Raw genomic sequence first — 60,948 nt, forward strand, 5'->3', positions numbered from 1 at the left:
CAGCGTACATCTGAAAACTAATGCCGTGTTTTCAGAAGATCTTACCGAGGGTGCAGCATGTGGATGAGAAACACAGGGGTCCAAGGATAGATCCTTGCAGGACACCCAAGCTAACTGTGCAGAAGCAGGAAGGGAAGCCATTGCAAGTGCTTCTCTTACTACAGTTTGATAGACAAGAATGGAACAGAGTGCAGTCTCACCCAGATGGATGACACTGGAGAGGTGTTGGAGGAGGATGTTGTGTTCAACCACGTCAAATGCTGCAGACAGTTTGAGAAGGACGAAGAGGGATAGTTTACCTTTATCATAACATTGATGAGAGCCTTTTTGGCACTGTGACAGGTCAGTAACTTGATCAGAGGGATTCAAACGTGGAGTTCCAAGAAAGATGAGCACATATTTCAGAAGTGACAACATATTCAAGGACTTGAGAGGAAATGGAGTTTGGAGTTGGGGCAGACTTTTGCAAGAACGATGGGATCAAGGGCTAGCTTTTTTTGAGGGGAGGGGTGATGATGACAGATTTGAAGGAGAGAGGAACAGTACTTGAAGGGAGGGAATTGCTTACAATATCAGATAGCATGGGAACCAGGAAGTTGGCCAGTCAGTAATTTTGTGGGAACCAAGAACAATGTTCCTTCCAGACACCTTGAGATAATCAACTCTATATAGATGGGCACAAAAACAAAATACTCCGGATTCTAGAAATCTGAGATAAAAGCAGAAAATGATGAGAAAAACTCAAGTTAGGCAGCATCTTTAGAGAGAGAAACACAGTTACCATTTCAGGTCAATAACTGTTCTGATGAAAGGTCGTAGTCCTGAAACATTGACGGTTTCCCTCTCTGTCGATGCTGCTAGATCTGAGTATTTCAAACATTTTCTGTTTCTACCCATAGATGTGCAAATACTCAGCTATTTGGACTACCCCGAAGGATAATGAAACAAGGTTAGTCAGGATGTTAGGTTTGTTATATACATTTTCAGCTGGTTTTGGTAGTCTTGAAAATAGCTCGTTGAATGAGTTCTAAATTCCGTTCCAAAATGTCTTTCCCATGCCTGGGATCCAAACTGGTGCTGAGATTGATATGTCAACATCTGATATTTGACCTGTAAATCTAATCCCTGGTAGCTGGAGGTAATTTTCAACATTCAGATTGAGCATCCAAGACAAAATTAGCAGGAACAATCCTCGACAAACTACGAAGGGTTGATCATATGATTATGCTCCAAATTCTACACTCCCCAACAAGTTGCAAGATGGCTGAGATAATTTGTTCACCAATAGTCCCCAAGGCAAGAGCGAATGCAATAACAAAAGTGGACTGATTTAACACCCAGCAAGATGAAAGGCAATTATTGAAGCTTTTACTCTCCATTGTGTCCTCAAAGCTGAAATAGCTCAATTTAGATATTAGGTACCAGGTGGTCATTTTATATTGACTACAAAATTTTAAAGTCACAAAACCCAAAAAGGTCAATGGGTTTTTATTACTTTTAGAATGAATAGTCAAGTGAGCGACAGTAACCTGGGATTATATATAATTTGTAGGCTTCTCACAAATATAGGAAGTGTCTAGCAACAGAGGAAGAAATCACTTCCTTAAATTGGCATTTGTTGTGAAACACAGGGAAAGGCGAATACTTTTATGTTTGAAAAAAAACTTTTGATGGTATTCCTGTGATTTATTCCAGTTGCTTCATTTTTCTTTTGCAAATGGAGGGTGTATAAAGGAAAATGACATTTGATTATATGTCTGTTGTAGCTTTAGTTTTGTGCTACGTAAACCTTTCAAAGTGAAAGGTGTGTGTGTGTGTGTGGAGGGGGGTGTGTGTGCAGGTGGGGGACAAATAAAGGAGACAAATCAGAACAAGATTCATTGAGGCTGGCATAAGAAATAAAGAGTGCTTCCTTGATTTTATAGATGGCAACAAGGAAGAGAAGCGAGTAATCGGAAGCACAAGTTTTTGAGGAAAGTGATGGAAAAGGAGTTGCTAATGCTATATTTACCTCACATTCTGCCGCCCATATGTTGTCTACAGCTATTGCTGGTTTCTTCCACTGCCATGCCACTCACAACAAAATGGAAAGGCAGAGAAGCAAAAGAGACACAGAAAAGTTAAAGAGAGAAGACAAAAAGGGGAGAGGGGCCCATTAAGACTAGCAAGAACGATCGATCACATTCTTTGACTTATTGCGTGTAGTGCTACAGGAGCTCAGCAGTTTATTTAAACCCATTTAAATTTAACTTCCTGTTAATTTTTAATCATATGCCAACATGGTAATTTAATACACGAACTCTTAATTCTTAAAGTATCACCCTTACTTCCTTTTGATCATTTTAGGGAGAGAAAAGTCAGCATTTGAATAAAACAAGATTTCCTATTTTGTAATCATGCTAATTTGTGTCGAAATAAGGAACAACTTCAATCTCTTTCTCTTTCCCCATGCCGAAGACTGAGTTATACATTTCAAGCAAAGCATCTGTGCCTTAATTAAGCAGAATGGGTAACTGGCAGAAGATCCAACTGTTGCATTGTCATATTGTATACAATAGCAGAATCTTGATTTGATGAACTTTTTTTGTTCGGCAAGTTTATTAGCAGTGAAATCAACAAGAAAACGGAGACATGATGTTTCTGGCATCTTACAGTAAGGCGATAATTAGATGGCAAAGCTCAACAGAAGAAAGGTCTGCCTGAAATTTGTCGCAATGTTATTTAAGGTGCTTGTAAAATAAAGCGCTCAGCTCAGTTTTCAAGTCAAAAGTAAAATGCTTGTAAGTGCATTACTCTTCATTTGGGAGGTTTAAAATTTCCACTTACATTTTGATTGAAACTTGGCAAAAGCAGCATGAGTACATTTGGTTAAAGCTGGTGCTGCAGTACTTAAAAAGCAGAGTTACATAGTAGATAAGCCGTACAATTGTAAACTGAACAAATATGTTAGGACAAATACTGCCCAGTGCGCTGGGACTACCCCATCAAAACTTAATACTGTGAACCTATTAGGCTGCATCTCATTAGCTTAATGGATTTCATAGTATGAGCCAATCCAACACTGTAATAGTCTCACGAACTCAACAGAAAACTAATAGCTCAGGTAACGCCATCAGCTATCACATAAAATCAGGATAAAAATAGAATTTCACTCAAATTTGTACAAAAAAAACGTAAGTTTTTACAATCGTAAAGTGTAATATACATGAAGAGCACAGGAAACAAAAAAAAAAAACCACAGACTAACTAGATGAGTCTTCACAGTTTACTTCAGCCTTTTGGAGTTAGTCATCATAAATTTAATTTTCAATCCCAACTGTTAGGAGTAACTATGCTCGATCCCTATAGCTGCTTAGAATTCCCAACAATGTAGTCCAAAGAATTGTGTACTTTTTAAAAAAAAATGCAAAGAAACCGAGATACTCTCAATTAATGATTCTCCCCCTCCCCAGATTCTACGTGCAATATATAGCACCCTTTATCGAGTTGACTGAACCGATGTCGATTTTGCAATTCTTTGCAATCACAAAACATCATAGTGCAATGTGATCCAACAGCAAAGAACTTGTATTCAACAAATGACTCAATAAGTCTCACTATGCTTCAAGGGTCCACAAGATTAGTCTAATATAGCCATTTAGTCTAATATAGCCATTTAGTACATTAAAAATCAGTTTCTATTGAAATATTTTTCAAGAGTCCCATTGTAAAATCTACAGTGTAACAAGGGCCATTCTATTACAACTTGCACAATATCAAACTTAATTATCTACCCAATAAGTTACCAAGGCCTATTCAGCACTTTCCAGAAGTCACTTAAGTCTTTTGTTATGCATTTGATTGATTCAAATTAGTGTACATCATCCAATGCCTTCTGATAGACCTTCCTAGAAGGTTTATATAATGTACTGGCCAAATCATCTAGGCTTAAACCAAACTGGTAGAAAGACTGGAAATTTCAAACTGGAAACTTCATGTTGAATGATTAATGCAGTAATTCAAAACATTTAAAACAGGATAACTTCTGTTATCTTGCCATCCCCAACACACATTTTCTTCACGGTGTCACTTTCTTGTATATCAAGACCTATATCATCAGGATGGAATAGTTAATTGAAATACACAGAAAAATACTGACTGCACTAGTCTATTTAGTCCATTTTAAAAAGAAAACGGAATCCACAACAAAAGAAATGCTACACAGTAGTAAGCTAAAGGGAGAATTCCATTTACAGCAATAAAGCTTTGGAGCCCATTTTGGGTCAGATTCGAGTCAACTTTTGTATAGAAAGTCTTGTAAAAGTGAAACAGGTGGAAATCTACAAAAAATAAAGTTAGCCACACTATTTGTTCTAGTTTATAGATTATTTTCTACATCATTGCAATAATATTTCAGAGTAAACTATAGGTTTAACTTAAAATTTGGGTAGCCAAAGCTCTGTTGCAGCATAAGAAATATCTTTTCTTTATTGATAACTGTCAAGACTATATTGATCCCCAGAAATCAATTGGGTGACCAACGTGTTTTTCCCCAAAAGCATCAATACATAGTACAAATCCATCAGTACAATGTTTTTGTGAAAAATTGCCATTTAATTGACAGTGTGTACTATCTCAAAACCCATACATAAAGGAGATGTAGTGTACAATATATTACAGAAGAGCACCAGTACGTGCACATTCAAGTCAAGTTCTTTTAGTAAGAACTACTAATCCCCGATAAGTACCCTAATACTTGTTCCATATACACACACACAATCATGCACAAAAACCAGAACAAACCAAGGTTTTGTTTCCCAAACGGAAGTTCCAGGTGTATTCACTTTTTATTCTCTGCAGCACTGCTTTCACCACTCTATATAGGTTACAGTATAGTGATTTCAGTTTGCAAAATAGATACACATAGTTCTACGAACTTCCCACACAGAGTTCGTCACTCTTTTTTGTTGGAAACAGTTCTAGTAGGGGGGTGGAAAACTCAGACCTTTCAAGGACAACTACTGGGCGAAGAAAGTGAAGCTGCTTTAAGGCAAGGTCTCCACAGTCTGTGAGTGCCTTATCCAATATTGTTCGTAAGTTCTCCAAAGATGGAGATGGCCCCGGTGAAATTAGAGGCTCAATTGCTGGAAAACTGTTATGCACAGAGTCATTTTTGTCACAGTCTGCACTGTACTCTTTATAGTTTTCCATTGTTGATTCTTTCGATCCAGTGTTAACTGCTGACTCCCTCTTTTGTGAAGTATACTTTTTGCAGCGTTTAGGTGGTTCCCAATGCCACATTTCATCAACATCATTCTCAGTGTCTTCACTTTCTTGAATAAACTTCAGAAATGAGGCTTCAAAGCCTATAGGTTTGTATGTGGTTAAGTCAAACGGTTTCTGCTGACCATTCTGGCTCTGTTGGCCATCTTTGGTGCCAAAGAGTGAGCCCTGTGTCAAAGTGGAATTTGTTCTCTGTGACTGTCCCTCCATTTCAGGTTTTCTTTTCAAAGGCTGCTTTAATTTAGTGAAAAGTGAACCATTCTGGCTCACACTTTGCTTTGTTAAATTTGTGATTACCCCTCCATTTTTAGGTAGAAAAGCCTGATTTGCATCATTTTCTTTGAAGCCTGGACCTCTGTTTGACATCCCTGTGGCAGAATTGCTACTTACAGTTTTCCCAGGAAACAGAACACTTCCACTACCGGAAATAGCATTATTTCCATTTCCCACACTGCAGTTATGCAACTGTTGTCCTGTTCCAATTTGCTCAGGGTCAACTTTAAACTCCGTTTTCAAAGGTGTTTCTCCATTTTGTTGCCTAAGAACACTGCAACCCGGGGTTTCCTCGGTTTGCTCAGAGATCACTTTTTTGGGAAGCTTTGGTGAATCAGATGCCAATTTTTCACTGTGCGATGGGTCAGAGTATTTCTTGCACACTAGGAGAGCGTCCAAGTTCTGCTCGATATATTTAGCGGTCATTTTGTGTTGTATTTTGTAGTGTCTCAAAACACTGCGACGACTCAGGACAACTGTTTGACAGTCATCGACCATGCATGGAAACTGATCCCTCAAAACCTCCACTTTGCACATTGCAAATCCATGGTCTGTACTTTTCAGCAAGAAATCACGACATCTGCCCGATTTTCTTGGATCCTTTTCAGAGTCATCCACAAGGGAACCATCCAAGGCCAAACAAGATTCATTTCTCTCAGAGTCGTCTTCTTGTGGTACAGAGTCATTTGTGTCATCAGAATGATGTTCAGTAACACCCTTTTCTAAATCAGACTCCAATTCCGACGCCTTTCTGTATGTTTTGCCTTCAAGGTCCCCACTGTTGTGGCTTTCACAGTTAGATTCAAGCTTTAGCACTGGACTGTATGAGCCAAGGTGTTTCTGGTATCTTTCATAATCAGGCTCAACCTCGGATTCAGAATCACTGCTGCCTTCATCAGTAAGACGCTCCACATTGATTCGTTCCAAATTAGGCTCACTCAATAGTGCTGAGCCACAGCTGTCTTCGTCAGTGAGATGTTCCTGCCCAAACAGTTTATCAGGTTTAACCGGAGAAGCAGAGCTGTGTGTGGCCCCATCAATAAGGTGGCTGTGGTCACATCTTTCCAAGTCAGGCTTATAATCATACTGAAAGTTCTTGCGCGGCCTCAGTAGTATTGACTTATAGTGGGCTTTGTGCTGTCTTTGGACATGGCGCAGGTAGCTGGAGCGGATAGTGTAAGTGCGGCTGCAACCATCTATGCTGCACTTAAATTGTAAGTCACCTGGGGCCTCTCTTTTGACTTCAAGATTAATCTCATGAGCTTGTTGCAGGTGCCGTCTAAGGTTGCTATATACATTAAAGGAAGCTAGACAGTCTGGCTGATTACAAGCATACTTTCCAGTTTCACTACCTGCAAGCTTGTGAATTTCACTGTAGTGTCTCAGAAGCACTCTAGGATATTGGAAGCGTTTGGTGCAACCTTCAAATTTGCATTTGAAGATTTTCTTCACTTTGGTATTGTCTTTCTTGGCATTCCCTTGATCTTCTTCTAAACACATTTGTTCCCGGTTGTACTGATGTACAGTCTGGTAATGACGTATCAAATTCGGCTGGCCAGTGAAAGCCGCAGAACAGCCCTTATGAATGCAGTGATAAGGTTTGTGGTATTTATTCAAGATGTAGCACAAGTTACTTTTAGCACCAATTCTTCTGCTCCCTCGACCTTCTTCCTTGGATTCTGAATCGTCTGCACTATCTGGCATCATACTAGATTCCATGCTGCCGTTTAAACGCATCTCCTCAGATTTTAAAGATTCTGTGGATTCAGAACATTCTCTTTCAGTAGTGAAGGACTCATTCATTGTATTCTCTGAATCACTCCCAGTTTGGCGCCAACTTCCACTCACTGTGCCAAGGTGTGCATGCTCATCATCCCCAAATAAATTAAAGCTTTTTGCCTGGTAGGAAACACTCACTGGGTAAAGGCAACCCTCTTCTGTCTTAATAGGCCCAGCATTCTCAGACAAACTCAACCTTTCAGTGACATTCTGAGTACTGCTCAAATTATCTTCAGTCAGGTGTGGACTGTCATTCTCAGTTTTAATTAGGATATTTGGCACATTCAGCTGTGGATTTGTATTGCTAGGAACAGAAACACAGTTAATGTAGGAAAATTTTCCTTTCTGCATGTCCTCTTTACTGAACCTATGCATTTGTTTATAGTGAGTTCTAAGATTTGTTTTTCTTGTAAATGTTCTTAGGCAGATGTGGCATTTGAATGGTGCAAACCTGAGTTGAAACCTGCTTAACTGAAGAACCTTCTCCTTAGAGTACTTGTGAGTTTTAACATAATGGTTGATGAGGCCATCTTTGGTCATTGCCTTAAAGACACATCCTTCATGGTCACAGACGAATGGCTTAATGATTCCAGAGTCCTCTTTAGATGAATCACTTTGGAAGAGCTCATGAGAATGTGGCTGCAATTGGGAATCATTACCTGAAGGTGTGGAAACAGAAGCATCGCTGGTGGGGATCGATGTAGGAGGAGGCTTTGACGAAGGTGGTGATGATAAAGTGGAAGCACACACCATCACATCATTTCTAAATGCTTCAGATTTATCTAACTGAAGCTTCTGCAGAGCCCTTACAAGTTCTTCCAGAGTTGGCACTACAGGGGCACAACCAGCACCATTTGGAGGCTGGCCTTCAAACCTCTTCACAGGAGTGGTCTCTGTACTATTCTCAGCGAGTAACGGGCATTTTATTTTGCGAGCCAGATGGCCACCAAGTGATTTGGGGTTCGAAAACTCCTTGAAGCACCTAGAGCATACAAACTTATTATCCTTAAAAATAGCAGGCCACTTGGCATTTCTGTTGTTCTTGGGCTTCTTGGCTCTCTGAGTTTTGAGCAACACATTTTTATTTCCACAAAGTTCATCAATTGCAGGCGGTACTGACTCGCCTTCCTGTCCCTGCAATGACGACTGCTGCGGTGCCTGTTGTCCTATTTCAGTTTTAACTTTGACTTGATTTGGTGCAGAACCTTTCAGCGCATCTCTACTGTGTTTATCAATTCGTTTCTTAGCCTTGTAGTAGTTTGGATGAGCCACTTTAATGTGTTTCTTCAGATCCTTTGTCAAGGCATACATCATAATACAGCCATCTATCCCACAAGCAAGCTTATTTAAGGTGGTCAAGCTACCTCCAGCCCCAGTTGTGATTTTGTGCTTAGCCAGGCTCCTGTTAATTTCTGGATGAAGGGTAGCTGCTTTCATCATATCCTCAATGTCACTTAGCTCTTTAAACGATGCCAACTTTTCTAAGGGTACAAGCAGATTTTCAGAATAAACACTCTGCAGATTGCTATTTCCAGATTGGTTCTTGCTGACAAAACTTGAATCTGCAATATCAGTACCTTGTACTGCTGGGTAATAAGAGCCACCTGGACTGTACTGTGCTTCATTTTCCCTTTTTACCATATCTTGGGGCAGAGAATAGCTGCAACTTTGTGAAGATCTTTCTGCAATTTCATTCAACTTCTCATTTGCATTTTCTGTGGAACTGTTGGGACAAAGTTTCTCCTCTGCTGTCACAAGTTTAGGACCATCATCGACCAGACCTTCTGTGGTGTCACTCTCTTTTTTCAGAAATTTGGCCTCAAAATCTTCCAGTTTTGTTATACCATGTGTTTGCAGGTGATTTTGAAATTCACTTTTCGAAAAGTAAAATTTCTTACAGCCAGATAAATTGCAGGAATAGGCTGCTTCCCGGTAATGCTGAGCTTCATGGTGATACAACAAGCAAGATCCACTGAAAACCTTGTTGCAACCTTTAAATGTACATTTGGATCGGAATTCTTTATGCTGTTTCCTGTGTTTCACGAGATCAGCAAAGGCCTGAAAGCTTGCATTGCAGTCCATTTGAATGCAAATATAAGGCTGCAACCCCGAGTGTACCTTTAAATGGGCTTTAAGATGGTAGTCACTGACAAAATGGCGCCGGCAGTATTTACACAGTGCCTTCCTGTTATTCATTTCAAGGAAGTGCTTTACATTTTCATCATTGTCCAAGTGATCATTTTTCAAATGTGCCGTGAGATTTTTGTAGTATTTAAATGACCTCAAGCAATCTGTTCCTGGGCACGGATAACTTTCTGTCCACTGTGATACAGCAGTTTCATCCACTTCAGGTTTGGACATATCACCTTGTCCTTCCTCCACCGAGTCAGTTCCGCTGAAGATTATATAGTCATTTTCCTCAACCTCTTTTTTAACCAATCCTTTCACTTCGTCGACAGGAGGTTGCTGCTTAGGAGGTGGACTCACATTTAATGCAGGTAGCAAAGACTTTTCAGCTGATTCTGGTTTTTTTTTCTGTTTTTTCTCTCTCTTCGGTTTCTTTATGTGTTCCTTTACGTGTGGGGTAAACTGCTCCTTTTTCTTAAACTTCTTTGCACAAACAGGGCAGGAAAATATTCCATCTCTAATGTGAGTCTTTGCATGATGTACAATTCTAGCCACAACGTAATCTTTCTTGCACAGCACACAGAAGAACATATTTTGAAGCCATCTATAATATCTTTCAGACATCACCTTTTCTTTCTTTTTAAGACTTTCTCCATCTTTCTCTCTTCCGTCATTCATTGTCTCTGGGATTTTGCTCATCTGATCAAAGAGTTCATTACCATCCAATTCATCTTCACTGAGTTCATCTTCTGAAATAGCACCAGCCTGGTCTCCCAGATGCCCCCGACAATGACGTTTTAGGGTTTTCCAATCCCAAAACTCTGGATCAAAAGGCCAGTGGGATTTTAAAACCAACAAAAGTTCACAGTGTAACGAATTGGGGATAGGGCCATTTTCCTCATCATATTTTTGATCAGGCTGCTTATACAGCTTTTCCACTTCGCGGTATGCATCCACTGTGGGTTCCAGCAGGAACTGAGTGAGTTGACAAGCACGTCTGACTTCAAGGTCATCTGGCATCAAGCATGCAATGGTTTTACAAATGGAAATCTTCATCTCTGCATTTTCATTAGACTGAATACGAAGGGCTCCTACACACAGTTCAATAGAAATGGGGAGACCAGCTCCTTCTGCCTGTGAAACAAACAGAAAAAATAGTTTCTCTCTTTCCTGTCTTAAGAAATGTGTACCATTTTAGGGTCTCTTGGTAACACCAACTAAAATGCATTTAAAAGACAATATTGTGCTTCAAGTCAAGAATATGCCAATTACCCACATTAGTCTCTTATTATGGCAGTCATTAAGTGAGAAACAGTGCTTCATTTGGAGGTAGAGAATAAACAACCAGCCTCTGAGTTTTTCTAGCAAGCATTACAGAATAGTATTAAGAGCAGATAATCTGTTGGCCTCCTCCATAACAGATGCTTGTGATGTCCTACAAGCTACAGCTTCTTGAATATAACTTTCTTACGTACGGCACTTGAAATCTGAGTCTGAGGGACTCTTCATCATATTGGTACATCAATACTGTTTATCTTGAAATCACCCAGTCAACTTGGGGTGCAACTCTCCAAAGGATGAGAGCCAGATCGTGTACATTTAAGGCATTTTGTGGTGGGGGGGTTACTTTATGGTTTTATTTTTGGTGGGGGTGGGGTAGGAACTGGAGCAAGACTGGTGCATGTGTAAGCAACAGGGTGAAACTGAAGAGGACTTATGAAATGGGAACACTTAAGGAAAGTATTTCCTCAAACAAAACAGTATTGACAGAGACAGTTGCTGGAATTTACTCACAAAGCACAGGTGCACTTTGATTTGGGATAAAATTCATCTACTGACTAGAAAAATCCTTTCCTAGTGTCACTCAAAAGTTGACCATGGAATATCTTGCAACTTCTTCAGCCATCTCAAGCCCATCTAGCTTCAATTAAGTCTCAGGATATGGTACAGCTAAGAGTACATATCTCTTGATTTTATAAAGACAGCTGACCACTAGACAGGTCTAGTGTGTTTCAATATCAAATTTAAGATGGCATGGTAGTAAACAATATTTGAAAGGTTTTGGGTCATGGCAGGTTAACACAAATTAATCTCCAATTTCAAAGTCAAAAAAGAGCAACATTGGCTATAGAAATATGTGAAAATTACAACTGAAACAATTAAGAGCCTTAATATCTTTGATGAAGTAACTCAGAAAGGACTAGAGCGACAACTTTCAGTGCAGAAGTACAAGCACTACTGCATGAAAAAGCATTATTAAACCCAACAGTTTTCAAATATTTTTTCAATTCCATGAGATCAACTGGTTACTTACTTCAGATTGGATAACTTTTATTAGGAAGAATATGTGGTACACTGTTCTTGCAATAATACCAAGCTGCCGACAGCGCTCTAGGAAGGAATCCAAAGAGGGATCCATTCTCCGCTGCAACTTGCTCCAAAACAGAGTGAGTTCCCTTTACGGAAAAGGAAAAAAAAATTATTTTCTGTTCAAGTACCTTTCCAGATGTAAACCCAGAATTAGTTTTTAAAAAGTGGCAGTATAACCAGATTCCACTCTCTCACAATCACTGCATTCAGCCAAAAATAGTTTGCCTCTCATGAGGCTTGCTCCGGCTATATCACGCACAGAAATAAACCCACAAGTGACAATAGAAGGCATCTGTTTGACTGTTACAAATTTTGATCCATGATGACTACATATTTTGAACAGGAACCAAAATATTACTTAAAACATTAAATGAAACATGACAAAACATTTCTGGTTAATTCCTATGATTTATTAAATCTGCCCCAGTAAGAAGCTTAAACAAACACATAAATGACATTAGCTTTGGTTTCTGGTCTGTACTGAGATAGCTAATCACAACCATGGCAGTAAGAGAGTTGTTACATTTGGCTTGAAGTTTCCTGAGTTAGGGAGGGGAGACGAACCCAAGTTTCCACTCTCTCTGAATAGCAATTAGCTGGGGATAAGATCAGAATCAGCTATGAAGCAATGCATGGCTAATTCTCCACTGATCCTGTGCCAATCTTGGCTCAAATGTGCAATGTGGCTAGTTGGGCGAAGAACTAGAGGCCGCCTATGTCACAGAACCTTAACAGCACAGAAGCAGGCCATTCAACCCATCATGTCTGCACCAGCTCTCCAAATGAGCAATATGACCTAATGCCATTGCTCTGCCTTTTCCCTGTATCCTTGCACATTATTTGAATAGAAACAATCATCTAATGCCCTCTTGAATGCCTTGATTGAGCCTGCCTCCACCACCCTTCCAGGCAGTGCATTCCAGACCCAAACTATTTGTGTGAAAAAGTTTTTTCTCATGTCACAGTTACTTCTGCAAATCATTTTAAATCTGTTGCCCTCTCGTTCTTGATACTTTTATGAGTGGGAACAGCTTCTCCCTATCTACTCTGTCCAGTCCCCTCATGATGTTGAACATCTCTATCAAATCTCCTCTTGGCCGCCTTCTCTCCAAGGAGAACAGTCCCAACCTCTCCAATCTATCCTCATAGCTGAAGTTTCTCATCCTTGGAACCATTCTTGTAAACCTCTTCTGCACTCTCTCCAAGGTGTTTACATCCTTCCTATGATACTGTGCCCAGAACTGTACACTATATTCCAGCTGAGGTCTAATGAGTTGTGTTATATGAATTCAGCATAACCTCCCTGCTCTTGTACTCTATGTCCCTATTAATAAAGCCCAGGATACTATATGCTTTATTAACTGCTCTCTCCACCTGTCCTGCCACCTTCAATGATATATGCACATATACACCCAAGTCCTTCTGTTCCTGCACCCCCTTCAAAATTTCACCTATTATTTTATATTGTCTGTCCATGTTCTTCCGGCCAAAATGCATCACCTCACACTTCTTAGCAAAATCCCAAAGAGTTTACACCTTTAGGAGAGAAGGAGAATGTCAGAGAGACAATAAGCTACAGTTACTATTTCAAAGCAGAGATAAAACACAAGTGCTCAATGAAATCAACTTACAAATACAATTACGATCAACAAGCTGCCCCACCTTCACTGTCATTGGGTCAAAATCCTGGAACTCCCTTCCTAACGGCACTGTGAGTATTCCTACAACACTGCAGTGGTCGAAGGTGGCAACACACCACCTTCTCAAGGGCAATTAGGGATGGGCAATAAATGCTGGCCTAGTCAGCAATGCTCACATCCCTTGAGCAAATAAAAAAACCCGCAGAAATACAAGAGTAAAACAATCGAAAGGACAATGAAAACAAGTACTTTACACGCTAGGTAGTGACACAAACACTTATTACACCATGTTAAAATATCAGTAACAACCTTGTCCAACAAGTGTGAACATACATGCACGCATACATGCATCTGCTACCTTGAAAAATGTAAAGCATTAATAAACTAAAAAAAAACACTTACCAAGAGCAATAGACGCTTTCCTGCTGCAGTTGATGAGTAAGGAACGTTGTACATAGGACAAAGGCAGCGTTATCCTGGCCATCAGACTCCAAATTACAAATAATATCCAGTACTTCCTTGCAATCAACACGTGCAATCTATCAGAAACCGAATGTTTTAGATAATAGAATGGATCATCTTTGCAATTCCAATTTGGACATTTTAACTCAAGTTCATTCCAAACCTGGTAGATAACCAAAACAGACAACCTCTCCCAATTCTGTTGAAAATGACTTATTAATGCTGAAAGTTCTTTGCATATCATTCTCCAAATACATTAGAATATTACATCATTATTTTACAAGATCACAAGTCAGATATAGATAAGGAAGCTCATTCAAGCAGTGTTCCCGAAAGACCCTTCAATTCCAGAAAAGAAAGGAGTTCCTAAAATGATTCCACAATTTTTGACTTCACTCCTCTGCCTTAAGTCTGATTCATGTGTTCATTACTTTTAAGAACATCCTGACATCTGACCCAAAATTACCTTGCATGGATTTGAATGTGAATTTTATTCTATTATGATCTAGTTCGAAGTCAAGCTCTAGACTTGGGTTTTCTATATGTTATTTTGTTAGATACATCTATCAGGACATCTTTCAAATCTGAAAAACTCAAGTTTCTTTTGTCTTATAATTCTGTGCTCTTGGGGCGAGAGGTCAATCTTGTAGGTTCTCTTTGAACTGCCATCAGTAAGCGGTGTTCCTCATGCCTTGGCTGCCAGAGGACCGTGGATATGTTTTAACCAATTGCCTAAATTAAGAATCGATTATTTTTCTGTGAAAAATTTATGATTATAGTGGGGACCCACTTTCCCTGGTGTAGTGATGTATCTCCCAGGACAGGAAGATCCAATTTTAAAAACAAATTATTTTCTGGCGGTATACATGATTAAATAATAGATTCTTTACCTCTTTTGCTGCATCCTCATTGGGTCCCATAGTGCAGAGGCAAGTGAGGTAGATTTGTCGAAAAGCACCTTTGCTGTTAATTTCTGAGTTTTCTGCACAACACTTTGCGAGCAGTGTTGCATCAAACTTGCGATCTATTTTCATCAGATGTTTAATGCGTATCTCAAGGAATGCAGGCCCCTCTTGGATCAAGTAATTGTTTACTATAGGAACAGAAAAGATAGTCAGGCTATAAACCATGCCTTGGATGATGCATCCTTGACTTCTGCACCTTAGCATTAGATAAAACAAAAAGTTACACATCAGGGACTAGTTTACAGAAATTATATTTAGCACCTGACACATGAGAAAATTAAGTCTGCCAGAGTGGTTTATGTTCTGCAATCTACCAAATCCTGATGGGTTGTCATCACAAAATATGATTAAACAACCATTTCTGGCTTGAATTACCTTTTCAGTCCTTTTAGTTGAATAAATCAATATAAAATTTGAGGGGCTGCAGCTTGAAAAGTAAAAAAGAATTCTCAGCTGCAACACCCCAAGCAGCTTGTGCACGTCAATAACTTATATTCCACATTAATCTCAAAAATACAAAGATCTTAGTTACAAAGTTTCTGCTAGGATCAAGAAAAAACACAGAAATATTGAACTAAATAGCGTTTTTTTTTAAAGTTTGAATAGTAGGGTTTGTAGTTATGTGAAAGTTTCGGCCCTTATTCCATACTTGCACTGATTATTGATAGAAGATAATTTCCAATAGAATTATTCCACTCCATAATACACATTACCTGAGTCTTTCTACCTGTAGGCTTATTCTTTCTAAAAGTCAATTCCTCATTTGGGTATTTATTGATGACCTCCTCCCTACAATCCCAATCCCACTTCATCTCTCTGCATCTATTCCCAAAGCATCACCTTTACTAGTCTCTAAATTGTCCTTCATACCAGCAACCTATCCCAGTCTCTCTCACAATATTTCCAATGCTTCTTAAAAGAAACTGTTCAGCGGAGAACAAACCAATTCATTTATCTAAGCATTCCAGTAAGTTTTACATTGTGCTGCGTATCTAAGAGGTTAAGCAAAATCTAATCAATTGATAGTTTTACTTCACTATCACCCCAGAAAGAAAAAAAAAGTTCCTGTAAACTAGTGATTTATTTTACTAGCTACACAAAGTGTTAAAACTGTACCAGAAGACAGTTCCTTTTAAACAAAAGAGCAAAAGTATTCCTTAAATGGTTTTATTCTTCATTATCAAACTAATAGGTCTTTTGAAAAGCCTTTGTTTCATAGTGGAAAAAATACAATATATACAAACACCAAAGAGGGTAGTTGTAAAATAATCACCCAATTTTGAGATAAATTACTCGAGAACAGATCTATAGATGGTCTTTTATGCAGTACTATAGCCAGAATCTCAGCAGCCCTCCAGGAGAAGGATGCAGATGTCTTGTTTTGAACAAAATTGTTCCAATTGGTTTCCTGGCCAGAAGAATATCCAATCTGTGGGATTCTGGAGGAGAAAAGATCCCATGATCCACAACTTCTGACAGCATAAAACCCCAGGAGGGACACAGTCGCATAAGCACAATACAGTCAACTCCCATCGTTGGCAGGGGTTCCATTCCCGCAAAATTTCATGAAGGGTGAAATCGCGAACAGTGAACTTCCGCACGATCAGCGACAGCACATGCACAGTGCGCACTACATGGGAAATGTGAGAGTTTAACATATTAAATCGCAGATGAGCAAAGTTTTGGGGCCACAAACTGCAATTTGGTGTACATACACATTCACACAGGTAAACAAATTCATGATGAGGGGGCTGCGAATGACAGGAGTTGACTGTAAAGAATAGGGGCATTCAGGTACCTAGCTGTGGGTAATTAAGACTTTTGTGTCTATAATATAAGGCAATTGCATTTCCCTAATATGCTGCATGTTTACAAATCTGCTTGCAAATTACAGGCTATTCAGTAGTTTTCTCAGTAGCTCAGTTCCTAAAGTCAATATGCAGTGGTATTGCATGCCCAGAATGTAATAGGTTCAATTCTGTCTCTGTTGAGTTAATTTTAGCTTTAGCAGCAAGTTGGGTGTGCTGCAATTGGACTATAGGTCCCCAGGCCATGCATTTGAGATGTGGGGTGCAGAGGGGCCAGAAAGAGAGACATAGAAAATCAGCCAGGTGCTTGCTATTCAATTATTCCTGTTGGAAAGTTTGGTCAATACTTGGGCGGTACCAAGGGTGCCTGGCACCCATGCAGTGAGCAGTAGCAGTCAATATCTAAATCAGCACAAAAGGGATTCTGCTACATTAAGCTGCCTATCTTTAACACACCCAAATTTTCAAATGGAGAGTAAACAAATTAGAAAAGAAAAAAGGTATGGAAATAAAGCTAACCTACATTTAAACAAGCTATTATCTATCAAATCTAATCCACGACCGCAGAATCAGAATGATACGGCACAGGTGGCCATTCAGCAGTGTGCCTGGACTAGCTCTTTGGGATAGCTATCCAATTAATCCCACTCCCCAGCACTTTCGTCACAGCCCTATATTTTTTTTCCCCTTCTAGTCTTTAACAAATTCTCTGAATGTTCATATTACAACTGATTTCACCAGCCTTTCAGCAGTACATTCCAGATCACAAGTCACTGGCAAAAGAACCAGAGACGACATGAGGGAAAATTTTTACGTAATCACGAAGACTGTGTCCCCTGGCTGTCAAACCTTCTGCCACTGGAAACAGTTGCTCATTTACTCTTAATTCATGATTTTAAGCATCTCTATTAAGTTTCCTCTTAACTACTTTACTCCAAGGAGAATGCTACCAGCTTCTGCAGTCAGTAAGCATTAAGTGAAGTCCTTTATCCCTGGTACCATTCCAATACATCTCTTATGTACAGTCTTCAAAGCCCACCACCAATGCTGGGCTGGCCTGTAGATGCTGGATTTATCTTCTACCCTTTTTGTTTTTAAAGCAACCTCTGCAACTTCCACTTTTGCTTCCTTCAGTAACCTAGGATGCATCCCATGCAGACTGCATGACTTTTCTACTTTGAGCCCTGCCAACATTTTCAGTATCTCCTTTTTAACTACTTTAATCCTATCCAATGCCATTAAACTGCGTCCTCCTTTCCTGCTGTTTTGGCATTATCCTTCCTTGTGCAGACAGGTGCAAAGTACTCTTTAACATCTCATCCATGCCTTCTGCCTCCACAGATTTTCCTTTTGATCCCTAAGCAGTCCCAACCTTCCACTATTTGCGTGCTCGAGACACTTCTGGGTTTCCTTTCATGCTAGCCATTAATCTACTCTCATGCGAGACACTTCTGGGTTCCCTTTCATGCTAGCCGTTAATCTACTCTCATACTCTTTCTTTGCACATTGTATTTTTTTTAGATCTCCCCTGCACTTTCTATATTCAGCTTGGCTCTGCTGTATTATGTACCTCACAACTAGCATAATTTATTTTGGCTATGAATCACCAATCCTTTTTCCAGATGCTTATCCATACAATTGAGAGTAAAAGAAATAATAGTAAAGGCTTGAACAGCCACTCTGCTTCATGTCTTTGGTCTTCTCATATTAAAACCTGTAGCAGAATTCAGGCTGCAAGACCAATGGTAAGGCACAGAAGCCACCAAAGATTAGCTTTTGCGCAGTTCAGATTTTGAATAGCAGATTGCACAGTAAACCTCCCATCTAACTTTCCATAGGTATCAATTAAGTCCTCAGATGCATTCACAATTAGAGGTTGGCATCTTTCCATTTGTGAAAGATAACGGGAATGCAGCCTCAGAACTTGAGCTCAGATGAGATCATCTGCTGCATTTCTTTTGATGGCTGAACAAGCCAATTCTGGAAAGGCAAAGTCTGCCACAAGTGCCACACATGAAGTTGTCACTTGCAGTGGCAAATTCCTGCCCCAGCTGGTGTCACCATTTACATCGATCGTCAGCTATAGTTTCCCATTTGTCATGATTGACATTGACGGCTTTCATGTTTCTTTTGACAGCATCCTTGAATCGGAGCTTTAGGCACCTGCTGGTCTCTTGGCACGGGCTACCTCCAAGTATAACATACCCTTGGGGATGTGGCCATCTTCCATCCTGTGCACATGACCAAGTCAGTAAAGCCTTCTTTGCTTTACTAGCACTAGCATGCTTGCCCTTGAAAGGACTGTTCTATTAGCTACTTTGTCTTTCAATATGATGCAAATGCCAAATGCAGTGTCATAGACAATGGAAATGCAAGTTATTGAGCCTCTGTTCTTGGTAGTTGCAAATTGTCTAGGTCTCTGCCACACGGTAACGGGCGGAAGGTCAGTTTGCCATTTTTTACCATGCCTGTTTTGCTAGTCAGCAAAAATTGCTGGCTGCCTTTCAAGGTCTCTTAGTTAAAAGAGATTCTCTGTCACTGTAGATCTAAGGTAGCAAAATTTGCTGACATCTCCCAGTGGTGGATAGTTGAGTCTGATCACAGGTGAAGACACAACCCTGTCCCATAATTACAATTTTCTTGACAACAATGGTAAGGGGGTATATGGCAAGTATGGGCCAGATGATCCATGGGCCCGTGGAGCTGAATAATCTTTAATATTACCATTATCTTGCTACAAAATATTTACTGAATACTGTCCAGTATATCAGAAAATGAATTACCACAATATGGAGGTGTTTCATCTATGTACATACCTAGGTGTTTAGATGAATACATACAAACACGATTTCATACGAATTAGCAGTAGGTCATTCAGCCCCTCAAGCTTGATCCGCTATGCAATAAGATCATGGTTGGTCAGATTGTGGCCTCAACTGTTCATTTTACTTACCCCCAATAACCTTTGATTCCCTTGTTAGTCCAGAATTTATCTACTTCTGCCTTAAAAATATTCATTGACCCTGCCTCCAATGTGCTCTGGGGAGAGTTCCAAAGATTCACGATCCTCAGGAAAAAAAGTCCTTCCCAACTCCGGCTTAAATGGACAACTCCTTATTGTTAAAATTAGCGTTCTCTCGTTCTAGTCTCTCCCACAAGGGAAAAGAAACATCCTTTCAGCATCCACCCAGTCAAGCCCCCTCAGGATTTTATATATGAACATACGGATTAGGCAGAGTAGGCCCTTCGGCCCCTTGAGCCTGCTCCACCATTCAATATGATGGCTGATCTGACTGTAACCTCCCACCTACCCTTGATAACCTCTCACCCATTGCTCATCAAGAATCTAACTCGGCCTTGAAAAGAGACACTGCTTCCACTGCCTTTTGAGGAAGAGAGTTCCAAAGACTCACTACCCTCAGAAGAAAGGTTCTTCTCATCTGTCTTAAATGGGCGACCTCATATTTTTAAGCAGTGATCCCTAGTTTTAGATTCTCCCACAAGATGAAACACCCTCTCCACATCCAACCTGTTAAGACCTGAGAATCTTATATGTTTCAATTAAGTCTCCTCTTATTCTTCTAAACTCCAGTGGATACAAGCCTAAGCTGTCCAACCTTTCCTCATGAGATAACCCACCCCCATATCCCAGGTATCAAGTCAAGTGGACATCCTCTGAACTGCTCCTGACACATTTATTTCCTTTCTTAAATAAGGGGACCAAAACTGTACACAGTACACTGGATGTGGTCTGCCCTGTACAACTGTAGCAAAACATCCTTACTTTTATATCTCATTCCCCATGCAATAAACAGCATTCCATTTGCCTTCCTCATCACTTGCTGTACCTACATATTAGCTTTTCCTGATTCATGCACCAGGACATTCAGATATCTCTGTACCATTGACTTCTGCAATCTCTATCCAATTATTCTATTTTTCCTGCCAAAGTGGACAAGTTTACATTTTCCCACGTCACACTCCATCTGCCAAATCTTTGCCCACTCACTTAATCCATGCCCCTTTGCAGGTTCCTTATGTCCTCTTGACACCTTATTTTGCTACCTACCTTTGTGTCATCAGCAAATTTAGCAACCATACATTTAATCCCTTCATCAAAGTCACTTACATATAGGTATCGGACCCTTTATCTGGGAAGCCTGGGCCCGGACGTGTACCGGATATGGGGATTTTACAGATTTTGAGCCCTGGGCTGGGCAGAAATAGGATAATGTAAATCTGGGCTGGGCCCAGCCGGGATGGGCAAAGGAGGGGATGAGGGGCGGTCCAGGCCGGTTTCCGCCGTTAATCCCGGGCCCAAAGAGCAGCAGATCTGTGCGCCACGACCCGGATGTGACGAGGAGCAATGCTTGATGGGGACTGTAGTTTCCAAGGCAGGACCTGGTTTTCGGCCCTTTTGGATTTTGGGACGTCAGGTAAGGGGTCCAGGACTGGTAAATTGTAAATAATTGAGGCCCAAGCACTGATCCTTGTGGCATTCCACTCATCACAACTTGTCAACCTGAAAATGATCCATTTATGTCTACTCTTGTTTCCTGTTAGCTAACCAATCCATGCTAATATGTTACCCCTTACACCATGACCTGTTATTTTGTGTAGTAATCTTTGATGTGACACCTTGTCAAATGCCTTCTGGAAATCCAAGTACAGCACATCCACAGGTTCCCCTTTATTTACATTTATTGAAGTTCTTTGAGGAAGTAACAAGCAATTAGTCAAACATGATTTCCCCTTCACAAAACCATGTTAACTCTGCCTGATTGCACTGAGACTTAAGTGCTTCATTATAACCTCCTTAATAATTACAGCAATTTCCCTACGACAGATGTTAAGCCAACGGCCTGTAGTTTCCTGCTTTCTGTCTCCCTCCTTTCTTAAATAGAAGAGTCACATTCATAATTTTCCAACCTGATGGGACCATTCCAGAATCTAGGGAATTTTGGAAAATTAAAACCAATGCATCTACTATCTCAGCAGCCACTTCTTTTAAGACCCTAGGATGAAGTCCATCTGGACCTGGGGACTTGTCAGCTTTTAGCTCTAATAATTTTATCAGTACCCTTTCCCTGGTGATTGTAATTGTTTTAAGTTCCTCCCTCCCTTTCATCTCCTGATTCACAATTATTGCTGGACGTTATTTGTATCCTCTACAGCGAAGGCAAATGCAAAATCTGTCCAGTTCATCCGCTATTTCCTTATTTTCCATTAATTCCCATTCTCACTCTCCAGAGGACCAAAGCTCACTCCACTTTTTTCTTTTAAAATATCTGTAGAACTCTTACTGTTTTTAAATTTTTAATCTAGCTTTTTATCCCTCCTTATTAATCTTTGTCATTATTTGCTGTTCTTTATATTCTGTCCAATCTTGTGACTTGCCACACATCTTTCTAGAATTATACTCTTTCTTTCAACTGATATTATCTTTAACTTCTTTAGTTAGCACATATGGTGTGCCCTTCCCTTAGAGTCTTTCTTTCTCACTGGAATGCATCTTTTCTGAGTATTCTGAAATGTCTCCTTAAATGTCTGCCACTGCATCTCTACTGACCTATCCCTTCCCTAACCTAATTTTCCAGTTGACTTTTGCCAGCTCTGTCTTCATGCCTTCATAATTTCCCTTAAGTTTAAAACACTAGTCTTATATCCATTCCTCTCTCCCTCAAACTGAATGTGAAATTCAATCATAATGTGATCACTGCTAGAGAAACATAGAAAATGGGAGGAGTAGGTCATTCAGCCCTTCGAGCCTGCTCCGCCATTCATTATGATCATGGCTGATCATCCAACTCAATAGCCTGCTACCTAGGGGAACCTTCACTACAAGGTCCTTAATTAATCCTGTTTCATTGCACATTACAAGATCTAGTATAGCCTTTTCTCTGGTTGGTGCTAAAATGTGCTGCTCTAAGAAACTGTCCCAAAAATTCTATGAATTCATCATTCAGGCTACTTTTGCCAATCTGATTTGTCCAATTTATATGTAGATTAAAATCATCCATGATTATCACTGTACCTTTCTCACAAGTCCCCATTTCTTCCTGCATACCCCATCCTACAGTATGGTTACTGTTAGGGGGCCCATAAACCACTCCCACAAGTGACTTCTTACCTTTACTATTTCTCATACAATTTAAGTCTGGATGCATGAATTATTTGTAAAAGGATGGTCATGCAAAGAAAATCATTGTGAAGCTACACCATTGCTTACCTTCATCAGTCTCTGCTGGCTGCTTGGAAAGAATGCATTGTAGGACTGGATTTTTCCAAGCACCACCCTCTCTACTAATAGCAACAAGCGCCTGCAGTTCATTATGCCCAAATTCCAGCAATGCAACGTGAGAATCCTGTCAAAAAGACATCGGTGATAATTTAAGAGTACAGATACAAGATGCTGAATAGGTGGGTGTTGCTTGGCTTTGCCTTACAGCAACGTCCCTCGTAAACTTATTCACAAGTGAATTACATCTAGGTTGCAAGAGTCAATCATAGAAATGGACATTTATTCTGTTTTTAGAATTCACATCACGTTTAAGTTAACAGCTTTTTCAACAATTTGATTAGGCTCAAAATCAACAGCAATATTACAGCGGCACCATTGCTTTCTGCTAGACCATACTGAACTTTCATGCCGATTTTCACAGTTGGGAAGAATGAAAGTGTTACAATTTTGTACATTCAATGCTACAAATTTGAGTGAAATAAAATTAGCTTCATTAAATAATTAAATCCATTAAGACGTAAATCATGGACTATTTTAGAATGTGTGCTTCATAGTAAACACAGGAACTGCCAGACTGAGAGGCTTTGTAATAAAATGCATGGTAATTTGCTGTAAAGAGTGGCTCATTAATCCGTTTTGACAGTTTCCTATGGTGGCAATGGGTAATTCACTTTACAAGGGTTTTTCAACTCCATGAACAGCTCCAGCACTACTACTGCTCATACCAAAAACGTGGAAGCAATTTTTCCATCTATTACACCACAGTTTTTGTGCCATAAAGGAGGAGCATGTTCTTCTGGCACAGGTGACAGTCTGAAAAGCACTTAGCTAAGTAAAGGCTTTGAGAATGATCAGCTCAATCTTAAAACAAGATGTACACAATTTCAGTAATCAATGGAAGCACACTGTATAAAAGATCACTCTGCTTAGCCATGACATTTTGTACTACAGAATATTTCTGGGGAAATATTTGCCCACCCTTTTCCTTCCAGCAATTCCAGTACCTTAGGTATTGATTTCTTTCTGCTTTGTCACCCATTATCGGTGTACGACATTTAGTACTAATAGGTTATTTGACATTAGGAAGCAAACAACTGAGCCGGGTTCTCTCCTCACATTTGCATTTCCAGCAGCAGCTTCTGGGCTACAATCAGGAGTGGGATCCTCACACCAACTCCAATTATCCTACTGCTGCCTTGGTTGAGATCACAGTTGGGGTATCAAAGCTGGGGAAATTGTTCTGTATTGCTTACGTGTATTATGCATAATAGCTCCTATCTGCTGAATTAACAGAGAAACAAGGAGACAGTACATTTGTCAAAAGGAATAAAATGGTAAAATATTCCCTTACTCCAACTCCCAGTTTTATACTTTTTAAGTTTGCATGTAAAGATGGTCAACAGATAAGCCAAAAAGTAACTCAGACATTGCCCTCAGGGCAAAATTAATCAGTTCACAAATATGCTTTTAAGTTCCACATTGATATTTGTAGAATTCAAACCTCAATGTGGCTTTATATGCAAAAGACAGAAGCTTATGGGTTCAAGCCTCCTTTAGGGTTTGAGTACATGATCTAATTTGGCACAATACAGTTCTGGTAATAATGCTACATCTTTGGAGTTGCCACCCTTTAGATCAGCAGTTAGACTAAGATCCTATCTGCCTGTCCAGAGAATTGGGATCCTATCTATGGCCCCTATTCAAAAAGCAGGGTGTGTCCTGCCCAAAGCTTTTCCTTCAACTGACACCAGCAAGATAGTATACCTGGTTGATTCAGCTCATTGGGGCATTGCTGCATTTTCCACATAGCAAGTGTCTGCACCAAAGCTCTAAATAACATGGCAGGTGACTATATATGTGCAAATTCATGTTTAGTCTTGAGAGAAATGGAGTTAACATTTCGAGTCCAATATGACTCTTCAGAATAGGTGTCATATTGGACTCGAAACATTAACTCTCTTTCTCTCCCCACAGATGCTGCCAGGCCTGCTTATATTTTCCAGCATTGTTTTTATTTCAGATCTCCAGCATCCACAATAATTTGCTTTTATTGTATTTAGTCCTGCTGGCCTTTCAATCATTTAAATTAATAAATAAGCTTCAGAAGACATTAACCAAACTTAGCTAAGACTTAAAAATATAAAGTTTCCTCTGAAAATGAGCATCAATACACGAATGGGTGTTTGAGAACTCCAATTACGGGGCTCACGTTTTAGACCATCACTGACAAATTAGGCCCTCACTTAGAACCAGTGCAAATCCAAAACATTAGATTTAACAAAATAGCTTTGCCGTTTCCAAATGATCACTCACCTGCAATGTCTGTTGCAGCCTCTGCCATACTTCTTGTGGAACCTCTTTTTCAGATAGTGTCAGTAGTAGCTCAAAACAACTCCTAAAATTTTAAACAGGGTTAAGAAACATGAGTCAGCTAGCTCCTTTTTAAAGGTTCAGAATTCTTCTACTGGATATGTACATCTACTGTAAGAAACAAAAATCCTATGTAGCCTTTTGAAAATAAAGCATATTTATTTTGCTGCCAATATGACTAAAGCCTACAAGTTTAATTTACTCTGTCATACAACTGGAAAGTATCAGGTGCCACAAGGTATCTGCCAACAAACCTGGCCAAAAACTGATTTTGATGGAATGGGTGACCAAGCAACTGAACCGCTAAATGGCATGCTGTTTGTATTTCCAAAATATCACAGGCCTTACTAATGCTTTTGATGAAGTGCAATTTAGGTGGTTTTAGATATCTTACTCATTAAACAGGTAGTTAATTCCTTCCAACTATGTGTTTGGATGCATAAACTTATGTATCACCCAACATCCATTTAGCAGTGTTACTAATGACACAAGCAGTAGATCTCTTGATCTCCCTCTGCAAGAGATCAAAACGCATTATGGGCCACAAAATTAGCTATTTAGTCAAGAAGGTAAAGAACAAATTATCCCAAGCATATTTTCCATACTTAAGATACTGACAGCTCCAATTTTTTAGAAAAATGCTGTAAAATACAGAAACACTTACACTGCTAATCGATTAAGTACAAAATTAATATGAGCACACTCCATGGTCAGGTAAGGCCTTGCGCTTGTGTAGCTCTGGATAGAAATCCGATAGACCTCCAATAAAGGCAGGAGCTCCTCAGAAGCTTTGCACTTCTCACCATATTGTACCAAGATCTACAGTGAAAAAAGGTAACTGGTTATTACAGAACCTAATTGTCAAATTAGCTGCCCAGATGATACAGCATTTCTGCAATCTACAAACACAGATATGGAAACATTTTAAACCGTGCTTTTAGTCTATACAGTAAGTTAGAAAATCTCTAGGCAGCCAACAAGTTTTAACTCCTTCCACTGGACAGATTCAAAGCAGCACTGGCAAGAACTGAAACACAATCATAACTGGAAGAAAAAGACAGCACAAGATATTTCAGTATATCGATACGACGAGTTAATTTAAATAAGATGGCAGTGGTTCAGAGTTGGCAACGCCATTTAATTTCCAAGTAACGTTTCTCCTCTCTTCCCTATTTCCCAGATTCTATGCTAGAGGGTCAATTCTTTTTTCTTCCATAACAGAATAGAGCTGTTCTTCTAGCTGGGCAGGCTGCCAGTTTGCATTGCTTTAAAATTCCATCCTAGTTATATTAGATTTTCAAAGTAGTTCTCAATTTTGCCGGTAACAATCACCTCTATCACCCTTGTTCACTGAATATCCCAAAACTAAACAATGCCAAACAGCATCTAAAGTTGTTTTTACCTTAAGCGTGCTGACCATCAATCCACAGATCCTATGCTGCTTATGACCAGATATCTACCCACACAGTCAATGACAGTGAAGGCTCACGTTTTTGTGGTTCCCTAGCCTGATGAACAATTGCCTCTGCTGCCTGCTCAAGATGCTGATTTGGTTCACTGCACTTGGGTCACAATGCAAAATAGTATCATAGGCTACCAGTGATGCAAGAAATCAACTTGACAGTTTTCAAGTCTACAACAAATATTTTTTCCAACTTTCCCAATTTTCAGAAACAAATCGGGGGGGGAAAAAAACACCCCAGGCATTTCTCTTGCAGGCCCACTTTCAGAAAAATAAGGTCTGAAATGACCTCTGGCACATACAGGCCAAAAGCAAAGAATGAAGCGAAGTTGTGCATTGACATTGGCTTACTAGCTCTTTCCCAAAGTTAAGCTTTAAAATGCAGGAAAAGTGCAAGTTTAGTTCATTGCAATTTTCATACCCCAGAATGCTTCATGAGACAACTTATATTTATTTAGCACCTTTAACGTAATGAAACACCCCAAGGCACTTTACAGGAGCATTATAAAACAAAATACAATACCAAATCACATAAGGAGATATCAGATGACCAAAAGCTTGGCCAAAGAGGTAGGTTTTGAGGAATGCTTTAAAGGAGGAAAGAGAGGTGGAGGTGGAGAGAGAGAGAACTCCAGGGTTTAGGGCCTAGTCAACTGAAAGTGTGACCAATGGTTGGGTGATTAAAATTGGGGATGCTCAAGAGGCCGGAATTAGATGAGAACATCCATCTCAGAGTTGTGGGGATGGAGGAGATTACAGAGGTAGGGAGGGCCAAAGCCATGCAGGAATATGAAAATTTTAAATCACGACACTGCTTGACTGGGAGCCAAAGTAGGTCAGCAAGCATAGAGAAGAGTTAGGACATGGGAAGAGCTTTGGGTAATCTCAAGTTTATGGAAAGTAGAATGTGGGAAGCCAACCAGGAGAGTGTTTGAATAGTTAGTCTAGAAATAACAATGGCATGGAATGAGGGTTTCAGCAGATGAGCTGAGGTGGGTGGAGCTGGGTACTGTTACAGAGGTGAAATCAGGCAGTCTTAACGATGGAACAGATATGTGATAGCGCCCAAAATCAGTTGAGCAGCCTCTGACTTAACAGTAAAAGACTTACAAACAACATGAAACAACTACATATATAGGCTTCCATAGCTGTAGCAAATGAATGAAATATATATTTCTTGTACTGTTTTTGCTACCAGTAAGGCTGCTAATATGCATAGATACCTAACTTTTAGCAGAGAGAAAGACTGTTAGGAGTGAATACCAAGTGGCGTTTATCAAGGCTGTTTTATTTCAGTTTATCAAAGGAAATCACCAGAGTTGACTCAACATTTTCCTTATGTTGCTACAGTCTGATCTCAGTACTCATTTGTGGTACAGCATTTCCTTGCTGCACTACAGCGCTTCTGTGCATACCGAGCAACATGTTTAAAATGTGGTTCAAGGCCACGTAGCCATACTTCCTTTCAAAAGAGTGGACTGAAACCTCAAGATAATTTTGTTTGTTATGTTCAGTGATTTCCTTCTCAAAGCTAAAAAATGAACTTCACAAGTTATCTAAAATGCAAAACAAGCCATGTACATTGTAAATAATAGTTCCTAAAATCTCATTTTTATTCCATAAAAGTAAATTTGCAACAAGAAAGGCATTTTAGTTCTGAAACCTCAACACCAACCTAATGCCAAATGAAGGCATCTGAAGTGTAAAGAGTTCAACAGGAAATAGGAAGCATCTCATGTACTTATTTGCAGTTTAATTATAGGAACCTTACTACAGGGAAGCATAATTAGTGTGAGATAGTTATATAAGCAATTTTCATTAAAAGTACTGACATTTGAATTTTTAAATGGAAATGTTAACAGAAAATCACATGCTGGTGCAGAAACATAATTTCTTCCTTAGTTTTGACTCACCACACGTAAGTTACTTGATTGGAGGTTGGAGAAACTGGGACTGTTATTCCTAAAGATGAGAAGGTTGAGAGGAGATTTGATAGAGGTAGTCAAAATCATAAGGGGCCTGGACAGAGTAGACAGGGGAAATACTACTCCCATTGGCAGAACATCAGAAGACATCAATCTAAGCCAAGTGACAAAAGAACCAAAGGCTCCATGAAGAAAAACCTCTTTTTAAAAATGCAGCCAGTGGGTTAGGACCTGGAATGCACTGCCCGAGTGTGTAGTGGAAGCAGAATCAATTGTGGCCTTCAAACAGGAATTAGATAAACATCTGAAGCAAAAAAAAAAAATCAGGGCTACGAGGAAAGGCAGAGAAGTGGGACTAACCAAGTTGCACTTAGAGAGCTAGCATGAGCATGATGGGCCGAATGACCTCTTCTGTGCTGTGACCATTCTGTGATTCTGTAAGTATCAGCCTGAAATGGCATGAAGTGAATTCAGAATGTATTTTACAATCATAGTTTACAGCAATGTGCGAAACTTATTTTATGATGCAGCTCATTTTCAATTTTTTTTTAAATCAGGCAATTGCAGAAAGAAAAGGGTTTTGCCATTTTCAAAGCTCTTGTGAATAAAATGCATATAACAATGCAGCCAAAATGTGAAATAAAAACAGAAAAAGCTAGAAATACTCAGTAGATCTGGCAGCTTCTGTGCAGATAGAAAGAGTCAAATGTCTTATGATCAAACGATCAGCCAAAAAATTGGTTTGGCTTTTTTGAGAGAAAACGTATTAATGAAGGAAAAACCCAAGTTACCCTGATTTGCATGGCTTTAGACGAGCCAAATACACAGATCACTTCACCAACCCATTGATCCATTCGGAGAAAACATCTAGCACCTTTTATAGCAAAACAGTTTTTTTAATTCGTTCATGGGATGTGGGCCTCGCAAGCATTTATTACCCATCCCTAGTTGCCCCCTAGTTCAGAGGGCATTTAAGAGTCAACCACATTGCTGTCACATATAGGCCAGACCAGGCAAGGACAGCAGGTTTCCTTCCTTAAAGGATATTTCAACTGACAATGGTTTCATGGTCATTCATCATTAGACTTTTAATTCCAGATTTTAATTGACTTCAAATTCCACCATCTGCCTTGGTGGGATTCGAACCTGAGCCCCCAAAGCATTACCCTGGGTCTTTGGATTACTAGTCCAGTGACAATGCCACTATGCCATCGCCTCCCCCAAGTTGGCTAATTGTCTCAGGGATGCCTACCCAAGATACAGATAGGCCTGATTTGACAGTACCTGATAAAATCAATGCAATTGCTTCTAGTAAAGAACTTGAAAAGCGGGTGTTAACACTGCAGGCTGTTTTAAGTATTGTTCATATTAATAAAGAGGTTATTGGCTCTAGCTGCAATGACTCAAGTTATTCCTGAAGTTCCAGTCACTTTACAGAAAACATATTTTGTCCATGGTTTTCACTCTTCACGTGTCAAAAGGCTAATTTTTAAACCAGCTGATCTGTTCTATGATTAACGGCACTCTCTGATCTACTACTGTCTCTGATGTTGCTGTTTAGTGAAATCAGTATGTAAATAAAACAGTAAAGACAAGCCTGAAAAAAGATCTTGCCTGGCTTTAAATTTAAAAAAACAAAGTAGCTGAATTGCTGCCATGATCCTTCTAAGACCACTCTGCCATCCCTGCTACCCAATACATGCGAGCTCTACAGTTTAACATGGCAAGAGTTAAAAATATACTGAATTACTTATTAATTTAAACTTATTCATAGCATTGTTTTGCATGTCTGTATAAAAAGGTGGCACCTGGTTTCACATTATTCAAACTTGAAATGATCCACTCACTGAAGTGGCACCAACTGATACACAGACTATACAGTAGAACATGCATGCGCACACAAAAAAATTCTTCAAAGGCTGAAGTCCTGAAGCGTTACACAAACACAATGAAACAAACTATGGTACAAAGGATAAACTACATTCAAAAAATTAGGAATATTAGATTAAAGGTGGACAGATTCTATGCACTAAATGCATTCCTCATTGTTAATACCTTAACTGGGGCAATGGGGGGGGACTGTTACAAATTGGCCTCAGTACCCTCGGTTCGGGGTTGGGGGAGGTTAGGGGATAATGTTCCCAAATCTTAGAACTCAAAAGTGTGGCTTAGTTCTACTGAAGAGAACCTGCACCAGAACAGACTAGGGTCACATTAAATTTCAAATTAACCAGCAAGCTCTCCGAGTACCAAATCAGAATTAAACACAGAAAATGCTAGAAACACTCAGGAAATCAGGCATGGAATGGTGCACAACAAATCAGAGTGAAGAGATGAGAGAGAAACAAAAAGGAGATATACATGAATGACAAAAAAAAACAAAAACAAAAATATCTGGAAAAACTCAGCAGATCTGACAGCATCTGCGGAGAGGAACACAGCCAACGTTTAGAGTCTGTATGACTCTTCAACATGAATGATGCCTCCCTTCAACTAGTTTGTAAATTGAGCTCTCTGTCCAGGATGTTTGAACATAGTTGGAGAAGGAAGGATTTTATCATTGCATTCCTTCTGGCTCAGTTGAAAATCATCTCCTTACACCTCCCTCAACAAGTTCATGCAGAGAGTAGTGTACCTAGGATGAACTAAGTTCTTGTAAAAATAAAACAGGGCTAAATAACAGCCCTGTTCAGTTAAGCCAGGCAGTGACTGTCCAAACACTCCCCCACCAACCATTCCCACAGCTATATTAGCTTCATTTCTTTCAGCAGCTCAGTTTCAGAAATGTGTTTGGACTGGTAGCACTAATATGACTACTTTCACGAAGCTGTTTATTAAGTTCCAGTGCCTAGTCACACATGATTAACAGTAGATGGGGATCAACATAAAAAATGACAATCCCAATAGTAACTGACAACCATTTGCTCTCTCGGTGACATTTTTGAAGCCATATGATGTTAAGCCCCACTGTAGATCAGTGACTATGGTGAATCCATGATCGAAAGGTACAGAGCATCTTAACGTAAAGATAAAGTTAAGGGTATTTTTTCAATACTGGAGATTTAGTGGTAGTTTAAAATTGACCTGATGTGAATATCAGAGTAAAAACATTAAAATTATTTTATTAGATAGGCTATATCTATCATTCAGCATATATTCTAACATTGTAATCATCAAAGCAATATTCTGTGATGATTCAATTACACTCTAGTTTTCATCAAAGATGGATACCAATATGTGGCATTTGAACATTAACTTGAATACAATTAAGATAATTCATTAGAAGGCAGTTGAAACAAACAATGAAATAGGAAAACAATGTGATCAGAGTGTAGCCAATAATCCTGAGAAAAAAAGATATGGATGTGTCACAAAGGGCAGGCAAGATACTAGACCAGCAAAACCATGGCAACGGTTGTGGTAGCTGGTGTCCTACAGCATTTCAATCATTATCAGGATTGACAAGAGGAGAAAGTGATTTCCTGACTGTTCCTGTTTATTTTCCTTTTGAAGTAGTGTCTGGTCATCCTTTTGATAGCTTTTCAATGAAGATGATTACAATGGGATATGATTAAAGTTCAGTTCATTTCATATTGTTTGCATGGTGTCCTGAATGTCATGAACATTTCTATTTGCATAAATGTAACATTTTCATCACAAATTGAGGTCAATTTATGGGAATGTGTTTTTAAAAATGGAAAATCCGCCACTGTTCTCTTTCCCCATCTCCCCCTGTTCTCTCAGGTTCTCTTTCCCCATCTCCCCCTGTTCTCTCAGGTTCTCTTTCCCCATCTCCCCCTGTTCTCTCAGGTTCTCTTTCCCCATCTCCCCCTGTTCTCTCAGGTTCCCTTTCCCCATCTCCCCCTGTTCTCTCAGGTTCTCTTTCCCCATCTCCCCCTGTTCTCTCTGAGGCTCTCTCTCCTCATCTCCTACTCCTATTGGGTTGTTGAAAAATTAAATAAAGCTCTTGACTGTTTTAATAAATTTGAATTTTGATCTTTCACAATAATGGTATACAGTACTGGGACAAAGTACACATGCAACTTTTCACACTCTCTTCAAAGGCTTCCATTCAACAGAAAACTAATCTCTTCCATTCTGCACTAGATGCTTCAAGTGGGAGATTTACTGAGTGTCAAAACAATGCCTACTACAAAACATAGTTGCTGTAACAAAAACAAAAATACCTGGAAAAACTCAGCAGGTCTGGCAGCATCTGTGGAAGGGAGCATAGTTATCATTTCGAGTCCACATGACTCTTCAGAGTAGTTCTGTTGAAGAGTCATGCGGACTCGAAACGTTAACTGTGCTCCCTTCCACAGATGCTGCCAGAGCTGCTGAGTTTTTCCAGGTATTTTTGTTTTCGATTTCCAGCATCCGCAGTTCTTTGCTTTTATCATAGTTGCTGTAACATGCTGTCCCTCACAAGTCATGTATTCAGTGGAGACTCTGGGAGTTAATGAAGTTCTCCCAGAAAAAATTCTGGCCCCTGTTCTACTAAACCAAGTGATTAATAGCAAAGATTTCACAAAGTGAACAGGGCCCTCTCTTCTGTAAACCACATGGCAAACTCAGTTGCAATTAGGATAGAAAGTTGACCAGGCACTAGACAGCCTGGCTGACTGCTGGCAAGATTTGAGTAGTGAGGTATTATTTGTTGAATCACGAACTGCAGGGTCAACAGCTGTGGCAGAATCTCTTACATCCATGAAAGAAACACTTCCTCCCCCAGCTACATAGCTGGGAAAGAAGCCCAACAACTAAGGCCGAGAATCTTAAGTTTGAAAAGAAAAAAATTCCAACTGCACCAAAGCAGAATTTGAGAGAATGGAGGAATTATCCACAAAAATAGCAGAATGAGTTTTGAAGTTGTTTATATCAGAAACTGACCATGACAAAAATATGTTCAAGTTATATATCACATGAACCAAATTTTACATTGAATACACAAGTGCTAAATATCCATGAACATGTTCATGTTGACAATTCTCTGCCTGGACAATAACACTGGATGTAAAAATACTGTTCACAAAATGTAAATAGAAAATTTGGAAATTTTCATATTTACGTAAATATAACTGCAGTCAAAGTTAAATATGGGTCGGATCATGAAAATTGCTCGATTCCTATTTAAACACTATTCTTCTTTCAAAAGCACATTAAACTAGGACTACAGCCAGTGACTGATCGGCCTAATTTAATAGTGATAGAAAGCTTATAACTCTAAATCAGTTAATACATTTCATCCAAATGTAGTGTTCACTGCACAGGTTACCAAAAAGTCTCATTTTTTGTTGAGTACAATATGGTAAAGGATCAGATAATTCAGCTGACCCACATCAAGCCTCACAAACAGCGTGACTGGCACAAATTCCACAAGGAAAGAGGATTCTACACTGCACTTCTATGCTCAGATTGAATCACTGATCCAAACATTGACCCACGTTTGGAACCATGGCACAAAGTTATAAATGCTGCAGTACACAAGAGTGGAAATCTCCACAGAGCCAGTTTCAGCCCCGTGAAATAGCAACTGCAGAATCAAAGAAACCCATGAAATCTGGAGTCAGTACTAACAAATTTAACAGTACTTAAACACACAATGCCCCAAAAATAGTATTCGTATTACATTTACTGCTCAAAGCATTCGTTTCACAAACTTCTGTCTATGGCATTCAGACCTCACTCGCTCAGTAGTTTCAACAGCAAGGAGACCCTGGAGATGTTCAAAACTTAACTTTCAGCACAAAACAGGGTCAGGCAGCAGCCACATTCATACTAAATAAATGCTGAATTCTCAATTTAGCTTTCTTTCAAATTGTATGGTTGCTTAGTTGGGCAGTTGAAAAGATAAAGCTCTCCAATCTGTTGATATGATTGACAGTTGTATTTTTTTTCTGGTAAATAAAATTTTTCATTGCCTTTCTGGTCCATTCTTTCACTTTGTTCCCACTTTTACATTTGCAACAATATTCCACTTGATGTAAGACAATAAATACTTTATATCCACCTGAAAATTTGATCCAGTCAAGAAGTGCCCAAGAAAGTGACACAGACAAGCAGCACACAAGAATCATGCCCAATCCTCAAATTGAATAGCATCATAGTTTTTTTTTGATTGGAGCTTTTTCCTTTTCAGGTGGAGGGAGTTTGGAATAGGGTGGTGTGAATTGGCTGAAGTTCTGAACCATACTGAACGTACACTAAGAAAATTGGGCCTGCCTTTTAGGAAGACTGGAGAAAAATCATTTTGAATCCATGAGAATTGCAGGAACATGCAGTGAAAGAGGTTTGGAATTGCTGTTGTTGCTTTAGAGTCCTCCTCCAATCACCCATTTCAAAGGTTTTGACAGCTGATTAAAATGGAATCTCTTTATCTGAGCAGTCAAAGCTAAGATTCCAGAGTGAAAACAAACCACCGTGAACAAAGACAGTTTGGGAAATGAATGCACACAGATCATGTCTTTTTTCTAAACTAAGTTTTGCTAGAATGGACTAGTCATCAGATCACATCCACACATTCAGCTCGATTTGCCTGCACCCAGCAAATCAAATCAAACAAACTAAATCACTGTTGGCATCTGTTCTTGTGCAGTAGCTAGTGCTGCTAGCCTCTGTAGCATACAAATGCTGGAACGTCACCTGGAGTGGGCACCAGTAGGGTTTAGGGGGCCAAAAACAGTTTCTTCCATCTTCCCAATGCATCTTAACTTAATAGAAACTAAAGTGGGGCTTGCTATTGTTTCATGTGGTATGCTTGTATTTATTTACAGATGGAGACAAGTTAATAAATCACTCAAGCTTTTACTATAACTTGTTTGAAATCTCTAACAAAATCAATATATATTCAAAATCTAAATAGAACACTTCCATACATGGCATGATAAAGTCAGGACTAGCAATCCAATTCACAATTTTAAGGCAAACTCAAATAACCATCCTAACTTTTAAACATCAGGCTCAATGGAGTGCAATCTATTCTCATATTTGCAGAATCACCTTGAATTCCGCTGAAGGTTGTTCACATTTTTCTGACTGAAAGCTTCAAAACAGGTACTGTCCCCACTAGGTTTCATCACATCTATGGTTTGCAAGTTCAGGCAAAAGCAGCCTTCAATTGTTACTTCTATTAGATTTCTAATAAGGTTTTATCTTGGATTTTGTTTCGAGGTTCACACAAAATGCTGAAATTAATAGCCTTGTACATTTGCTGATCAGAATGTGTTTAGCTTGTGTCTTCATGACATCTACAATAGACTATTGCATTAGGCTGGGCATCATCTATACAATTCCAGTAGAAGAAAAAGAACAGGCTGGCTGCTGTTAATTGGTGTATAAACTTTGCCCAATGAGTACGCAACAATCAATTCACAGATGACCATGCAATCATTAGAACAGCAATCCAGCTTATTTGACTCAAGGGGCATTTTATCCCATACAGGAATTTCTCTACGCTAAACATCTTTAACATGCCTTTTGTATCACAAATAAATGGCCCTTACCTTGGGAATCAGGTTATGTTTCAGGGTCTTTGCTCCCCTCCTTACTTTCCATAAATTCAAAGTCTGGGTGTCACCTTCAAGGCTGTCAGTTAATGGCATAGCTATTTTGCTATAATGATTAATAAATATACAACAGCTGGTCAACATGAACTGGTTTCCTGCCTGTAGAGTGCGCGCACAGCTCGATAATCCACCTTTGTCCGGTCACATCTGTATTGTTGTGCCCTAACTCCATACCCCCACGAACTGTAACCTCAATAGAATACCTCAGCTTTTACTATCCTAGTCCAACTTAACTGGATGCTCCTCCCATGGCCAACTAAAAATGGCAGCAAAACTTGCTACAGCTCAATCCCATCAGAATTGAATCCAAAATGCATGACTGTAAACCTATACTGTGCTGACATTTATCACATACTCAGCCATCCTACAAAAGTCTGTCACATGCTTAATAATACTGGGCCAATGAAAAGTGCTGTAACATCCTGCTATTTTGTAAATGTTATGTTCTGCTGTCCTGCAAGAGTGATATCATGGTGTGCCTTTAATAAATCTTTGCAATATGTCCACAATGCCACTAAATGGCAACCTTTTGGTTCCCGACCCTAAAAAGTTTGGATTTGCAATGTTGGACCACAAGTCTATCCTCGCCACAAAGCTTTTCTCCCTTGCATTAGTCACATTCAAATCAGCAAAACTGAACAGTACTATAAGAGCAGGTGCTCCTACTTTTGCATTCATAAGCACGAGTGACATTCCAGTCACTTGTACAGCAACTGAACCAACAAGACCACAAATGTCAGCTGTCCTACTGAGCATCCTGCACCAGGTGTGGTCATTCCAGTGTTAAGATGTCTACTCCTGCTCCTATTTCTTATATTCTTATGTATGGGTGCTTCAGTGAGTTGCTTCAGGGCAACTAAGGTAGATGGAGGAATGATGACATATCCTTTTATTGTCTGCAGGCTCATGTCTTGCGAATGGGTTTGGTCTTCCCAATTGATAGCTGACCACACCAGAATCAATGTGTATACTGTGCTGCATTTCAATATTACTGCTACACCCAAGTTCTCTGGTGTCACACATGGCTCCTTACTGGGCCACATAACCACACCCTCAGGATTCTGGGTGCATGCCAGCTAAGTGCACCCCTCCCCTGCTGACTTGTGGGAGGAATTTGACTGCTGGGATCCTGGCACAAGGTAACAAATCCATCTGCCCACATGTTTCAGGGTCTGAAGCAATCATTTTCTTATGGCCATAATTCCAAATATTCTGTTTTTGTTGGATTAAACTTCTGTGAAGCACCTAAGGATTTTTCTCTACCTTACAGACACCATATAAATGCAAATTGTTAACTAGTTCTATAAAGGTATGATATACATTTTCTTCAATTTCTATATGTTTGCTTCAGGCATCAAGAATTAATAGCACATTTTACAGTTTCATTGTTCACGCTGTCCACCAGATTGAAGAAAAAGCTGCAAGCGTTTTAGCATCCAGAGATATGAGATGTTCTTTTCAAAACTTCTTTGCTCCATTTATTATGCTTTGCCAATGCAGAAGCTCTAGAATCAATAGTCATTTATAAAATTTGATAGCTGCTCTCCAATTTTTAGCAATTTTGATTGAAATTCATTCCCTTGCGCTCTCCCTGCAATTATACAAGCTAACTTTTCTTTGTATTCATACAATGTTAATATTCTGCTTGTTTTGAGTTTTGCTATTGGACAGTGTGAACTCAATGACATCCCATCATTATTCCCACTTTTGGGTCTATGCTAACCTCCACACCCGAGCTTTGGAGAATATGACCTTGATATCCAAGTAAATTTACAGTAACACCTCACAGACAACATACAGACCTCCAAAGAAATGTTCTTCTATCTTCAGGAAACAGTACATCAGACTATTACTTAGGTTTCAAAACTAGAAATTTATTGAATAATAAATGGATAAGCAAAAACAAAAATCAGTTTACAATCTGATGCTCCTTATCAGCACATTACAACCCCCAGCTTAGTCTGAAAACTGTAAACTGGTCTTATATTTCGATGTGACACCTTCAAGTGCCACAATGCCAACATTGGATGAAACATTTACCATCCATGAATGCCAGCATTAACATGCGAGTTGGTACTGCAACTGTATGTGGTGCTGTGATGGCCATCTATGCAAATAATATCAAGAGAAATCTTCAAAAATACTGAATGGATGTTATTGCCAACAACTTGCTGCTGAAACGTGTGGGAGGTAGGACTTCTCAACTTGGTTCCTTCTGCTGTGCATTTGAGCTGCAAAGCAACTGCTTTAGATGATGGTAATAACTGCGCTGAAGGCAGTTAGCACCACCGTTTTGCACCAAAGATCAAGATGCTTTGATCAAACCAACAGTCCTTGTATCATAGTGCCAGAGTTTCTGCAGAACAGAGGTCGAAAAGTTGTGGTCAATACTAAAGATGTACTTGTCCCAGGGCACCTAGGACTCTGCACCACTAAATTCAGCTCAAAGCCACAACAATGGGCTCTTTAAAACAGGATTTCCAACCAAGGAGATTTTACAATTAAAACCAGTCCCTTAAATATTTAACACACCACACCACCATGTTGCCCTAGAATTTATCTCCACATTATATACATCACTAAGTAATAGTTCTGGGACATGCAATGCTGAAACTAACAGGCTTAATTACACTACAACTCCATCACCATGAAGCTGGAACCAATGACAGCAACAAACTCTTTATGGAGTGAAGTGAGCTCAGTGCCTTGCATTTTAACCAGAAATCAGCTCAGTCTGAGCAATTCCCGTGTTGGAGTACAGTGTAACTAGAGTAGTATATGGGAGGCGTGACATACCCTCATCTTTGTAACCCAGCTGGCTCTATCACCATCAGATGGAGTCACAGGTATGTTGCACGAGCCAAGAGTATGGTCTCAAGGGCATCCTGTGAAAGCACCCAAGATGGCAGGTGGGTAGGAACTTGCAGATACTGTCTAGCTGCATTGACAATGGCAGCTCTAATGAGGACTGCTTCAACTATTTTTTAAAAACCAAGACTGTTGATAATGAACTGTGAGCATTATGCTTTTGTCCCCAGTTATGCAATGTCACTGCTTTACCTAAGTTTGGGGAGATAGCTCCATGTTTAACATGGTAGGACATCACTAAACTATTTCAATTTACAAGTAAAACCTGAGTAACTTTAATGTTATGTTAGTGAATGCCATTTAAGTTTTACAAAGTACATAGAGGTAAGAATGAATGAGTGGAACTATGCAGGGTCAACCACAACGGCGAAGGACCCTAAACTCCTGTTTCTATGCACCAGTTCACATCAGGAAACTTTATATTCCGACCATAGCCTTTGATAGCTGAGCGGTCTGTATGGCTCAATTCACCTATCCACAAACTATTTTAATAATTGATCAGGAAGCATGAATATGTATCAAGGATAAATGGTCACCATAAACTTGTCGACAAGGTTCTGTAGAGTTGTGTCTGACATCATCTTTAAAAAGCTGAGTCTATAACAGAGTATTACTCCCAAGTCTCTTGTACAGCTGCAAGGCTACGAACCTGCTACAGACTTCTTGTAAAGGGACTAAATGAATTCCATGTGCATCACCTACAATTGATGCAGCACATCAAATAGCAAGGCAAGGTCATTAAAGCTCAAGCTTCATCATAAAACACCACAACTGCCAACAATTTCAGGCTTCAAAAGTAAGTCTTCTGCTGTGAGCTGAAAAGGCAAACATTCCAATGGTTGACAGAAGTGATCCGAAGACACCTTACAAAACAATTTTCAGGGGCTATAGCAAACCGATCTAATGGGAAGGCGCAGCAATTAATGCATTGCAATGGGGCATTAACATATTACTATTTATCATTTTGAAAACAAACGCCCACACAGAACAGAAAGCAAAAAAAAAACTCTCAAGCAACAACTGCTGCTTCATCAGACATCCTCATGTCTGTAGTTCCAGCATCAGGCTCAGTACCAGAAGTACTGAGGATATGGAAAACTTCCACTGATCTATAGAACTCAATTATTTACGTTAAGAATCAGAAATCCAAACAAAAATACACTGGATTTCACTTTTTCATCTCAGTTTACTGACTCTTCTGTCCGGGCATTTTGATGCTCTTTTCACACACTCATTTTTCCAGAACCACTTTATCCAATTCAGGACCGTGGGGAGTCAGGGCCTATCCCAACAGGCAATGGGCACTGTGGGGTACACCCAGGATGGGACGCCAGTCCATCACAGGGCACACACACTCGCGCGCACACACACACTAGGCTTGTGAACAATTCTAACCCATCTTTAGTACATTGAACCATTTTGTCACTAGGATGTAATTAGTTCAAGTGGATTCTTCCTCATGCGTGTAATATCTATCAGTTACTGCTGCAACATTTGAATCTATTGGTGGCCCATTACAAACAGAATTTTATTCCCAACTGGAAACATCCAGTGGTCCCCAATTCCAGAAGTTTATTGTGCAAGGGACCACTAAGTAGGAAGTACAGTTTTAGGTTTGCTGAGGCTTCCATCCTTAATACATGTAATTTTCCTTCTCATGTTCCATGAGAAAGTTTTTATAAGCATCACAAATATCTAGTAGAATGGGAATAAACACTCAAGATGCAGGAATTTCCCCCTGTAATCAATGTTTTGAATTTAAATTTAATACATCTCATTTTATAATTGAGGGACACATCTAGTCCTTAGAGTCTGTAAGCAGTGTATAATTCACATTTGAGCCAGCAGAGTTGATAGTCAGCTTCTTGGGCTTATAGCTCTGGAGTTAATGAGTGTGGTTGCCATTATTTTTCCATACAAATGGGAAGAGCTCATTCATGCTGCTCAGGTGAGAGTAAACCACTGAACAAGTACAGTGAGTATAGGTAGGTTTTGTTGAGTATAAGTAAATTCCTTCCCTATTAGTATGAAATTGAATAGATTTATGGAGCCTGCAGAAGAACTACAAAAAAAAGCAAGAAAAGTTTACTACTGACGTTAGCCAAAGTCTTAGCGGTATCCATAGCAAGCTTTCAGTTTTGCAGCTCAATCCAGGAGAACCATTTATAATACCATTAGGAGGTTACCATCCTGAAGCAGCACTGCACATAACCAGTGCATTCAGAAAGGAAATCAGCATTCTTTACAACCAGAACTTAAGAAAAAGTGTCTAATTCTCACCATTTGTGTACGCCTGGGTCTCTGGGTGTAGATATAATGTGAAGACAATTAACCTTCTTCCAACAGGAGGCAACTGTCAAAAAGAAAACTCTAACCCTATTCAGGTCAAGACAACCACAGAACAGGATACAAAACCGTCATGGTTGACATATAAATTCAATGGCATTCACTTGATATACAAATCAATTTGGAAAACTCAATTCACTCAAGCTCACTGACTTTTATTTTCACACTAAGCCAAACCAAAGGCGAATGTAACCCAGGCAAGGCATCAGGGCTCACTGGCAAATTTCATATAAGCTAAATAAAATGAATATATGTTCTACTAAAAATTCAGGCACCAGAGTGACCTGATCTGTCCGGTTAGTTGAGTTATACAGATCAGGAAATTCCCAGTTTGTATAAAATTAAATGATCTCATAAGACTGCAGTACAGGCATCAGTTTACCCTCAGTAAAGCTCTGGGCTCAGAAAGGGGAGAAATCAAGAGCCAAATTTCCTACTCAGGCATCATCCAGCACAGAAGAACCCAAGTGAAGAGGGCACTCAGTAGAGTGCATTTCTCCGCCACACTTAACGTTATTACACTTACCAGCACTTCCTCTAGGTTTTTTCCCTAAAGAGAAATCTTTTTATGAAGAAATTCCATTCACTGAGATGGTTTCAGGCCAATGCACATCCAACAATCTGTTCTGAAAACTCTGTTCACATTTTGACAGCTGTGATAAATTGCACCACAGCAGCTGAAACAAATTGCAACATTCTAAAATAACCAACATTTGAAATAAAACAACCCACAGCATTCTAAAAAAAAGTATTTCACTATATCTCCAATGTTAACAGATCCTTAATTCTAGGATCCAGACCTGAGCCTTTGCCCTAAACTAATCAGTACTTCCTTGGGCCATACACTGTGTACCAAGTTTTGTCGAAAATCAGTTAGTTTTTGAGATATATTGTTTATAGACAAACAGGCGAAAATATTACCTCCGCCCACCCTCAGTGGCACAGGTAATAAGCAATAGGAGGTCACATGCCCCCCCGAATCTGCACTGCCACTCAATCAAATCACATTGGTTCTACCACTGCTCCACTTTCCTGCCCTATCATCACATCCGATTTCCTTTGTGTCCTAAGATTTACTGTTCTCAGTCTCGAATGCTCAATGACTCAACTCCCACAGCCTTGGTAAAACTGACACCATGACTTCGAGATAAATAAAACTCAGATACTGGTTTTGGCATAATCAGACATCATCTGATCATATACCAAACAGGATAAGGTGGGTCAGCCAAAGTTTGAAGTTCACAAGCCTACATGCACAAGCAAGTGCTTAAGTGCAAGAAACTTGAGCTCATGAGAAAGCACAAGCTAAAAACAATCTAGTTACTTTGCTCAGAACTGAATTTAAATTCTACACAGAAGTTAACTAAGGAACAGTTACCATGAACTTTTAAAGTTCACAGGCTACGCTCCAATAAAATCTCCTAGAGTATGACAAAAAGTTACATGGCAACCCTTTGAGCTTAAGTAAACTAGGTGGCAAGACAATTGGCAGCAATGAGTCCTTCTGCTGAACTTTGTACAAGCCCAGTGTTGGAAATTGTTCAATGTTGATAAACAAAGACAGGTGTGGGGGCGTTACTAACTGGAAACGATCCATCACACTCACAAATATCTTGAAGCAGGGTACTGGCATCAAATGAAGATCTGGCTACAGTAATGCTTCAGTAAACCACTATGGGAGTGAATGTTAAAAACCACACACTAGCCAGTGTAACTAAATTAAAGAAATACATTTTGTTTCAAATGAATTTTCAAAGTAACACCTGCTTCTGAAGTGTCAAAGAGAACTTTTCTACAGGCAACAGCAGCATACAGCTGCTGCACATAATGGAGCAAAACTAGAACACAGCCCACAAGCATCCTTATGTAGGCAGATAGGGAGAACCAAGTAAAACACAGCTGCTTAGGATGACAGCAACAAGTAAAATCACAATGAAGCAGCACAGAAAGAGGCAATTCAGTCCATCTTCTCTGCGCCAGCTTCTTGCAAGAGCTACCCAATTTATCCCATTCCTACGTTGCCTTGCAAATGTTTCTCCTTCAAATGTTTAATATTCATTCAATGCCCATGAAAATTATTGAATCTGCTGTCACCATCCATTCAGGCATTCCAGGTCAGAACTCACTGCATAAAAAAAAAATTCTTCTCACCTCTGGCTCTTTTCACAATTACCTTGCCCTGGTTACCAACCTTTCCCCACTGGAAAGAAAGTTTCTCCTCAACTCAAATCAAACCCCCTCTTAATATTGAATACCTTTATAAATCTCAACTTAAGTCTTTTCTGGTCTAAGAACAATTCTTGTTTTCCTACTTACACCACATAACTCTTTCATCCCTGGTGCCCTTCTAGTAAATCTCCACTGCACCTTCACAAGGTCTTGAAATCCCTCCTATAGTGTGGTGCTCAGAAGTGGCTATGATGCTCCACCTGGGGCCTAACCAATGTTTGATAAACAATTCTTTGCTTTTGTACTCTATGCCACTATTCATAAAGGCAAAGATCCCACATCTCAACCTGCCCTGCCACCTTCAAAGACTATTCATGCACCCCCTTACAGGAGGACAAAAAGCACTGTCACAGAAAGCTACATATTAGTAAGGTTGTCAACATAGGATAGTCCCAAAACAAAACCACCCAAATTAAAAACTCAAATCAATAATCTTTAATTATGTCCCAAAATATTAATTCATTACATCTCACTACCTTTAAGACCACAGCCACCACTGGAGACCCATAATCACTGCTACTTGACACATGACGGTTTAAAATTTTCATTCCAGATAAAATCGATATTTGGAAAGAAAAATTTCACAATCTAATTGTGCTGCCTGGTAATTTTCATTGTTCAAGGCACTTAATACTAATAAAATCCTGGTAGCATTGCAGTGGCATTACAATTAATGTCCAATCATACAATTCCTCTACGTGCAAATTATCAAACTGGTTTTCATGAGCTTGAACTCCACCCTTTCAAACATATTTTTGCATCATCTTAAAATACATGTCTGACAGAAGGCACATGGAAAGGTTCAGATTCAATACTTATCTGTAAGCCCTATTCAACTAAAGATATCAAGATGGCAAGTTAGTGCCTATATAAACTGACAAGAGCCTCATAACATAATTCTCTGTCCCCAATTTAGTCAAATCAAAGAAAAAGGTCCGAAAAGTGCACACGCTCACGCAATAAAGGACACGCTAATGCAGTCTTCAGTTATTCAATGGGTCCCTCATGTCTATGTGGAATGTCATTACTAGAAGCAGTGGGAAGCAAATTGAAGCCCAAACAAATCCATTCTTTTACCACTGCTGAAGATGGTACAAGATAGCAGGAGGAATCAAAAGCATGTCAGCCTCTATCCTCAAAGTGTGCAGTTTTATAAACCAGACATCATAGCTGCCTTCAACCAGCTTTAATGAATCATAAATAGACTTAGCTAATACACTTCAACACTTGAGATATTTTAAATTCATCACTCCCATAACCAACAGACCTAAAAACGATTGGGCTTCTCCATTTTGTTATATAACATCCTGAAGGTTACCATTGACCAGAAGCTAAACTGGACCAGCTATATAGATACTGTGGTTACAAGAGCAGGCCAGAGGCTGGGAATTCTGTGGTGAGTAACTCACCTCCTGACTCCCCAAAGCGCCAAGGCGCAAGTTAGGAGTATGATGAAATACTCTCCACTTGCCTGATGAGTGCGGCTCCAACACTCAAGAAGCTCAACACCATCCAGGACAAAGCAGTCCGTTTGATTGCACCCCGTCCACCATCTTAAACATTCTCTCCCTCCACCGCCGACATGCATTGGTAGCAGTGTGTACCAACTACAAGATGCACTGCAGCAATTCACCAAGGCTTCTTCCAAGCCCAGGAGAGACCCAGCAAGAGTTTAAGGGGGTATGAGGCAGAGCGACCTGGCGAGAGGCTTAAAAAGAGCAAGAGGCTTAAAAGAGCTGGGGCTTGTCCGGGGGGGGGGGGGGTGTCCCTCACTGAACGCAGTCAATCCAAAGTGTGACCTCACATGGAAACAGGTAACTGATTGTAAGATAAACAAGAAAAATACTCACCAAACTTACAATTTATTAGTAGTAAAGTTTACTAGTAGTAAAGCTTATTGGGACTAGTAAGGTTTTATTAATTAAGATAAATAAGTAATTAACACAGTTCAGATGACAGGACAGGTAATGTGTTGCGACTGCAGAATGTAGGGACTCCTGGACACTACTGTGATCCAAGGCAAACATGTCTGCAGTAAGTTTCTGCAGTTTGAGGAGCATTGGCTGAGAAGCATTGAGCTGGAGGTTGAGCTACAGACACTGCGATGTATCAGGAAGGGGGAAAAGCTACTTAGACACTGTTCCAGGAGACGGTCGTGCCCCTTGGATTAGGCAGAACTTTGGAGTTGGTCAAGGGTCAGGACCTTGTGACTGCTAGTGAGGCAGGTATGGGGATCGAGCATGTAGAAATGAAGTTGGTTCCACATGAGAACCAGCGACATTAGTGGAACCAGGAATGACATCTGCTAAGAGAATTTGAGGAGTTTGGGCTCAAATTAAAAACGCAGAATATCAAAGCTAATCATCTCTGGATCGTTACCTGAGCCTCACGCCAATTGGCGTGGGATAAAACAGATTAGAGAATTAAACGTGTGCCTCAAAGAATGCTGTGAGAAGAAGGGGCTTCAATTCATCGGACACTGGCATCAGTACTCAGGGAAGAATGAATTATTCTGTTGGGATGGGTTTCACCTGAACCAGGCTGGGAACAGTGTCCCAGCCAATCATATAACTAGGGCTGTGAACAAGGTTTTAAACAGAGTTGGGCAGGGGGAGTTCAGTGAAGGGAGATTTAGAAATCCAAAGAGAAAGGCTGAGGCATATGAACAGTACAGCAATGTAGGTAAAGACAAGCAGAGTGGGACAGGAATGGACAGAGAATATAGGATTTAGGCCATTCAGCTCTTCAAACCTGGTCTGCCATTCAATAAGATTATGGCTGATCTGGTAGTAATCTCAACTACACTTTGCCATCCGCTCCCCAAAAATCGTAGATCAGAAAATTAAGGTCATTGCAGGGAATAGAAACAAAAATATGAAATTAAAGGGTTTTTTTTATCTGAGTGCATAAAGCGCCTGCAATAAGATATATGAACTGATGGCATAAATGAGAGGTAAATGAGTTAGATCTAATTGCCATTACAGAGATATGGTTACAAGGTGATCACGGTTGGGAAATAAATATTCCAGGGTACACAATAGTTTGGAAAGACAGCCAGAATCACATAGGAGAAAGGGTAGCCCTGGTTGTGAAGAATAACATAAGGGCTTTAGTGAGAAAGGATCTGGCCTCAGAAAATCATGAAGTTGAATCAGTATGGATGGAAATTATGAATAACAAGAGTCAGAAAAAAACTGATGGGAGTAGCTTAGAGGCCCCCTAACAGTAGTTATACCACTGGACAGAGCATTATACAAGAAATTACTCAAGCTTGGAACGAAGGAAATGTAATAATTGTGGGGGGCTTTAATCTTCATATAGAGGAGGTCAATCAAATTAGCAATAGTGGTCGAGAAGATGAGTTTATAGAACATTTCTGTGACAGTTTCTTGGAACACTATGTTGTGGAACTGACGAGGGATAAAGCTATCTTAGATCTAATATTGTGTTATGAAGCAGGGTTAATTAATGTCATAGTAAAAGATCCACTGGGAAATAGTGATCATAATACCACTGAACTCCATGTTAAGTTTGAAAGTCACATACTTCAATCATAAACAAGACTTTTAAACTTAAACAAAGCCAATTACATGGGTATGAAGGGAGAACTGGCTAAGGATATTTGGGTAAATAGGCTCAAAGGTATGGAGGTAACTGAACAGTGGGAAACATTTAAAGAAACAATTCAAAATGTTCAACAAAAATATTTTCCATGGAAAAACAAGAACTCAGCAAGAAAGACCCATCCCCGGCTTACTCAGGAAGTTAAAGATAGTATTAGATTAAAAGAGGCTTACAATGTTGCAAAAACAGTAGCAAGTCTGAGTGCAGATTGAGAATGTTTTAGAAACCAGCAAAAGGACACCAAAAAGTTGATAAAGAGAAAACTATAGACTGAGAATAAACTAGCCAGAAATACAAAAACAGATTGTAAGAGTTTTTATAAGTATATAAATAGGAAGAGGGCAGCTAAAGTAAACATTGGTCCCTTAGAAACAAAGGCAGGAGAAATTATGGGGAATGAGGAAATGGCAGAGACATATACACAAAATATATGTTCAGTTTTCACAGTAAGAGACACAAGCTTCACACCAGAAATAGACAGTAACCTAGGGGCCAAAAAGAGTGAGGAAATTAGGGAAATTAATATCAGCAGAGAAAGGGTATTGAAGAGCCTCAAGAGTCTAAAACGCAACAAATCCCCAGGACCATGGCCTACACCCAAGGGTTCTAAAGGAGATGGTGTATGCACTCGCTATGATTTTCCGCAAGTCCTTAGATTTGGGAATAGTCCCATTAGATTGGAAGCTGGCAAGAAAGGAGAGAAGAAAGAAAATAGGAAACTACTTGCCAGTTAACCTAACATCAACTGTTGGAAAACTGCTAGAATCCATTACTGAGGAGGTCTTAACAATGCATTTAGAAAACCACAGTATGATTAGAATAAGTGAACATGGTTTTACTAAAAGGAAATCTTGTTTGGCGAATTTATTGGAAGTTTTCTGAGGATGTAACTATTAGAGTAGATAAATGGAAACCAGTAAGATGTAGTATACCTGGATTTTGAAAAACAACATTCGCTAAGGTACCAAACAAAAGTTTATTAGGCAAGATTAGGGCTCATTGGGTTAGGGAGTAATACATTAGCATGGATAATTGGTTAATGGATAGAGCGCAGAGCAGGCATAAACAATGTTTTTTCCAAGTCGGCAGGCAGTGAATAATGGAGTGCCGCAAAGACCAGTACTGGAGCTTCAGCAATTTACAATCTATATTGATGACTTAGATACACGACTGTCTCTTCATCTAAGTGGAAGGTAAGATTTGGGGAGGATACCGAGGCCGCAAACAGATATAGACAGGTTAAGTGAGTGGGCAACAAAACAGCAGAGTAGAATTTAGGGAAATGTAAACTTATTCACGTTAGTCGTAAAAGTAGAAATGCAGAATCCCTTTTAAATGGTGAGAAACTTCTAAGTGTTGATGCTCAAGGAGACTTGGGTGTGCTCATAGAAAAACGCAGAAAATTAACATGCAGGTGCAGCAAGCAATTTGGAAGGGCAAATAGCATGTGGGCTTTTATCGCAAGGTGACTGGGGTACGAGATAAAGTCTTGCTACAACCGTACAGAGTTTTGGTGAGACCACATCTGGAATACCATGTACAGTTTCATTTCCAAATTTAAGAAAGGGTATACTTGCATTGGAGGCAGTACAGCAAAGGTTCACTAAGTTGACCCCTGGGATAAGAGGGTGAGTAAATTGGGTCTATTTTCTCTGGAGTTAAGAATAATTAGGCGCGATCTCATTGAAATCTACAAAATTCTGAAGAGGCTAGAAAGGGTAGACACAGAGATTGTTTCTGCTGGTCAGAGAATCTAAAACACAGGGCAAAGCCTCAAGATCATTTATGACCAAGATGAGGAGAAATTACTTCTCTGGAATTCACTACCCAGAGAGTTATGGATGCTCCATCATTGAATACATTTAAGGCTGGGATAGGCAGATTTTCAGTCGCTCAGGGAATTAAAGGGTATGGGGAGCGGGCAGGAAAATGGAGCTGAAGCCGAGGATCTGCCATGATCATACTGAATGGCAGAGCAGGTCGAAAGGCCATATTGTCTACTCCAGCTCAAATGTGTGTTCTTTTGCAAACCTATAACTTCTACCACCTAGGAGGAAAAGGGCAGCAGGTGCATGGAAAGAACACCACCTGCAAGTTCCCCTACAAGCCATATACCAACCTGACTTGGAACTATATTGCCCTTCCTTCACTGTCGCTGGGTCAAAATCTTGGAACTCCCTTCTTAACAGCACTGCGGGTGTACCTACACCACCTGGAATGCAGTGGTTCAAGATGGGGGTGAGTCCCAAGGGCAATTAGAAATAGTCAATAAATGCTGACCTAGCCAATTTTTAAAAATCTTGAGATGTTTTCAACTAACATCAATTTTGGAAATCAGATCTACAATTATACTACCAAGAAATTAAGGATAGTATTAGGTCCAAAGAGCAGTCATATAAAGTTGCTAGAAAAAGTTGCAAGCCTAAGGATTGGGAGCAGTTTAGAATTCAGCAAAGGAGGACCAAGAGATTGATTAAGGGGAAAAATAGAGTATGAGAATGAACTTGCAAGGTTCATAAAAGCTGCTTTAAGTATTAAAAGGAAAAAGATTAGTGAAGACAAATGTAGGTCCCTTAAAGTCTGAAAGGAGATCATTTATAATAGAGAACAAGGAAATAGCAGAGCAATTAAACAACTACTTTGGTTCTGTCTTCACAGAGGAAGACACAAATAACTACCCAGAGATACTAGGGGACCAAGGGTCTAGTATGAAGGAGGAATTGAAGGAAAGTATTACTAAAACAATAGTGGAGAAATTAATGGGGCTGAAAGCCAATAAATCCCCAGGGTCCAATAATCTACATCCCAGGGTAGTAAAGGATGTGGCCATGGAAATAGTGGATTTGTTGGTTGTGACTTCCAAAATTCTAGAGATTCTGGAACAGTCCCAGCAGGTTGGGGCTGCCAAATGTAATCCCACGACTTAAAAAAGGAGGGAGGAAACAGCAAATTACTGACCAGTTAGCCTAACATCAGTAGTAGGGAAAATGCTGGAGTTTATAATAAAGGGTCTGATAACAAGACACTTAGAAAATATCAACGTGATTAAACAAAATCAACATGAATATGAAAGGGAAATGATGTTTGACAAACCTACTGGAGTTTTTTTGAGGACGTAACTGGCAGAATAGATATGGGAGAACCAGTGGATGTGGTGTATTTGGATTTTCAGAAAGCTTTTTATAAAGTCCCACATAAAATGTTACTGTGTAAAATTAAAGCACATGGGATTGGGGGTAATATATTGGCATGGACTGAAAATTGGTTAGCAGACAGGAAACAGAGTAGGAATAAATGGGTCTTTTTCAGAGTGGCAAGTGGTTTTTAGTGGGTTACTGCAGGGATCAGTGCTTGGGCCCCAGCTATTGACAATATATATCAATGGTTTGGATGAGGGAACCAAATATAATATTTCCAAGTTTGCTATAGAGGGAATGCAACAAAGGTTCGCCAGACTGATTCCTGGGATGGCAGGATTGTTGCATGAGGAGAGATTGGGCCAACTAAGCCTGTATTCATTGGAGTTTAGAGGGGGGGGGGGGGTGTTTGAGGGATCTCATTGAAACATAAAATTCTGACAGGAATAGACAGACTGGCTGCAGGGAGGATGTTTCCTCTGGCTGGGGGTCTAGATCAAGGGGTCACAGTCTCAGGACACAGGGTAGACCATTTAGAACTCAGATGAGGAGAAACTTCTTCACTCAGAGTGGTGAACATATGGAATTCTCTACCACAGAAGGCTGGGGAGGAAATATGAGGAAATAGATAGGCTTCTGGACTCTAAAGGAGTCAAGGGGTATGGGGAAAGAGCAGGAGTATGGTGTTGAAGTAAAGGATCAGCCATGATCATACTGAATGGTGGAGCAGGCTCGAAGGCCAAATGACCTATTCCTGCTCCTATTTTCTATGTTTCTAAGTGTTTTTTCACAGCTGAAATGCACAGAATGTTATGGTTTCACAAGTAAACTGAAATCCTAGTGACATGATGAACATGCCATTAGTTAGAAATTAAACCAAGTTTGAGATCAAGCTCCAGTCTCAACCAGTCATGACACCCTTTCAAATATCCCATGTGAGCTGTTTGCTTGAGTTTAAAATACCGTAGGTGATTTTCATTGTCTAACTTGGTAGAGATTAAACAGTGCATCCATTTACCAAGTAATGAGGGACAATTTAATGCCATCCAGGATTTACCGCCAAATACAAGTGAACCAACAGCATGAGAATAGAAATTAGGTAAATGGTTATCTTCAGTCCCAATTTTACCATACCCCCATTGGTGACACTCCCATTTATATTTAGTCCTGCAATAAGTCCTATGGGCAATTAATCCAATTTCCTCACTAACCTAGCGTGGCTCCCTTCTCTTCTCAAGTATTAAATTTATAATCCTCACCCCTCCCCAACTTCATTCCTCCCATCCTACTTCCACAACCTCTCCCTGTCTTATATCTTTTCTAGCACCCTTTGACTCTGTCCTTTTGTGCAGCATTTGTTTCACCCACCAATGGTGACAGAGCCTTCAGCAACCTCACACCTACTCTCTGGATCTCTGTCTGCCTCATATCTTTAAAAACCATCTCAAAACTCATGTTTTTCACCAAGTTCTCAGTCACCCCTTCTAAGCTCCCCAACAACAGCCCTGAATCTGTTTCCTTATCTTTTTCTCTTCCAATTATTCCCTATGTGTAGATCAAACATGCTAGCCTGGAAATACTGCGATGGTCTAACAAGCCAGAGATCCATAGATTGTTAGATAACAAGGGAATCATGGGATATGGGAATAGTGCAGGACAGCAGGATGAGGTAGATCAGCCTTCATTTGAACAGTGGCACAGGCACAAATAGTCTACTCTTGCTCCCACTTCTTACGTTAAAAGTATTCTTCAGTGTACTGAAATATGCAAATGAGGAAGTTCTAAGTCTTTATTATTCTTTGATGGGATGTGGGCATCACTGGCAAGGCCAGCATTTGCTGCGCATCCCTAATCGACCTGGAGGTGGTGGTGAGCCCATCTTGAACCGCTGCAGTGCATCCAGTGTAGGTACACTTAGCGCTGTTAGGAAGCGCTAGGTTTTTGGCCCAGTAACAGTGAAGGAACGGCAATATAATACCAAGTCAGGATAATATGTGCTTGGAAGGGGGTCTGTGTTGAGCCAATCTCTGCTGGGATGACAGATTACTTGTGGACTCAGGTGAGAACTCTGCTATCTGGCTCTAAACCCGTGACTTCATTTAAGAAATGGCAAAATTCCACACATGGGGGAATCTAAAAATTAGAGCAGTGGAGATTCAAAACAACAATGGGATTGGATAAATTGACTGAAGGATTGAAGCAGATTGGGCGAAAACAAAAATTGCTGGAAAAACTCAGCAGGTCTGACAGCATCTGCGGAGAGAAAGACAGAGTTAACGTTTCAAGTCCGTATGACACTTCTTCAGAACAGGTACTTGGACGAGATAGGCAGGTGAAAGGAAGGGGGAAAAATTGCCAAGTGGAGGTCTCCAAGGATTTGAACAGGGACCTCCAGTTCTAGCTATCTACATTACAAACTTTAATTGAGAGATAATCATTGCAAATTAGCCAAATTCACAGTCACTACTAAAGTAAGAAGGGCACGCAAATCAGAGGTGGCACACAGGAATTATATATTTTTGCCAAACTCATTTTTTAAGTGGCAGAAGAGTGACAGCTAAATTTAAAAAAGACAAGTGTAAAGTGCTGCACATGGGAAGACCACCAAACCATGAACAGTGTCAAAATAGCGAAGGATGAAGTTGAGATAACCAAGTTTCAGCAGACTCAATGTTTAACATGTATAACTGCTGCAGGCCAGCAATCAAAGCAAACAGATAATTCAATGATAGAGTTAAAACATTAGAATTTTGCTTCACCAGTACAGTGTTCTGGTCAAATCATGTCTATTACTGGACAGGAATTCTGATTCTGGTGGCAGCCAAAGAAGAGCCGCAAGGGCTAATACCTAGTATCAGATGACTGCGTTGAGGAAACAGAGCGAGTTTAGTTGTTTCAGCTTTAAAAGGTGATGAGAGGTGAGAGTATACAAGATTAACATGAATGTAAAGGAACATTGAAACACTGCTTCAAGCAAAAGCTTGACCGTAGGACAAGGTGGCAGTGAATAAAATAGGCAAAAGAAAACAAATTCAGCAACTCTGTCAGGAGGTTCTTTTTTTTTTTACACACAGATCAGGCACAAAAAAGGGGTCTCTGGGTAGACTGAGAGAAGGGAAACACAAAATTCATTATTTTTTGGATAACGTGCAATGGGACGGGAAGGGAGGAACTATTTGGGTATTCCAGGTGAATAAGCTATGATGAGCTGAATGGTTTCCTTATTCTTTAAGCTCTTAGAAATGGTTTGAATGTCCACTTTAAATTTATTTTTTTTAAATGGTACACATATCAGAAAGAGCCATAGAGATGAAAAAAGGGGCATTCATGAGTTTTATTGATTATAGTAAGGCACTTGATAAGATGAAACATGAAGAACTGATGAGCATGTTAGAGTCTCTTGACCTTGATGGCAAAGATATTAGAGCAATAAGAAATCTTTACTGGGAACAAACTGCAGCCATAAAAATTGAGAACAATCCAAGCGACTTTGAGAAGATTAAAAGTGCAGGGTGGAGGGGGTCAGAAAGGGGTGTATTATCTCACCAGATTTATTCACTTTGTATAGTGAAAATATTCTTAGAGATTGAAGACCCTCCTGGATTATTTGTTGGAGCTTACAACTTTAAGATAAGACACTCCAATGACACTGTTCTTGTTGCCGACTCTGAAGAGAAACTGTAAAAGATTTTGGATAGAGTAGTAAGTGAAAGTGAGAAGAAAGGGCTGAACATAAACTGCAAGAAAACAAAATATCTAGTAGTGTCCAAAAAAGCAAATCATGCCAGAGAGTAAGATCACAGTGAAGAATGAAAAGGTCAAATGTTGTTACCTAGGAAGTATCGAACAGAAAGTACGACCAAGAAATAAGACGAAGGGCTGGAATGGCCAAATATGCATTTCAAAAAATGAAAAAGATGATCAACTCAAAATTAGCTATGAAAACAAAGCCAAGAATCCTGGAATGCTACATCACACCAATTTTTGACATATGGAAACGAGTGTTTGATGATCAGTGAAGCAATGCAGAGAAGAATTGAAGCTGCAGAATTGTGGTTTTTGAGGTGAATAATGAAGATACCTTGGGCAAGTCACACGACCAATGAAGAGGTGCTAGCAAAATCTGAAACCAAAACAACTTTGCTGACCAAGGTCAGAGAGAGACAGTTTTCTTGGGCATGTCATAAGAAGTCATGATTCAGAAAGTCTGATAATGATGGGAAAGATTGATGGTAAAAGAGATCGAGGTGGACAAAGAATGATCTTCCTAAAGAGCCTCACAAACTGGATAAATGTATCACCAAAGATAATCCACGCTTCCAGAGGAAGCTTTAACATTGGGGTCCAAGGTCATCAATACCCTCCTATGACACTGGACCTGAAGAGAGGGAGCTGAATGGCTTTCCTCATGTGCAGCTGACAACTGCATGTGTAAAGAATTTAGGTGAGGATATAATCAAAAAGTGAGTCAATCTTGCTATGATGCCCACAGAAGATTTCACTTTCTCAGCTCACCTTTGAAGAATGACTTCCTGAAAAAAATGCTGGAAGACAGCTGGCATCAGTTGGTCTGTATCCCAGTGCAAGTCAGTATCTCGGTGGTGTGGGAAGAAACAGGTATAACTGGCCAGTGTTCATGCCTACGTCTAAAGGGATGGCATGACTGCCAAGTCCAGTACTGTGTTTTTCTCTCATCCAGCCACCTACACTTCCATTGATGAGAGAGATCAGGACCAGGAATCCTAGCCATTCCCCCACTAACTGATTGAGATCAGTCAGTTCAACACAACTGAGAAATTGAGCCTAGCATCTTCCTGGAATCAAACCTAGGGCCCTCCTGTAATGAATGGCTCAGCTGCTCACTTGATAAGTTTGCTGCATTCTGAGGAGTCTGTTCCCGACTTTAATTTGCCTCCTATTTTATATCTTGTAACCAAACAATCCTCTTCACTTAACTGTATCAATTAACTTCCGACAATTAAATGACAAGTGCCATATGTTGCCACAAGAGACCCATTGCACATGTGCTCAGTGAACCATTACCGACTCAGTGTTGCATAGTAAAAATTCCCCGTTGGGAAAAGGAAAAATATTTCCTCGGAGAATTATTTCTATTTAAGGTAGTTCCAACAAATGCTACACAAGGATGCAAGTTCATATGCAAATGGGAAATTTAGTTATGTTTACATGAGGGACTCTAATATGTGCACAGTTGTTATTTTTAAACAGTCATTAGGCATGCCCTTAAAGCGGGTCTACCTTGATATGAAGGTAACTTTTCGCAACTGGCCACGTTATAGGCATTATTCTGAATATACATCTTTTTGCACCTATCAGCCATGTTACAATTTGTTTTCTTAACTAGCAAATTTACTACCATGACCAACGCCTCTCTAATCATTACTATCATGTCATTTCAAAGGAAAAGTATCTTTTGCTTTAGTACCACTGACAACAACCAGATGTCCGACACAGCCAGCAGCAAAGATAAAACTTGCCAGACTCTAAGGCCAACCACCTGTCTTAGTGAGTCAGACATTTTTACTTTTGTGTTGCCTTTGGCTGCATCCATTAAGAGCCTGCGTGGCAATACAACAACTTGCATTTATATAGCACCTTTAACATAGTTGCAACGTGCTTCACAGGATCATCAAACATTAGATGCCGAACCTCATAAGGAGCTATTAGGATGAATAGCCAAACGCTTGATCAAAGGAGTTGCTTTTTAGGAGCATCATAAAGAGAGGTAGAGAGGCGGAGAGGTTTAGGAAGGGAATTCCAGAGCCCAAGACCATTAGCTGCCACCTGGAGCAAATAAATTCAGAGATTCTCAAGAGGTCAGAATTAGAGGAACAGAGATCTGAAAGGGTTGTATGGCTGAAAAGTTAGAGATGGGGAGCGGTGAGGCAATGGGGGAATCTGAAAATAAGGATCATTTTAAAATTGAAGTATTGCTGGAACTAAGAGTCAATGTAGGCCAGGAAAAACAGCAGCGATGAGTGCATTAGTGATGTTAGGATACAGGGAGTTTTATCAACAAACAGAAGGTCAGCCAGGATAGCACTGAAATTCAATTCAAGGTAACAAAGGCATAGTTGAGAGTTTCAGCAGCAGGTAAGCTTAGGCAGAGACTGGTGACATTACAGAGATGGAAGTAGCCATTCTTGGTGATGGAGCAGATATGGATGCAAAAACTCAGCTCAGGATCAAAAGAGAACTTATGGTTGCAAATGGTTTGGTTCTGCCTCAAACAGTGGCCAGAGAAAGGGATGAAGTTGGTGGTCATGACTGGAGTTTGAGGCAGGAACTTAAGGCAGTGGCTTTGGTCTTCCCAGTTTTGATTTGGAGTAAACCTCTGCTCATCCAGCAATGGATGTCAGACAAGCAGTACGACAAATCAGAGACAGTGGTGAGGTCGAGCAGGGTGTCATCAGCTAACACGTGGAACTTAAGTGTGTTTTGGGTCAATGTTGCCGATATTTTAAAATGTACGATATAAACGCAGATTGAGAGAGAGAGATGCTGGTGCAACTTTCATTCTGAAGTCTAGAACTGGAGTGCCCAAAAAGATCCCAGCACTATGTATTACATTAATATTAAACATCTAATACACAATACACTTCTATCCAACTACTTCTCTTCCAATTCACTGAGAAGCATGACACCAGGGTGATATTTCCACTTTGTCAATATTAATATTCCAAGCAACCTCACAGGATACACTAGCATAATTCAAGCAGCAGTTTGTACTGGCCTAAGCAGAACCTGTTAGGGGTGCTGGATGTTGGGAGCTGGAAGAATTTTCCAGCCAATATAAACTCCAGATGATGTAAACTTTAGGTTTTGTTGTCAAGATGCGCCTTTAACCAAAACTGCCATCTGAACAGGGCCATATGCAAAGTTCATTAAATTTTAACTCCTCTTAATTATATTGTACACTTTGACAAAATATATTACAGTCAAGCATTACAACATCTATTTTTTTTTCAGAGACGTATTTAATCGAGAACAGCAATGAAGCATTTTGTTGCAGATTTTCTTCATTAATTGTCCGAGATCATTATATTTCTACACAGATAGCAGAGCTAAAAACAGCTAAATCTTTACAAAAAACACTGGAAATACTCAGGAGGTCAGGCAGCATCCGTGGAGAGGGCAACAGGGTTGATGTTTCAGATCTGTGACCTTTCATCTTTCTCCACAGATGCTACCTGACCTGGAGTATTTCCATCGTTTTCTGTTTTTATTTCAGATTTCCAGCATCCACAGTTAATCCACAATTAACTCTTCCATCAGTTCCGTCTGGTTTGTTTCTTTGTTGGTAGAAAGGGAAGTATACATGTCTGAATGAAGTCCTACAGTTTAAAATCAAGTGGACCAGGAGAGCGATATTAGGTGCACAAATTCTCTTTTGGAGAAGGGAGTGGAGAAGAAGGAGAAGGTGATGGGGCATCTAAATAAACATGATCTAATGAATTCAGTACAATATTTTCAAGAACCAGAGTATCATGAGTGTCACAAATTGCCAACTACCCCTCAAAATGTTTTACATTTTAAAACTTTCATTGCAGTTGAGATCAGCTCTTGTGTAACGCTCTCCTTGTGACCTCAATAAATTCTACTCCTGAAAGCTCCAGAATTCAGTGAACAATTCCCGTCATGATATCAGAGTGGAATCTCAAAACATTACAGCGGCAGAATTCGACACAAAGTGCTTGACTCCAGGCTGCTCCCAACTAGCTTCAAAGCATAAAATAAGGATTAAACACTAGCAATTAAGATGCAGAGAAGTGTGCTCTATAACATTTGCAATTCTGAAGCACTCAATTTAACACACAGCTTCTACATTCATCACACATACCCACAGTGCTAGTATGACATTGCTTTGCACTTGTAGATTAAAATGAGGTAAAGTCTAAGAAGCAAGACAATGACTTCCCATTTCTACAAAACAGTAATTAGGATGGATGTGGTTTACACTGAACTATATTCAATGTTGCATCCATCATTAACTTACAAACTACAGCAAACTCAAACACCCATTAGGTGTAAGGTGTCAGAAGAAACATGACAAACCACTGAACAAAAAACAATTATACACAAGACAAAAAAGTGGTACTGTGGTCAATAACTGTAGTTAAAGATTAGACAAAGTGAACAATATTATCTCAACCTATTAAACCCTATTGTAATATTGTTACTTAAAGGTGAAATAACCATTTCACATTATCCTTTGACAGATTAGGAACCTGACATTTATTTTGATGTATTTAACAAAATCTTGTAACGCTTCTAAATAAACAAGCCACACATGCGATATATACACAACCTATAAAATTAAACACCATTACTCTAGTGCAATATAAACAAACCACTGCAGCTACTTCATTTTTTTAAACGAAGACTTAAAATTCAGTGTTTTTTTTTTAAACTTCTCCGTAGACTAACTTTTCAAAAGTTCAATTATGCAAAACAAAATCCACAAAACTTCAACAGATTTTGGAGCATTTGTAGGGAGGCGATTAAGAGAATCGGGGAACTGTCGATCCTGAAGAGACAGCAGTCGAAGAAAGGATAAAATGTCCAATCAGTCACTGCAGCACCACTAGATCTACTCACATCAGAATCATCTTATAAAACGTTGGTCTTCACCATTGGGTTTTAAGGCTGGAGATTGCGCCCTTTTCTTGGAAGGGCAGTTTTTTTTAAAAAAAAAAGCTTGATCATTTGTAGCCCTCATTTCCCCCTGTTGAGTGGTGGAAAGGTTGCTCACTCAGGCTATTGTTCGGTGCAGAGGCAACACTTGAGGGGGGCGAGGAGGAGGGGGGGGGGGTGGCGGGTGGAAGAAACACGTTTAACTATTAGGGACTGGAGTGCGTGAGCTGAGCAAAAGAAAAACAAGCGCTGGCTTAACGGTTAACTTTTGAAAGGCGATATTATACTGTCTGAAAAGAAGCCAATCGAAATAATGAGGAAGGAAGGTGGTGGGGGGGGGGGGGGGGGGAAGGTTATGATGCGGATTTGACCCCTCACACTCGGGCCCAGAGAGAGACCTTGCTGGAGTAGATCCCCTCCCCTCCTCTCCTCTCCGTCCCCGAGCCTCCCAACAAAACACCCCCCACACCACCCGCCCCCCTTCCTCCCTCCCTCCAAACCAGCACCAAGGCCACTCGCTCCGGTGCCGCTCGAAAGCCAGGGGCTCACCTCGCAGAAACGCTGGCAGTATTGCGCCGAGGACTCCTCGGACAGGCCTCGCCGCCGCAGCTCGGCCTGGACTCTCCTGAGCCGCTCGGTTAAAGGCTCGGGGGCCTGCTCGCTCTCGCCGTCCGCCATCTTCGCTCTCCACTGTTGCGCGTAGACACCGGTCACGTGAGCAGCCCGCCCGCCCCGCGGAAGGAAGCGCCCCGCCCCTCCCCCTTTGTGACGTCACAACGCACGCAGGGGCGCGCCCGGTCTGCGCCTTCTTATGACGTCACAATAGTCCCACCTCCTCTCTCTCTCTCTCTTTCTTGGCTCTCAGGCCTGTGACACCCAGCCTGTTTACATAGCAAAATCATATTGCCCTCCTCCTGCCCACATAGTTTTGCAACATGTTGCATGGGCAATTCAATATTTCTCTGCAGTATATCCAGCCCAAAAGTGACCAAGCTTGAAGACTTCATAACCAACAGCTCCAACTTTACACACTCAAGGTTTGTCAACTGTGATTAAATGTATTCCTGGAGGTCTCATTATATGACTTGTCCCCACGCTCTAGCCAAGTAGTCGGCCAACACACCCATCCTTGTGCCTTCCTATGCCAATTGGAAAGCAAAAAGACTTATTACCCAATTGGATTATGCTTGACTGTAAGGCAAAGAGTCTTTTTTCCCCTCCATTTTCAATATTTTTATATATGGCAAAGAGAAATGTTCAGGGAAAATGACAAATTAATTAAATGGATAAAAAAATCTCCCAACTCACTTACATCTGCACTTTCAAACTCCCAACTTTAAAGTCTTTGATCCTCCATTCACCAAAACATCTCTGCAACCCTTGACTCCTCCATCCTTGCAAACTAATGTCCCTTCCTCTCTAAAGGCCTTGAAAGTGTTGTTACCTCCCAAATCCATCTTTCCCAGAACCCCCTTGTTTGAATCCATCTATTCGGGGCAGGATTTTCCGTTCCTTTCCGCTGCAGGTGTCATGGCAGACAGGAGCAGAAAACATCGCAGGATCAGAAAAATCAGTTTTACGTCATCATAAAAACAGTTTGTGATCGTCCGCTCCCCATTTCCCACCACGCCCTGTTAGGACTGCAATTTGAATAGATTTGAAAGTCATGAATGCTCATTATAAAAGACCCTCACTGGAATCACACCCTCCACACTAGATCAATTGGCCACGCCAGCGTCTAATTAGACCGACGTGTTTCACAACCGTATATAAGTGATGCGCACCTGGAGACCTGCACTTCACTCGTGACTTCCAGGTTTGTTCACCAACCTAGCATTGC

The 60,948-nt window shown here is 40.1% G+C and overlaps 1 protein-coding gene across 3 annotated transcripts; it reads right to left on the bottom strand.

The window, feature by feature from the left end:
* Window positions 1–4,207: 4,207 nt before the first annotated feature.
* On the bottom strand, window positions 4,208–59,818 carry rlf (RLF zinc finger). 3 transcript variants are annotated; one of them, XM_078567324.1, is made up of 9 exons: window positions 59,658–59,818; window positions 25,962–26,116; window positions 25,241–25,322; window positions 22,916–23,051; window positions 14,804–15,006; window positions 13,854–13,990; window positions 11,756–11,897; window positions 8,892–10,575; window positions 4,208–8,795 (listed from the first exon to the last, which is right to left on the bottom strand). In XM_078567324.1, exons 1-9 carry the CDS (start codon window positions 59,784–59,786, stop codon window positions 4,909–4,911), a joined length of 6,555 nt encoding a protein of 2,184 aa, XP_078423450.1. In that variant the 5' UTR covers window positions 59,787–59,818; the 3' UTR covers window positions 4,208–4,908. The 3 variants fall into 3 exon arrangements, with proteins under 3 accessions (XP_078423450.1, XP_078423449.1, XP_078423451.1); XM_078567323.1 differs by having other exon boundaries at window positions 4,208–10,575; XM_078567325.1 differs by lacking the exon at window positions 59,658–59,818 and adding an exon at window positions 28,673–28,707 and having other exon boundaries at window positions 4,208–10,575.
* Between the last annotated feature and the right edge of the window lie 1,130 nt (window positions 59,819–60,948).

The sequence above is a fragment of the Cetorhinus maximus genome, chromosome 21 (assembly GCF_964194155.1).
Source record: "Cetorhinus maximus chromosome 21, sCetMax3.hap1.1, whole genome shotgun sequence".
In the NCBI taxonomy this organism is placed as follows: Eukaryota; Metazoa; Chordata; class Chondrichthyes; order Lamniformes; family Cetorhinidae; genus Cetorhinus; species Cetorhinus maximus.

Excerpts from the sequence above, each read along its gene's own strand:
- rlf (XM_078567323.1), bottom strand. The coding sequence starts at position 59,786 with ATGGCGGACGGCGAGAGCGAGCAGGCCCCCGAGCCTTTAACCGAGCGG. Across the intron at positions 13,991-14,803 it reads ATGAGGATGCAGCAAAAGAG|ATTGCACGTGTTGATTGCAA; the intron begins GTAAAGAATCTA and ends GGTTTCTGATAG. Across the intron at positions 10,576-11,755 it reads TAAAAGTTATCCAATCTGAA|GCAGAAGGAGCTGGTCTCCC; the intron begins GTAAGTAACCAG and ends TTTGTTTCACAG.